At 49.3% G+C, this 67,333-nt stretch overlaps 1 protein-coding gene across 3 annotated transcripts; it reads right to left on the minus strand.

The window, feature by feature from the left end:
• Positions 1-25,336: 25,336 nt before the first annotated feature.
• Positions 25,337-60,343, minus strand: ZBTB40 (zinc finger and BTB domain containing 40). Of its 3 annotated transcripts, none has more exons than XM_010577158.1 (17): positions 60,268-60,343; positions 59,171-59,958; positions 58,409-58,539; positions 51,282-51,462; positions 50,607-50,749; positions 44,548-44,740; positions 39,678-39,811; positions 38,523-38,691; positions 36,413-36,481; positions 32,656-33,063; positions 31,961-32,167; positions 30,961-31,125; positions 30,287-30,501; positions 29,532-29,694; positions 29,113-29,199; positions 27,904-28,124; positions 25,337-27,167 (listed from the first exon to the last, which is right to left on the minus strand). In XM_010577158.1, exons 2-17 carry the CDS (start codon positions 59,895-59,897, stop codon positions 26,976-26,978), a joined length of 3,405 nt encoding a protein of 1,134 aa, XP_010575460.1. In that variant the 5' UTR covers positions 59,898-59,958; positions 60,268-60,343; the 3' UTR covers positions 25,337-26,975. The 3 variants fall into 3 exon arrangements, with proteins under 3 accessions (XP_010575460.1, XP_010575459.1, XP_010575461.1); XM_010577157.1 differs by having other exon boundaries at positions 58,409-58,542; XM_010577159.1 differs by lacking the exon at positions 36,413-36,481 and having other exon boundaries at positions 27,904-28,073.
• Positions 60,344-67,333: the final 6,990 nt, after the last annotated feature.

Raw genomic sequence — 67,333 nt, forward strand, 5'->3', positions numbered from 1 at the left:
TGAAGGGCAGACCTTACAGTGGGCACTGTTATGGCACTTCACAGGTGATTCACGAGCCTAATGGTGGAAACAACCGAGATGATGGCTGTGCTGTTTGTGTCCACCAGTCCTAAGCCTACAAGCTTCATGGGCAAGCACCTGGGCTGGGCACCATGGAGAATGTGAACAGATTCACATCATGGTCCTTGGGGTGAGTGTAAGGGGCAGTGACATCTGCAGTAGCGTTGCCCCACTTGGCCACTCTGCTCAGGGCTATGGACAAGGGAGCAGCATGGGGCCACGCTGGCCCTACCCACAGACCCACAGACACTGGCTCCTGGCAGGGGCAGAGCTGGACATGCCTAGGCTGGAGGAAAGGAAAGGATGACCACGGTCCCATGTTCAACATTTGCAGACTGATCCCAGGAACCTTTGCAAATCCTGACACATCCCATAGCCACCGTCTGGTGGCAGACCTTGCTGCTGGAGAGCAAACCTGCTCATCCCCCAGGCTGTGGTGGAGAAATGGGAATTTCCCAGGGTTGAGGACAAAAGGATGGATGAGGTCCCCGAACACCAGCATTGTGCATAGGGCTGGGGCAAATTTCAGGTCTGATCTCTGCATGTCTAATGGAAAGCGATGCCTCCCCGCACAGGCTGTTCCACTGCAGTAGGGACAAACTCAAATGCACTCCGAGGGAGGCACGCAGATGCCAGCATAATTAGCCACAAAATAGACTTTTCAGTATCACACAATGACAAAGAAAAATAAAAAAGGCCTGCGTGCTGATAATTCCTCAGCGCGCCTCGGTGACAAGGAACTGGGACAGACCTGAGCTTCCACTGAGCCAGAGGAAAATGTATTTTTAAAAAGCAGATTATCTGGTTAAACAGAGGGCAGGGGGCTGAGCTGAGAGATAATGGGGGTGTCTGTGACAGCTTTATTAGGAAGTGCCTAATGTCGCAGCGATTTCACGGCAGATCTCAGAGCAGCAGCCTGACTCCGGGAGCTGAGGTCTCCGCCGCGGAGCCTCAGCAGCACTGTCAAACGGGCTTAGACGGCAACTGACCCCGTTTTTTTGCTGCAGGAGACAATGGCAGCAGCAGGGATGCTTTGCAGGTGGGTTACCAGCCCGTGCATACTCCTGGGGTATCACCTGAGGGGTGGGATGGGTGAGCGCTGTATTCATTAGCCATTGGTAGTAGTAAGATCAGCTTTGCTAACCTGAAAAAAGGAGCATGCTTGGAAACATGGGCCATTGCCATTGCCTCTACCATCGGTACTGGCAGCCTTGGCCTCTACAGCTCCTGGGCTCAGCAGGCACAGGGTACGACCCTTCCTTTGCCTTACAGCTGCCTTCCAGGATGCTCTCACCTGCCTGCTCTCCTTGTCTTTTTTTCAGGGTTTTCTCGCTGCTCCTGTCTAACTCCTTGCCATGTCATCTTCTCCTATGGTACAAAGACTCCTGCAAAGCTGGCAGGGAATCCATGTAGCCCATTCCAGGCAAGGATGGTCCCCAGGATGTTCTGCATCCAGGTCCCGCAGAGAGATCCCACCTCCAGCTCTCAGGGTCCTGCTGCCCACTCTGGCAGCATGGCATGACCCACACAAGCACCTCCTGGCACTGACCCCTGCGGTGCTGGGGTCCCAAAGATTTGGGAGTGCACAGCTCCAGGGTGTATGGGCAGTACTTTACTGGGATCTGTGTGTGCACATGGGGCACGTACTTTCCTTCTCCGGGCTCTTCTGCCAGGTCAGGGGCCCAGTCTGGCATCAGTGTGGGGTGGAGCACTAGTGGGATGCTCACCACTGAGAAACCTGAACTGGGATCATCCCATTCCCCAGGACAAACTAGTAATGGAGGGTACCAGAGAGCATGCATGAAACAAGGCTCTGCCAGCATGACTCCTGGCCTAGGTCTCTGGGAGCAGCTGTAATCAGGAACAGGGGGCACTCGAACCAGTCTCTAATCCCAGATTTTACATGAGCTGAACAGGTCCTGATCAGCTTGCCTGGGGCTTACAGTGGGATTGACAGCCGCTCCCACACTGCCCGGATGCCCCGGCCAGCCAGAGCAACCCCAGGTGGCTCCCACCATCCGGGCCAGGGCTTCCCTGTGAGAGGAGGGCAAGCTCGGATGCTGGGACTGGCGCTTAAACGTGCCCGGCCATGGCTCTGTCCACGGGCATCAGATGGAGGATGTAAATCTGGGTCTCTGGGAACAAAAGGCTGCGGCGCCTCTGCCCCCAAAGCTGCCAGCTCAGCGTGAGAGGACTCCCCAAGGCGCAGGGGAGCCAGCGATGAAGCTGTCTCTGACAAAGGAAACTAAAGATGTAAGAGGGAGCATGAAATCATGGGTGACAACCATAACAGGGGCAGCTCCAGACATGAGAGGGGGAGCAGGAGCTGTGCTGCATCCACCCAGGAGGCTCGGCCCCCTTTGTAGAGAGCAGTGCACGCGGTGGTGGGGTGGAGGACCAACGTATGAGACAGAGACGGTCCCTGCATTGGCCCTGCTGCCTGCTGGTGCTCTGTCCCCTGTCTTTCACCAATACCGGGACTGGGTGACATGTTGCCCCAATTCTGGCCATGCTGCAACTTGCAGACTCCAGCCACTGGAGCTTGCCATCTATTGCTGTGACCCTGACTGAAATGCATTGAACCATGAAGGGGATTGCAGCACCCAGGGTGCAGGATTGCAGAGGGGGCAGTTGTTGACAGATGCACCCAAAACCTGCCTGCCATTTTCCCCTGCTGCAAGAGCTCATCTTCCCCGGGCTGCTGGCCTGGGCAGCCAACTCGGACAGAAAATGCTTGCTAATTTCCCCGTGAAAACATTTTCTGTGTCGTTATCAGTTTAACCCGGATTGCCTGAGCCATTACACTGTTTTGTCAAAACCCCCAGAGCTGCCGAGCTTACTGCCTGTGCTGGCAGGGATGCTGCCCGGCAGTCCCCCATCGCCTCCTCCCACCTCCCAGCTCCACATTTCCCCTTTGTGCGCCTCTGCACAAGGGCGCCAGAATTTAGCCACCCTCTCTTTCAACTTTTCTCCTCTCTCCTTTCCCCCCCTCTGTAACAAATCAGTGAAAAGAGGGAAGAGAAGAGGCTCCAATGACAGATGGAGCTGGCGCTATCATCTCTCTTAACTGTCACCGAGAAAATCACACGGCAGCCACTGAAATTCAAATTAGAGTTTTGCTGAAGCTGCTAAAACTCATCAAAAGATATCTTTGAAGTCCACTGGCAGGCTGGTCATTTCTTTTAAATTAGTCCCTGTTGAAAATGAAATTGCAGGGAGTTGGTGTATTAGCATATTGGAGTGCGAGAGACAGCATAATACTGCCTTTCCAGGGAGCAGAGACAGTTTGCTCCTGCACAAAGACCGCACTCAAACCAGGCTCTTATTGCATTAGGATAAATGAACAGGTCATTTCAAAGCTCCCTATTAGGGGGACGGGCTGGCACTCGGAGAGAAGACGGCAAAGACAGGTCAGTGCTGTCCCCGCGTTCATGCCCTCAGAGCCAACCTCCTGGCCACAGCATCGCAAGCCCATGCAAATGAGGAGCTGCCTCGTTAGCAGAGCCAGCTTGTTGACGAGGGGAGAGGGGCCATCTCCAGTCCCAATCCAGGGACCGGTGCTTCCCAGAGTTGATGTGATGTGCAGGACATGCGGATCATCACAGCCCTCGGGGGGGGGGGTTACAGAGCCAGGATCAGTCCCACGAAGCAGGTCCTGTGCCCTGCCCTTTTTCCCCACTGTGCTTTCTTTCAGCACCTTCCAGACAGACCGGAGTCAGCATCCCACTGCCCCAGAGGTAGCTGAGCCCCAAGGAAGGGTCATGGAGACGCCCAGACCATCCCTGGGAAGCTGCAGCAGAGCCAGTGGGAGCCCAGGACAGACCACCTCTGATTCATTTGGCACTGGTTTGAAAAAGAGGGTCAGTTCTGGTAGTGGCTCCTCCTAACCTGAACCCCACGTGCCTTGCATCTCAAAGGTGCCTGTTGGACATGAGCGCAGGCATTCACAGCCTCCGAGGTCCTCATGAGCCAAAGAGCATGGTGGGACTAAGGGAATCACACCGAGACACTGGAAACCAGCAGCTGGCCACAGTGGGATGGTGGCCAGTGGCCCCAAGTACAGCTGTAGCATCTCCCATTAGTGAATATTTCTCAACACGGACACAATTGGGTTGACATCCAGCTCCAGCTCAGTCCAACCCAGGCATTTGCCCAGAAATAATGGCCCTTAGGATGAGTACCAACCCTCTTCTGTTCTTCCAGGCTTTGCACTACACCATCCTCCCCTCTCCTGAGGGGCTGAGTACAGCATTGCTGTCTACCCAGGATGCAGACAGCCACTGTTGGATCCTTCCCCAGCCCTGCTAGCCCAGGGCATCCAGTTTCCTCTGCCTGCCCTGAATTTCTGAGCAGAGGTTTCCGTGTCAGCCTGAAACCTTGAGATGTCAGCTGCTTTTGGATAGAGCTGTTTCTTTCATTACCAAGCTGATGTGATGGGATTTTGAGTGGCACTAGCTACACTCCTGCGTCTTTACACATAATGTCTTCCAGCCAAGAGTTATCGTCTGCAGATTTCACATGGCTCTGAGAGGGGTTGGGAGCGGGTCAGAGGTGGGAAGTGTGGCCAATTCCCCCCTGAACTGCAGGAGAAGACAGAGCAGAACTTGCCCCAGAGCATGTAACCTGTGACATGTTCCTGGGCTAATGCAAATTGCACCAACACAGACGGAGAGATGAGCTCCCGCCATGATGAGCGCACATGGCACTTGCTGAGCCGAGGCTTTTGCCGCAGGTTTTGTTAGAAAGGTCGCTACAGTCCAGGGCTGAATGTCTCTTCCAAATTGTTAGCTGCTTACTGTGGATTTGCCCTGGATTTCTGAAAAAGGGGCACAAAGAGGCATGGATCCAATCTAACAAATACACCATCAGGGTACACAGTGAGAAGTTTTTTTCTCAACCGTCTTGGTTAGTTCGTGGCATTTAGCTGCATTTCTCAGCCTTGGTCAGGTCCAACACCACAGTATCTGGATGGGGTGGGGACTGTCTGGGGGTTGTGCAGACTGTGTTACGTATAGCCCACCACCCCAATTTCCCAGGCAAAAGCAGCAAGCAGGGACACCAGTGCCAGGTTTATGAGCATGTGTTTCTGCCATGCAACTCAAAATCCACTGAGCAGGAGGGCTTGAAGCAGCAACCGCAGTTTGCCGAGGGTCATCAGCCTCTGACTTGGAAGAGGAAGCAGTGCCCAGGGATCACTGGGCATGTCCACCACTGTTGCTTTTGGCAAGCAGGTGGCCAGCTGGTCTGCAACTGGTGGTATCACATCCTGGTCACCTTGGGCAAGGTACTGCCTGATCTAGAGGTTCAAATCTCCGATGGTGGTTTTCAGTGTCTCACCTCGTCCCTTTGCATCCCCCCAGAAACCCTGTCGCTTTGGCTGCCAGCAGCCTGGATGGGAAAGCAGTAGGACGGCCAGAAAGCCATGCCAGAAACAAATTTATTGCAGCTCTGGGCTGTTGATCACCCTTTTTCTAAGATGATGCCAAAGGCTGGGATGCTGCAGGCTCCCATTGCTTTGCTTTTCCCACGGCAGCTCACCGTCCCTCCGCAGGCACCAGCAGTCCCAGCGAGTGTGCGCCTGGGGCAAGGGCAGGAGCATCCTTTCCCCAACTGGAACAGACATCTCCATCACTCACCCCAAGCACCAAAAACCACCAGGCATCAATAACAATAGCTGCTGTGCTCCTTATTACTGCCATTGTAATGTAATGGCTCCTGAGACACCAGCTGCAACAGGAGAGGAGGAGGCAGTGTAGGGGCCTCTGTTCCTGTATCAAAGACACGGAGGATTTCTCCTTTCATCTGCTCTGTGCGATGAGAGGAGCAGCTGGTGCCTCTCCCAATCCATCCCTGCCCCACCGCCTCCTGTCTTGGCAAACGTGCCCTGGCCCAGCCAGCCAGCCAGGGCGTTAATTGGAGAGTGAAGAGGATGGCAGGGAAGGGGAGAACCCGGACTCGGCAAGGCACAGCCACCATCATTAACTTTTCACTGCGTCTGTCACTTCCTCTTAGGGAGAAAGGCTTTAAACGTCACCATTTTCTGCTTTAATGACCTAAGAAGCAGCCACATGCCAAGCAGTCAATCTAAGGATTGCAAGCCCAAGGCTGCGGAGGTTTCCAGCTCAGCCCTTGCACGTGGGGATTGCAAGAATGGACAGGGTCCCACCAGCCGGGGTGTCAGCTCCCCACATATCCCCTTTCACTGAGCCCAGAGAGCCTCGTGTGTCATGGGAGTCCCTTTTTAGGACATTTCCTCAGTGATTTGGCAAGTTCATGAGAAAGATGGGATCAGTTCCCTGTGGGATCACACAGGGTCAGGAAGTGGGCTGGCAGAGGGAGCAGGGACTGCGCGTCCCAGGCACGGACACGGTGTCAGTCCAGGGATCAGTGCAATGGCCACAACATCCCACTCATCAGGAAGAGAACTTGGGACTTCTTCATTTAAACATGCTTGGTTTTTTACCAGAAAAGATCCCACTGATAAGCTCAAAATGCAGGAAATTGATGTAAAAACCTCAGTGGGAGACTGTATGAGTGGGAAAGGGATTTTACTTAATGCCATTTCCAAGATGACCTCGTGCAGTCACCACCAGCACCCACATGAGTGTCCAAGTGGGCTGGCCAGGATCACTCGTTCATGACAGAGGGGACATGGGACATCAGCCAATGATCCTATCTCCAACACTAATGATAACAAACGGGCATTAACACCCTTTGGGAGGCAGCGGTGATTACAGGGTGATGTCTCCCCTCAGGATCTTGCTTACTTCAGCCCTTGCAGATTGTGGGCCAGGTTGCTGCCCACTTCTTATTTTGAGTTCTTGTTTGGCATGTTGACAGTTACAGCCTTCCTTCTGGAGGTCTTTCCCAGAACTAGCTCAACTGATGTCCTCTGTTGTGGGCTGTTCCCCACGGCAGGGCAGAAAGTCTGGTTTTGCAGGACAGGTATGGAGGGAGAAGTCCAGGTCATAAGCTGTTTTCAGGGGGGCTCTGGTCTGTGCCCTGTGGGGAAGGAAGAACTAGTCCAAATTTCTACAGGTTGGTGAGGATTTACCATCTGCTGATCCAAGGGGACCTTCAAACCACAACCTGTAGAGAGCATCCCTTCAACATCTTGCTCAAAGAAAGGATTTATCAGAGAGGCAAACATAGTTTCATAGTGTTGTGAAAAACTTTATCATCTGTTTGGGTTTAGCATCAGCCTTAGTGTCTGGTGGTGAATAACTCGGGGACCACTGGGGCAGCTTGAGAGGCAGAAATTGGGTGACTGCACCATGAATGCAGATATGTAACTAGAAAACAAAGCTCTCTTTAATGCTACCCAAGAAATGAGCCACATTCTCTGGAAGGATTAATGGCAAGAGTAGCTCAGCCTGTGCTGGGCAGAGGGAATCACGTGCTCACCTCTGTCTGCTGGGGGTCTGACATTTTGTCTGCATAGGGACAGTTGGGTCTGGCTTGACGGATGGCCTTGCAGCGAGCTCCCAGAGCTACGTGTCTCTTTGGGCTGGATCCCTGTAATGAAGTCTGACAGCACCACTCAGATCTGCTCTCCTGCTCAGCATTATGTTAATGAGGGGGCAGATGAAAAAGAAAACTACATATATCTTATTTGCCCATTCAGGAGATAAATAAACAAGCTACTAACACGAGCAAGCAGTTTGGAAAGGCTGGTGCAGAACCTGGTGCAGCACATCACAACTCTTCTCGCATGTACTGGGTCACTGTTTTCCTTCCAGAAGCAGAAATAATATCTGCAAACAGCACGGGCCCAGCAAACATGCCCCAGTCCCCACAAGCACATGAAAGACTGTGAATGAGTTTTGCATCTCCAACCAGGAGAAGAGGAATCACCATTTACCTGTCAAAGCACAGACCAGCTCTGAACGAAGAGATCCTGAGCTTCTCCAATCTGACGGCATCCAAAGGGGTCACTGCAGAAATTTGGAGACTCCTGAATCCTATTTTTTCCAAAGAGGTATTTTTGCTTAAGCCAGACATTTCATACTTATGGCTTTGAGATTAACAAATCAGCATTTTCTGTGGAAAAAATAAAAATAAATAAATAAATCAGTATCCAGCCCCCAGTCATCCTCCTGCATCCTTGATCCCACTGTAGCCTACCAAATCCAGCAGACAGAAAGCACGAGCTGGAAGGATCCGCACCTCTACCGTGTGCCGACGGTGAGCTCACCAGATGTGCTCACCAAGCATCTCCTCATGTCCTGAATCCTGGGATACACCACCATCTTGGTCTTCTCTTTCCCCCTCCTGCACCGCTGAGGGTTGCCTCAGCCATCCTCGTGGTCTGGCTCTCTGGGGCAGGAGTTGCCAAGTGCAGCCATGAGCCCCAGCCCTGTCCCTGCTGCACCTGCCGGGGATGGAGATCTTGGTGGCCCTTGATGCAGCCAACATGCGAGCAGACTGCTAATGCCAGAGGCTGTTCACAAGAATACATCCCTCAAGTGGTGACAGGGCCAATCAATATGGTGGCTGCTCTTTAGCAGTCCCTGGCAGGGAGCAACAGCCCTCCCAGCGCTATCTGCCAGGCAGGCAGGCAGCCACTCATCTGCAGGATGGATTAAGGGACAGACTGATAACGGGTGGCTCTTCCCCCACCACTGCCACCCACACATACAGATTGCAGCTGTGCTGCACAGCTGCAGCAGGGCAGCCTGGAAATAGATGGTGATGAGGCACAGGGACCAGGTCACACATCCCATGCGTGCAGCTTTACACCCACACATGTGTGGCTCGGGGATATGCTGGAGGACAATGTTGGCTTTCACAGGGCCCCCCTGATCCCAAGGCCCCATGGGGCCCCACATGCTCCCTGGACGCTGCACAGCACAGTGGGACAACCCACAGCTGGAGCTGTGCTGGGCCAGCAGAGCAGCCCTGAGCACACGGCAGAGGGCTCACGGCATGATGCCACCAGCATCCATCCATGCAAGTGGTGTGTAATCCCACTGTCAGCAGGAGGCAGATGAACACCAGGAAGCAGGCATCGTTGTCAGGAGCAAGAAAAGGTTTTAGCTCAGCACCCTGGGTTTAAACTGGCTTAACCTGTCTTGCTGCAGAGCCCAAACCAACGAACCCCTTATAACAAACCAAAGCTACAGAGATGCAGCCGGCTGGGCCAGGCACTGTTCCCCAAAGGTCCCATGTCCATCCCATTGCGCAATGGATCCAGGTAACTCCAGCACTCTGGCTGCACCCTCGTTCTTCAAAAGGCCCTGTGCGATGGTGCCACCACTCCACAGGACTTGATTTTTGTCTGCATTGACCGCAAGCATATCTCCTGCCCCTGGCTGCACCAGTGCTTGGTACCCAGCTCTTCTCTACCCAAAACCCCTGCATGCCACTGAGCTGTGCTGGTCCAGGGACATGGCTCTTACCTGGGGCGTGTGACTGGGGCCAGCAACAGGGTCCTGAGGGATCACGCATGGCCAAGGGGGAGCCCAAGCAGCCCAGCAATCCTGCTGCTGCCCTGCCCCTGGGGCTTCCACGGGCAAGATCCTCAGAGGGACCAGGGAAGAAAGGAGAGGAAAGATCTCCTGCTGCCGCCACAGGTCCCGCTGGAGCAAAGGACCAAGGGCTTGACACAGAGTCTGCAGGGCTGGCAGCATACTCAGACAACCGCTCGTGAGGCAGAGATGAGCCAGGGAAGGCAGCCAAGCCTGTCCCAGGAGAGCCCAGCCCTGCTCAAGAGCAGAAGCACGTCGGAGCCTCTTTGTTGCCTGCTGATGGGAGGGAGCATGAAGGCCCCATGGAGGTGCCACTGCCAGCACAGAGCTTGCTGGGACACAACGCAGAGCTGCACAGTGGGACCACATTGGCACAGTGGTGCAGGGCCAAGATGACTGGTATAGTCAGGACAGTGGTGGGAGCTTGCGAGGATGCTGTTTTCACACATGCCGGGCTCCCAGGACAAACGTTGCAGCACTGAGACAGAGCATTGGGAAGGTGCAGTCTCTGACCAAGTGAAAGCCTCTTCCTCAGTGGGGCAGATGGGGACGAGATGGGGTAGAGGGTGAACCAAAGCAATGGGACCAGCTCTGGAGACTGGGAGAAATAGCTGCATATGCTAAATGTTGGAAAACATCTCTCAGTCCAAGCCAAACCCCAAACCAGTGCCAACATGTAACAGAAATTACACTCCTGCCATTGCTGTGGCTGGGTGCAGGCAGGGAGCAGCAGCAGCGACAGCACAAAGAGGTGCTCAGAGCAGGCCCTGCCAAGGAGCAGCCTTCAAACTGATAAGACCTGCAAATAATGCCCAAGAGCTCTTCTGTGGCTCTTAGCAATCATAAAATTGTTATTATTTAGCAAAGATCCCCAGCTTTTCCATGTGCCACAGGACGGCACAGGCCATCCCGGTGTTTGTATAAGTGATCTGCTTCAGTGGAGAGGTATCAAGCGAAAATACTGTTAGATGGGACAGCTAAACTGCATCTACATGGGAAAGCTGAAACAGGCTCCCCCCAGCATCCTTGAGCAGTCAGAAGCAAAATGCGTTGATTCTGGTGAAATTGCAGAAAATAGTTTAAATGCAACAGAGGTCCCTTGCACAACTCAAGCCAGAAGAGATGGTTTTGGACACAAGGTTTCCAGACCACCTTCTGCTAAAGAATAGGCATCTTCCAGATCCAGAGCAGCACTTGGCTCCAGGGAAAGGGCCTCGGGAGCCCCATCCCATGATGCTGGATCTCAGCCCCTCTGGGCTGTCTGCGAAAGCAGGGAAGAGGGAGAGCAACATGTATTAAGCAGATTAACTTTGTGCCAGAGTAGAAAGGCCATTGAAGCAGCTGCTGTGCCACAGCTGGAGCAGAGAGCCTGCCCTGAGCAAGACGGACCTTGCTGCCATGCAGCAGGTATCATCTGACCCTCACTCGCTGGGTACCATGACTCCCCCCATCATTTCAAAGAGACAAAGAGAGGAGACTGTCTCTTCCTCCTGAAAGATAAATGCCTCCAGATTGTAGCCACTCGACAGGTCCACTGAAATTCATCAGTTCTGACTTGAAATGAAAGCTGTAATAAATCTCCCCATTGAATAGGAGATCAAAGGCAGATCATTAGAGCTCTTGGATTACCCAGTGAGAGTGCACTTCCATCAGCTGCTGTGCTGCTGGTTCCCCTGTGTCCAGAACGACCCCTTCGATGGTGGAGCTTTGACTCTAAAGAAAAGGACTATTTCCCTTGGAAGAGGTCTGGACTGTGCCCCTCTCCTCTGCCCACCTCTTCCCTGACTGCTCTCAGACAGTTCTGCCCAGCTCGTGGCCACATCATTGGCAGCCACGCTGGTACAGGCTGCTGCACAGCATAGAGGCGGACATTGCTCCACCACAGAAGGCAGAGCAGAAGAGGTCGGTATTGGCCCAGCCCTCAGGGGAAGTTCTTCCCCACATTACAAACCTCCTGCATCTTCTTTCCAGGGAAGGAAAACCCTCCCCAAGCTCTGGGAACTATCCCAACTCAGTTGCCCTCCTTTAATTAAAGACAGACCTCAAGCTGCAAGGTAGAGCCCTGCAACACTTCAGTGGGACCAAGCATCCGTATCACGCCAGCTCTGGACAGATGTATAAGGACGTTGTGCTGATTTTCCACTCCACTCTGTAGTGAGTATCAGTGAAGAGTTTGCTGGCCTGTGCCCACGAAGGATCAGGAGCAATCCCTACCTCAGCATCTCTAAACCCATTTGTTGGTAGCAGCCTACAACACGGCCATGGTCTTCATGGGCTGCACAGGGAAAGTTGTCCCCCTTTCCTAAATCTGTGTGGGCTAACCCCTTCTCTCTGCTTGGACCATGAGATCCCAAACTCAGCCAGTCTCCTGTTCCCTCATTTCAACCTCAGTAGCCATCTTAGTGACACATCCAAGTTGGCATCTGCTTGTGGGTGCAGGGGAAGGTTGTGTAGCAGGAGCAGAAGGTAAAGGAGGCTTCAGACTGCAGTGACATCCTATCAGCCATACAGCTGCTTGTCCACCCTTCCTGGCTCCTTGGTCCTGGCGGGGATAATCTTCTCCCAATCTAATGCTGATCTGGTAAGACAGTTGCACCTGAGCCAGCTGGAGGGATGCTAGAGAGCAGATACATCAGGGTTAACCCTGATTCTCTAAATGGTTTTATTTCTCTAACAGCATAAGGGAAGTTGGTCTTTCCCAATGCCCTGGCCTGTGGACCAACAGACTTTCACTAAAACAAGCTGGCAAACATCATCTGACACCCCTCGCTCAGCACAAGTAGGACCCACCACTTTGTTCCAGGTCTGGGTGCAGCAGAGCTGGGGTCGGGTTTGTGGGCTGCCTGCCCATCAGTGCCTGGAGAGCTGGGGAGGACAGCTGAGGGACTGGTCCATGCAGAAGCCACACAGAGGAATGAAGTTTATCTCGGTGCAAAATGTGTTGCACTCGACAGAGTGAATTTCATTCCTGGAGAGATTTTTTTTTTCCCCCACTGAGAGGTTTGCTGAGCTTAGCTCTGAAATGAGAGACCATAATAAGTCCATTAGCTTCAGAGGAGTTATCCTGAGCACACAGTTCGACCTGTGATCCCTCATTTTACAAAGGGCTAAACACGGAGAGGATGTAGCAGTGGAAGTAAGTGAGAGACCCTCTGCCATTTTACACACGGGAGGACTTGGCTGTGATATGAAAATCAGTACTGGGGGTGAAAGCAGGGTTACGTGGGACTTGTTTCACTGTCTGAAATGCATGGTCCTGGCAATTGAGCTTCTCACATTACAGCTGCCCTTCTATACCGCAGGATGGGGTATGGGGTGTCTTACGCTAAAGGCTGTCTGGAGACACAAGGTAGATGTGTTGGGGGTGTCCCATGATGTGGGGAGTCCTGCAGTTGGGTGCCCTGTGATACACCCAACAACACAAGGTACAGGGTACCCCACAGTATGGGATGTCCTGAGGATGTGGGTGTTGATAGAGGACACCCAGCACCGTGAAAAGAGGCACTTTGGCTTAATTTTTACTAGGTAACAGCCTGGCTGGCTGCAGGGAAAAGTCTGCAGCTGGGAAGAAAACAGCAAAAGGGGTCCCAGCACTGGGGCTCCGATAATGAATAAACAACCCTGCAATTTGTAGCTGAGCTCACAGTTTTGGAAGCCCATCTCATGGCTTTTGAAGTGCAAACTGGCACAACACCCCCCCATTGACCAGCTCACTGCCGAGAAAAACCCACAGCCTTTTGTGTCACCTCCATCGCAGGAGGTTTCCCGGACCCCTGAGCAAAGCCCCAGATGGACACTCGTGCAGATGAAACTGCTGAGCAAGATCAAACGCAAACCATTCCCCAGGCTTCCCCCCCCCCCCCCCCCCCCCCCCCGCCCGGGAAATCCCCCAGACTGAAAGAGAACCTGAACCCTGAGTGGTTTAGTGCAACGGGAAACGGAGCTGAGCCCCCAAACCCTCTTTGTGCTGGGATAATGGTCACAGTGCCTTACACCCCTGCGCTGTCCCGCTTCCCACCAGCACTGGCCGGGAAGATGAGCTCTGGAGCTGTCACCACTTGGAGCTTCAATCCAGCATAAACCAAACTTTTTGTTTAAGGTAGTAGTTAAAAAAAAAAAAAAGCAGCATATGTCTTTGATCTTGAATAAAGCTTTTATTACAGAGCCTTCAGTCCCGGTGAGCAAAGGGGATTATCTTTCTCTAGCACAAAAGTTCACCTCCTGGTGCAGGTCATGGGAGGAAGATTTCACTGGAGTGGGAGGCGTTTTCTCCAGGGCATTCACCCCAAGTCCGGCAGGCAGCCGCTCCTAGGGAAAGCTTTTTATGAGCTAACCTACTGCCTGAAATCCTTTCAGATGCAAAGGAAAGAGAAAAAAAAAAAAACTCCAAAAGAAAGAAGCGGGTGCAAACTCCCTGACAATCACTGCCAGCCTCATTTAGCAGGAGAGACCTCAGCCCAGCATCCTGCCGGCTATCCTAACTTCCAGCAAACAGCCAGGACTCAAAGAAGTCACTTGAGGCTGTGTCCTGACCCAAACCCCAGCCTGCATGCAGGCAGAGCATGGGCTGAATTTAGTGTTGCGCGGTGTATGGTCTGGGTCTGGCTGCTGGCTGTGCCCATGAAGCTGTTCCCCACGCAGGGCAGGCCGGAGCCATGAGGGTCATCTCTTTCCCCATCGACAGGTTCATGCAAAAGGTGCTTGTTGCCCACACCACAGGTAATTGTTCTCATTATTGATGCACTGGGCAGCCTTCCTGCCTTCACCTCCCCTGTCCGTGCATCAGGCAGGCACTGCCATATAACAGGATTTATCACCAGTGCCTGGAAGTTGCTGCCTGCTCCCAGGGTCTGGCAAAGAAGTGGGGGCAGGAGGCAGCATCACCAGCATACTGTAGCCTGCTCCAGGAGGGCAGATGTGCATGGCAGGGCTGCCTGAGGCGCAGCACCCACCTCCGCTCTCCGGCAAGAGTCGGGAGCCACAGGGAGCAGAGCGCTGCCGGCTGCCTCCATGGCTGCAGCTGGGAAGGAAGGGTGCGAGGAGGGGGGGAGTGCCAAGTTCCCCGCTCCTGGGACATTAATCGAAGTGACAAATACGCCCTGACATCAATTATGTTGCTTTCTTGTTCAGCCAAGAAGTAATTAACTTAAGTGAAGCAATTAGGTAAACTTATCAAGTGAGGTTTGCAGTACCTTAAGCAAACAGCTAATTGGGCTGTGAAGGGAGTGGGGACAAAAGGGGATGGGGGCAACATACCCAAAGGGGACCTGGGGGTCCCCAGGGGCTGAGGCTGCCACAGCCATCAGTTCAAGGGGCAGATCCTGCAATGGAAATGTCTGGAGTGAAACATCTTTCCTCTCCTTTGTACCTCTGAAACACCCTGCATCCAGAACAGGTCACACTCCCCCCACCTTGCTGTCCCTTCTGCTTGTCTCAGGACACAGGCAAGAGGAAAAGACCCCAGGGGTCTCCTAAGAGCAGAGGTAAGAAATAAAGCGATCAATGGGGAACCCCACTGTGTACAAGAGATTCAGACACACAGGTCTCAAAGCGTTTGCTGATAATAGCAGGTGAGGCAGAGGATGGAGACGGACACTCAAGTGATGCTGGATTCCCTGCAGGGACAGCAAAGACATGACTGTGTCTCGCTCCCAGCCTCCTACACCAGAGGAGCAAGAGAAAGGGTTGGGATGGTCTGCTGGGACAGATGGTCACAATGCAGGGTCCCATGGGGAGGTGGGATGGTGGCATGGAGAGGGGTGCTGGGCTAGGAGCCCCCATGGCCCAGAAACGCTCCTGGAAGCCCCCCTGCTCCCAGGACCCATCACATTGTAAGAGACTTAAAACTCTGCAAAAGCTGCCTCGAGAAGAATGACAGAGGGTCAGAGCAGCCAAGCCACGTGCCAGCCTCTTGTCATGTGTGGAGATGGATGCCGTCCCCCCCAGGGCCAGCACCACCTCCTTGGGCAGCGGGTGCATCCATGTGCCAGTCTGGGTTATGGTCACTTTTCAAAGACTCTTTAAGATTTTTTTTCTCCATGGCGCATCTAGCCCATTTTCCTATCTTTCAAGCCAAGGAACTACTAAATCTTCAGATTTAATTTCCAGATTTCAGCAGAATCCATGGCACAAGCTGCTTTTAAAGTTTGCTAAGGTGTCGAATCAAAATGCAATACCATAAATCATTAATGCACCCCTGTGTCGCAATGAAGCTGGAATATTTTAATCACTGAATAATGAAGTCAATACTCACAAATCTCAGCTGTCATTAAAAGATCTGCATGCCTCTGTGTGCTCAGCAGGAGAGGAATCTTGCAAGTGGACTGGATTTGCCCGCTGGAGGTACAGCCAGGAGTACCACAGTGGCGGTGGGACACGAGGAGCTGGTTTTTGCAGCCCTGTTTTGTGATGGACAGTGAGTCAGCATTCTCTATGGTACCTGCTCTTTAAGCCGTATGATTGCTAAAAGAAATAAAGTCAAGCTAACCCACTGTATGGTTCCTTGGTAGGAATAACGGTGAACTGAGCACATTACAGCTTGGACGAGCAAGGGGTTTTCAAAGTGAACACTACCAGGCTGCTTGCCTTGGTACCACGAGAGTTTTCTCCAGCCCTGCTGAGGACAGACTGGAGCTAGCCCAGCACGGGAATGTCTTGTCTACTAGGTCAGATACCATCCTGGAGCTGGAGAGGCCCTGGAGACAGCAGCGTGGAGAAAATCAGAAAGGGCAGATCTGGGAGATGGTGAACAGAAGGCAGAAGGGCAAAGTTAAAACAACTCTGCAAATGCTGGGACATGCCCGCAGGCAGCAAGAGACACCGTGTCCCTGGCACAGATGGAGCATGTGGCTTGGAGCTGCAGCAACAGCACCGGGCGGGGAGGATGGTTGGCCCTGCCAGGGGAAAGGGAGACAGGCGTCAAGCATTACCGAGTAAGACCAGCTTCCTCAAAAAAAGGAAATGCCTGGAAGGACAGCATCAGGCTGGCAAACAGCCAGCACAGAGGCCGGACACAAAGAGAGAGGTGCTGATACCTCTGCCTGCCCCCAGTTAGGGTGTTCGCTGTGATGCACTACTCAGGTGTATGGTCCCACTGTTTATAGGACCTACCTTGTGGTGTCTTGCACTGTGACAACAAGCCTGAGGCTCCAAAACTGCAACACTGGCAGGATGGGGCTGCCATCCAGCCAGATGCCTGCCAGATGTCTGGGTACTCATGGAAACTGCAAGGTCAGATTAACATCACAAAGACAAGAGAGCAGTGTGGTCCAGGATGGAGGGACCCATGGTTTTGGTATCTCCAGAGCTGGATCAAAATCTCATTCACAGTAAGATACAGCTGATAAGACCTGTAAGAAGTGGAAGAGGTCAGAAATTGCCCCTTCATTTCTTCACAAAGGTAGGAGCAGTTGTAACAGTGCTGCCATGGGGCTATTGCAGTGGGCACAGAGCTGCCAGACAGCCACCTGAACCACAGGAAACCTCCCTGGTTCTGGAAAGAGCAGGTCAAAGTGCCATGCCCCAGTCTTTCTGTGTCCATGGCATAACTGGGAGTCAGATATTCTTCCCCCAGGAGCCAGGTGAGACAAATTTTCCACCCTGCGTTGCCCTGCTCCATCCCATCTTGGCAGTAGGATTGCACTGAAGCCGACACCAAAGGTGTCTTGGGTTTGGTCCATTTTTTCTCTAGCAGAAAAATGGATGCAGCCCTCTTGAGTTTAGGGTTTGCTTGATACTGCTCTGTGCTGCAGTAGGGAAGCCCAGCCAAAGCTATGGACTCAATCCTCAGGTGAAAAATCAGAGATCTCCAAAAAAATTGCCATCACAGAATTGCAGAGTAGTTGAGGTTGGACAGGGCCTCTGGAGATCACCTAGTTCAGCCCCCCTGCTAAAATCCTTACTGTACCTTTTTCCTCCCAACATCACAAAGCACTTGGAGATGCCACGCTGGTGTAGATGGTTCACACTGCAGGGTTTAACAGCACACAGAGGCACAGCAGGACATTCAGACAGCATCGTTCTATGGGTGACCATCAACAATGTCCAGCAGATATGACTTCTGCTTTACCATGTTTGAGGCCATGACTTCACAGGTGGGGCATCCTGGAGAATATATGTCCAGTGCTGATCCCCTGGACACAAGCGGCCTGGAGCAAGTCCTGCCAACTGACCCCTAAATTAATTTCAACCTGGACAACACTCATAGGCTTTACAAGAGTGGAACAGGGTTTGGCACTCCAACAGGGATGACCAAAACATTTACTTAAAAGCTGAGGGGGCTGCAGTCCTCCAAAGGGATTTCTTTCCCCATCAGGCTGCTGCAGAAGTGTTTGTGTGAGTGGCCGAGGATTTTCACCTTTGGAGCATGAGACTGGTGGCTTCTGAAGAGGACCCTGAGTGAGCTGGACCAGCATGGCAAATCCCATTTCCTCATCGATTTTCTTGAAGGATGCTGTGGAGGAAGCTGGGTGAATGTATTCGTGTGAGCAAGGGATATTAGAGACTCGTGCAGTGAGATTATAACCAATACTGAAGGTCGTTCTCTCCTAAACCCCTCTTTTCAGGCGTTAACAACTTAAAAAAAAAAAAAGAAAGAATTCTTTGTGGTGGAGATGTCTCAGGCTTCATCACAGACGAAAGGGGTTTGGGGGGAAAACTGAGAGGAAATCTCCGTGGATGTGTTCTGCATTATCAGAGCTTGGGGAAAAAAAAAAAAAAAAGCAGGGGGGAAAGCACTCCCTGGTAATACCATTTGTCATAATCCTCTTCTTCCATCATCCTGCCCAGCAACAGCCACTCCTCTCTGCCACTGCTCCTCCTACGAGACCAGGCGCCAATTCAGCCTCATGTGAGCACCCCCTTGCACTCCCCCTCTTCTGCTGGAGCCACCTAGAGCAGAGCAGGTGGGTGGACGAGGGCACCCACGCATGTCCGTGAGATGCCCTTCAAGACCATCCCTTGGGCAGGCAGATGGAAGATCCTGCTTCCCCCCCCCCCCCCTTTCCCCCCGGGGGGAGTTTCCAGGCTGGTACCCCTGTGCTCAGCGCCAATGGAGCCGGCTGGAGATGCCAGGACAAGGCACTCGGCACTCGGTCTCAGCAGACAATTATTCTGGCCACACTTGCACAGGGTTGGGAGGGGAAACCTGGTCCAGGTCTGCCCAGCCCACGCAGCCCCACATAGAGAGCATGCGGGAAGACCTGCAAAGAGAGCTCACTGAAGGCAAAGAGGGACACGGCACAGCGGGCAGAGCCAGAAGAAAATGGAGCAACCCACTGATGAGCAGAGACTTGCCCCAAACAAATGAGACCAGAGGATGGGGACGGCTCCACGCAGCACAGGGAGGGAGACCTCCCCCAGCCCTCATCACAGGGACCCCGAGCCAAACAGCTTCTGCAGGTTAAATTGCCAGGCTCCAGCCCCCAAAGGCTTGTTTGGGGCCTCCAGAGCACCAGCAGCATGGTTTTCCCCCCAAGACACTACCCGTCAGCCCTGCAGCACAGTGCAGTAGGCTCAGGGAGGGCAAAGGGCCAAGCCAGCAGAGGTGCTCTGGGGGATCAGGGAGTGCTGGAGATGCCAGTGTCCGAGCCCTAAGGGCCCAGGCAGGTCCTACAGCCCCTGCTGAAGCCCATCACCAGCTAGGGGCTGCATTCATGCCCCTGACCTGCAGCCATTGATCTCAGCTGCTTTCAGATTCTTTCTGCTTCCTATCACGGGCGACAGCCCGGCTGCTTTCACATTGAAACCAACATCAATTAGTCCCCCCTCGAATTACAGGTTTTAGTAATCTTCCCCCCCGCCAGCCCAGGGGAAGGAATTGTTCCCAACAGGAGACCTCTCTCTGCAAGCACCTGGCATGAGCACAACCCCAGGAATGGGCTTGTGACACGGAAAAAGGAAATTGTGTTCGATCGCTTTGGCAAGGTGAGCCGCCTGCTCCCTGGAAGGAAAAGGGGAGCTCATGGTCCCTGCCGAGGCCACAGAGCTTTGGCAGGGGGAAAGCAGCCGGGCAGGCTGCAGAGGCAGGAACACAGCAGTCGGCAGCATGCCAGGCTGTCCCGGGGCTGCATCCCATGTCTGCTTGGGCACAGGGACGCGTGGGGACATGGCTGACATGGAGGAGCACAGGGACCCTGCTCACCCCGTTGCTTCCCAGAGCTGCTCCAAGATGCTCAAAATAATCTCTCAGGCATTTGCAATTCTCTACCAAGTGCTGAATCATCCTTCTGCAATGTTTGCATTAGGCATGCAGGAGCGGTAGAGACCTTAGCAGTGAGAAAGGGGAAGCGGGGGACAGGTACTGACACACAAGCAATGAGAAGTACCAGCAGTAACACTCTCTCTGTGCTACCTGCTCTGCTGACCCTCCTAAGACTAGGTGGTGGAGGGGATAGAACCTGCCAAAGCTTGGCAGTCGCCTGTGTGTATCCCAGAGGGACACAGGCAGAGTTTGGACACACAGCAGGGCTGATGGTTTGGTTTCTTCAGCATGAAAGTTAAGTCACTGTGAACCCCCAAAGCAAGTCCTACCTGTCCTCATCCTCCACTAGAGCTGCAGGCAGACCCAACCCCAACTGTGCAAAGCTTTTGGGATCCCACATCCAATCACCTACCACAGGGTCCCATCAGCTGCATCAACTCCTGATCAGCTGTATCACCGATAATCTGAACTAGCCCATCAAGCAAACAGCAATGCCTCACCTCTAAAAAGGAAAAGCCCTCTCGAACACTGAGAAATGGATAAGTAAAAGTGGTTTATTTATTTAGACTTTCAATAAAACTTTGACAGTATCCTGCACTGGGGGATTTAAAATCTCACAACCTACCCTGGTTACGCACAAGGACACCAGAACTTTTGTGTGTTTAATAGATCTACAGAGATGTGGCAGATAGCAGAGGATTATCTGGGTTAGTCGATGAGAGAGGCTGTAAGAAGCTGCAGAGGGAATTCACTGCTAACAGAGACCAGTTTCGCTGCAAGGGAAACGTAGTGTTGATAAATGGAAGTTCATGCATGCCATAGGGATCATCTGACCTACTCCTGCGTATCGCCAAATTCACTATCATCTATAACCATGCTGGAAAAAGCCCTGTGTGTCACTGGACAGCTCAATAACAGCTATTAAATGCTCAGAGACAAAAGAAACAACTTAAGGTTTGAAGTGCAATGGGCTAAACAAATGTAATATTATTATGGCATTAAGTATCAACTGACAGGGCGGCCCTGCTCTAAATACTGTCTCTACTGCAGCCTCTGAGCTGGAAGAAATGAAAACAACACAAGCTGGATAAAGCTGGATGACCCACATGTTTGTAATTGCCAAGGGGTCCTTCCAGCCTTCCCACCCATCTTCCACCCAGCACAGAGCCCTCCTTTCAACTCCTGCAGAAGGCCAGAATGGGAGTTATTTACCAGCAGCTAGAGACTTTCCAGATGTGCATCCACATGTAGTCGCTACAGACAGCAAAGCCCTGCATGGGGCTCAGCTCATGGGAAGCATATGTCGAGACGTACCATCTCCGTGGGTGAGCTTTGGGGGAGATGCTCTGGGTGATGACAGACTGGGTGAAGGTGAGTGGAAGGCTGGGGTGAACCTGCAGGGAGACCTTGTCCAGCTGAAGCACAGCAGAGTGGTGGGATGAGGGTGTCTGGCAAGGACTGGAGCTCAACTCTTCCCTACCAAAGTGCTGGCCAAGAAGGCCAACACCATGGAGTAGGTGGCATATGGCCTTGGCCTCCGTGGGCAGAGAAAGCCAGATTCACATGTCAGGGAAAGCCATCATCATGCCTGTTAGCAGGTTCAGCACAGCTGGCGGGGCACAGATTATCTCCACAGGCAGTTTGAAACCCAAGGCAGGGCTCTGCTCACCTTATTACAGCCAAGAGGAGGAGAGCAAACTCCATCTCCGGCAGGAAGCCTCCAGTGGCTGGAAGACCTAGGGACTGAGACAATTTTGCACAGCACCAAGCTAAATCTAATCTATCTGGACAGACCCATTTGTTGGCAGCTACTTTTTGCCCCAAGCAAGGATGTGTACAACAGACCCATCCTGGCCAGCCCTCCCCATCTGCAAGAGGCTTCAGGGCCAGTGGGAGAAGGTCTGGGAAGTACAGAGAAGAACACAAGCAGACAGCCTGCCCAGACCAGGCTTCCCATATGCTGCAGGGCTGTAAGTATCCCTGATCCAGGGGATGAAGGAAATATTGGCCAACAAACTTGACCCTGAGCTCCCTGGGAATAAGACAGGGACTGACTACTCCTGTTAGAAGTGAAAAGGTCACTGTCTGGACTGCCCTTAATGCGGGGCATCTCAAGGGTGTCCAAGCAGGGAAGGGAAATAAGGCAAATCTAAGCATTTGTGCTCTGTACAGATGGACCCTTACTAGTGTTGATGCCCTTCAGCACTTTGCCTTTGCTAGAGTACAGAGACAGGAGTGAACACAGTCCCCCAGCACAGTGGGGTGAAGGCTGCCACCAGGTCACCCCTTAGCCACACTGAGCAATTAGAGCTTCTTCATTCTCGGGCAATAAGGCAGATTTTCCAGCTCTTGACTTGTACTGATAGTTGTTTCCTGCAGAGCCTTCAATTTGTCATTTAGTTGTCATACACTGCTGTGGGTGAGCAGCTGTATGGGAATGACATCTAGTTGCAGCAATGCTCAGAGCAGGGGGCAGCAGTAAACACCTCCCAACTTCTGCCAAAAGCAGCCACTAAAGCCCCCAAACGTCGCCCACAGCTCCACACGCCTCCAGTTACGACCAGCAGACCTCAGGATGCTTTCAGACATCCTGACCACAGTCCCCCCCCTCCGTCCGCACGGCCAGCATCACCTCGTCCCAGATATGCAGCCTGACATTTAGCAATGCTAAGATGCACACAGCTTGACTGCGCCCGCGTGCCAGGCAATTTGGATCCCCACTGCTCCTTATTGCTCCTCCAGCCTCTGTCTTGCCCACACGCTTTGCCAGCAAGGACTTTGTTTCCTTGCAAGTCACAGAAACAGGTGCCATGGTCCAACCCATGGGTGCTTCCAAGCCCTACTCCTGTTTGTAGATGAGAGCTATATATAGCAACTTAACAGCAGGTGCTATGCAGCATCCATGTGTGTCATATTAAATGGACTAAGAGCTACACTTTATCAGGTTTGCTTAAATATGATTAGAAACCTGGACAGATTTCCTGCTTTGAGTGATCATAAATGGTGCAGGGAAGGCAAAGTGAGAACTTCTGCTTGCGCTCTCATCATGTCCAAAAGGCTGGCTGGAGACTCAATAAAAGGAATTACTGTTTTAACTCAGGAAATTAGGAATCGTGGCGACTTACTGCAAGAAGGCACCATACAGCTGACTGTACTGGGGGATTAGACGTATTAACCAATGCTGGAGAGGCAGCCGAGCCCCCTCCATTAGCCAGCCTGCTCCTCCCCATTACAAAAGGTTACTGAGCCCATCTCCCAGGGAAGTACCTCAGCTCTCACTGTCTGCAGCAAACCACCGATATTCAAGAGAGGGAATTCCCTCTGGCTGCTGAAGCATCTCATCTCTGCCCTACGAAACTCTGCTCAGCGTTTGCTGAGCTGGAGGCCGTTTGAAAACATTGCTTCCCTTTTCCAGTGCTTGAATTTGCTGGGGACATGCTGGCAGCCTGCCAGACCAATAATGAAATCTGCCAAGACATCAGCATCAGCCAGGGCGCAGGGGCTGCCAGGGCTTGCCTGACTCGCACAGAGGGTTTTAGACCACTGGTACCTGCTCTTCTCTTCCTTTCCCCCAGGAGAGGCTTCAAGCAATGTCCGACTCCCCCATGCTCCCACCACCTCCATTCCTCACTCCTGGGCAAGGCAGCATTATCTTTGCACCTAATCACAGATGGGTTGGATTTTTAAAAAAAAAAAAAAAAAAAAAAGCCCAGAGCACAGAATTTACATATACTGTGTTAAAATAACACCTTGGAGCTGCAAAATTACACTTTGCATTGGGAAACGCCAAGTAAGGGCTGCTCACAGCTGTTGCCACACCCAGTGGCACCCTGCCTTTTTCCAAAGGATCCTTCAGTGAACAGGACAGACACCAGGTCAGAATGAAAGCTGTGCAGAAAACAGACATTTCCTAACAGTCATAAGCTTAATCCTCCACCCTAAATGGCACCAATTAATGCATGGAGATATAGAAACCATTAACTGATCTAACATCCTCCATGGGATGTTACTCCCCAGGCTTCTGTTATAGTCACTCTGCCCTTTTTCCAAAAGCATCTGACACCTGCAACAGGAGGACACAGTGAAGGGCAGAACGCTCCCATGCTCCAGCCTGACCCGACAACAGCTTCTCCACTTCCCTACAGAGGATGGCACCAAGGTCAAGAGGGGCACAGGACCCCACCATAAAACTCAATGGGTCACCCAGCACCTGGGATAAGACCTGCAAAAATCACATTTTCCTTCCAATCAATTGCTTCACATGACACTCTGTATCTACATCATTCATTCTCCATGTTTTATTTTTACAGAGGAAAAAAGAATACGCAGCATAACAAGAAATCGCTAGTGATCAGCATCTTCAGCGCTGTGCACCAGACCAGGATGTGCCCTGGGAAATGCATCTTCCTTCTGGGTACTACATAGGTGTTGCTAACACTGCAATTTGCTCTGACGTGCATATTTCATCCATCAGGAAGGAACTGGAACGTGGGGATCCGAGTTATTATCTCCTCATAATGATACAGGAGATGCTTGATGGTCTCTGTACAGCTGCAGAGCTCTCACTGGGTCTATACTGCTGGCAGGACTGCCGAGGATACAACCACACAGGCTTTTGCAGGGCACAAAGGCAGGAGAGATGGCCCTAAACAGGAGAGGTGAGCCTGAATTGTGCCTTATGTGTGATCTACACTGTCCTCCTTCAACTGTGACAACACTCAGTCAACAGCCGAGGATCAAATGGATCAAAACCAAAATGCATCACTTGCATGCTCTTCCCTAGCTAAGCTCCCTCTGCCTTACGAGAGGGCTATAAAATAAGGCAACTTCTCCCCAAACTCTGCTAAATCTTTACTCTTCCTCCAGAGTTTTTCAGGAACAAAGGGAGATCAGCTTCACCTAGTGCTCCCTGCAGATAGTGACTCCCAAATGAAGGCTAGGACATCTGCAAAGCATCACCTGGACAATACAACCCCTGCTCCAGAGCACTCATGGAGCCTGTGCAGGATTTCCACAGCTCCCAGCCCCCACAGAGCCAGAAAAGAGTGAACAGCTTCCATCTCCACCAGCCTGCAGGACAAAATCCACCACTTACCTCCCAACATATCTGCTCTGAGACCATCAAGACATACTTGCTTGTTCTGTCATTATCCCCATGCTCATCCTAAGCACCACACACAGCTCTTCTGTGTCCAGGCAGGCATGAGATGGTCTCCAGCAGTTCCCCCTCTGCTCTTCTCCTGGCCAAGGGGGATCTCAGGCTTTTTCACTGCTTCACCTCAGTAACAGATGTATTTTACCCTCTCCACACGTGGCCACAGCCCAGTTTCAGGTTCTTCTTTTTAAGCAATGATATCCAGGGTTTGGAGGTGTCCTGTCCAGGGCTTCGAGCTGTCCTTCAGCTTTGCAGTGGCTCAAGGGCTCTCCACACCTGCCAGCCCAGGAGCTGAGGAAGGCCTGGGAAGGCTAAGAGGAGCTTCAGCAAAGGTGCAGAGGCACCTGGCCATTAGCACTAATCCTCAAGACCTTGAGCACCATCTCCTGGTCATTCCTGGACTCAGTGGCAACTTAAACTCATGCATCCCCCACTTCACCATCACCTCAAAGCCTGTACATGCAACCAAGGAAGAGAAAGGTGGGAGCCCTTCAAGAGATGTGCAACACTTCAACGGGGTCATATGCTTGCTGCCACACAAAAAACGCCATGCAGAACATTAGCTCCACCAAGCCGCTCCCCTGGGAGCACCCCTTGCTGTTCACTTCTCTCCAAGTTGTAATAGGAACAACAAACTATCTCACTGGCACAACCACCTTGGCATGCTCCTGTGTGACCATCTCTGACTGGTGGCTGTGAGCAGCCAGCACAAGATGCTGCTGGAAAACTCCAATCTGTTCATCTCTTGTGCTCTCGCGGCTCTGGGCAGCATGATAAAACGGGTGCTGCTCACTGCAGGGTCTCAGGCTGCAAGATGCGGCAGGGATCACCACTCAGTATGTAAATATTGCAGTGGCAGAGTTCAACCTTTTGGCATGAGGGAAAGGAAGATAAATGCTACCAGTCCCCTCAGAGCCACAGGAACCCTGCATCTATCTAATTGCACTTCATAATTGATTCAGCAAACCATTAATTATCAGATTATATTTTAGGAAACTGCAGATAAAAAAGCTTTATGAAATTTAGCCTTAAAGGGGCCAGTATGCTGCAATGAAGCTGTTGCATCGTGCTGGCACCAGAGGAGCAAACTTTACAGTAGGTATCTGAATGCATTTTACAAAGCAATGCCCTGTGTGCCACGGGGAACTTCTATGTGCAGTCACAGCAGCTATTGCACACTCAGACAGAAATGCCTTCATCAGATCCAATCCACTGATACCAGTAACGAGGGCCCCTGGCATGCAGGCACAGCTCCTTCTCCTTTCTCAGATGTGGCAGCTCCAGCACGTGCTCAGTGAATTAGAGGAGGGGTGGGAGATCTCTGGGCTGTTTGCTTGCAAAGAGGATGTGGATGCCCAGACCTGCCTGTGACCCCTCTTTGTAATGGACAGTCGCAGCAAAAACATGGATGGGATCAGACCTGTGCTACACAAGATATTACCTAAACAGCTCCAAAGCCATTTAGCACAACTCCCAAGAAGTCTCTGCTTGAGCAGAGAGGCCCAAATGTCAGCTCTGCGCTGGAGGAGTTTTCTAGCTGGCACAACAGGCAGCACAACGGTACATGGGAGAGCAACAGAAGAAACAAAGCAGCCCTTACTCACCCTGCAAAGCAGCAGATACCTGTGAGCACATCACTGATTCAGCCATAAAAATCTCCACCTTGAATTCTCAGGACAGCTTTTTCTTTGGTTTCACGTACCCATACCACCCCAACTTTGTCCTGCACTAGTCTCCTCTCCTCCACTCTGTTCACAGCAGTGGAGGAACACACATGAACACACCATATTCCCATCTTTTCCTCTGCTTCTTTATTTCTCTTGAGCCGGAAGAGATGGGTGGTCCAGCTCACCTGAGCTGGCAGCTGCTGACTGCAGGGAGACTTCCCAGGCCCTTGTGAATGTCTACAAATCTCTCCAGTCCATGGCCATGCTGTGCTTGCTGCATGCCATTTCTTTCGCGTTGACACATAGCCAGGGTTGCTTTCCCAAAGAAAGCCTGAATCTCCCTGCTGGAGCAGCACATTGAGGTACAGCTCCTGAACGAGTCTAGTGGATACCAGGCGCCATGCACGGGCACCTGCCACACGCTCTCACTTGGCTTCTTCACAAATCAGAGTGACTTTGTCATCAAACAAGTCCTCCATAGTCACTGCCACCAGCTCGGAGCCAGTTTGGCTCGCTTGGGATTCGGGCAACGTCACAAAGACTTGGGAGCCAGCAAGTTGGGCGTTGTCGAAAGAGATGATGTGCTCTGCTGCTCCTTGCTCTGATGTCTGAATCACCTGCATGGAAGATGACCTGAGAGTCAGACACTTACAGCACTGCTTTCCCCACAATCACTTTGCTACCCACATCTTTCCCAGCCCCAGCTCTAGTAATAACATTTAGCTTCACACCAGAGGTCTGCAATTACAATAGGCATGAGACTAATGGGAAACACCAAACCACATACACCAATGATGCAAAAGAGAAGAACAGAGAGTAATTTAAATATTTCTCTCCACAAAATTGCTATAATTTAGCTCCACAAGCAGTTGTAGACAATAAACACTCTGTGATTATCCACTGGAGGAATGCCAGCCCAGGGAATCTTGTACACTGGGCTCCCTCATCCGAGGAGCTGTTCTCCACTGATGGCTGAGGTATTGAAGAGCAAGAGTCTGGGTTCAAGCCTAGCATTTGTCCAACAAAACAGCTATAATCTCACAGGGTATGTCATCTGCGTTCTAATAGCCTCTGAGTAACCAGGCACCTCTGCACACACTGTCAGTCCCTCCTCATCGGCTCCTGAAAACCAGGACTGAGCTGCTTCCCCTCCAGCAAGCCCGCCTCACACTAGCACAGAAATCCTAGAGCACTGTGGGCTGAAGGGCTTGCATCCTGGACCCCTCTAAGAAGGGGGAATTGGGGAGCAGAAGGGGTGACAGGAGCCACAGGGTGGATTTGGGAAGAATAAGAGGGTTGGAGGGGGAGGTTGGGTGAACAACCGCGAGGGCTGCAGCACAGAGCAATCTGTACCTGCACAATCTGGGCCGTGGTGGCTTGGGAGAAGACCACCTTGGGATGCTCAGCACTGTAGTGCCCCTCCAGCTCGCCCTGGGAGGGGAAGAGCTCCCCACAGAGCTTGCAGGTGAAGGTGCTCTCCGTCTGCTTGAAGTGCTCACTGGTGACGTGGTTCTGCAGGGCCCCTGGGAAGCGGAAGGATGCTGAGCAGTACAAGCAGCAAAACAGCTGGGAGCCTGCAGGGAGAAGCACTGCCCTGAGCCTGGGCTGCGATGGCCAGGGTCAGCCCAAGGGCACAGGGAGCTGCAAATAGCCAGGACACACAGCGCTGAAACCCACCAGGGACTCAAGGCACAGCACGTGCCAGTGTCCCTTCTCTTGGCTACACCACTGTCTGTCAAACAGTTTGTGGCCGTTCAGATCTGATTCAGCTCTAGCTCCCTGCAGCACTGGCATTCTGAAACCAGGCTGGTGTATCTGATTGTAGCCACAGCTGTCCCTTCTTGCAGACAGCTCTTCTCCCTGTTCCCTCGCACTGTCCAGCACTGCTCCTTGTTGGCCTGGCTTGCACTTCCCGATTCAGCTACTGCAAACCCATTATCCACCCCAGAGGCTCTCTCATCTCAGAGAGAGCTATGTCTAGGTCTTCTCCTTCCTCACTCTCCAGGCTATGGTTGGCCACCCCCTCCAATGTCTCCTGATCCACCTCCTCTCCTGCTATCCCATGCACAGCCCTGGGGACCCACCTTTTGTAGTAGTCTGGTCTGTCAGTGCACTCTGTCCTCACAACATTGCTTCAGCTTGCTCGCTTGCCAAAGGGCCCTTGATGTGGTCTCCCCAAGCCCAAGGCCCTCTCTAATCTTTCTGGTGCTAAACTCCTTTTTTAATCCAGTCTCCCACTAGCTCTACCCTCCACAAACCCCAACGCTCGGGGTTCAGTTCCTCGTTTCTCTATGCTGATGTCTCCTCACCTGCACTTAGCTCTCTGCTGTAACAAGCAAGTCCAGATCCCTCCTTGACTCCAGTGGCTCCAGAAGCTTAACAAACATGTCCCAGCCTCACCAAAACCAGTGCTTTTCCACTACATCCATATTTTCTGTTTCCTCACACTCTGCTTCCTTACCATGTCCATCTTCACTCTCCCGCTTAAAGCTTAGATGTCACTCACTGATAGGAGCAGTCATTGCTCACAAGGTAACATGAACAACAGCAAATGTAACAGACCTGAGTGCCTGCACTTCACGTGGACCTGCAGGAGGGCCAGCGTGGGGAAGAGCTCCTTGCACGTCTCGCACTCGTGGAACTTCACATCTGCAAACAAGGGCAAGAACAGAAAAGCATGCACCCAAGGTCTTCTACAAGAGACCTTCCAGACCAGAGCTCTGTTAATACTTCAGCAGCACCACACATGCATACAGACATGAGGAGCATCTTTGAAGATAAGGCAGGAAAAGGAGAGGCCAAGAGCAAGTGAGCTGCAAGACACTGAGATGAGACTTGCCAGAAGAGATTGCTACAGGATACAAAGAATCTACTGTGATTTGCAGGTAAACAGGATGTGCAGCCTTGTCCTATCAGAGTTATTACTACATCTCTCCCAGCAGTCACCACACGGTTTTGTTCGCTAAAGAATGGGCCATTACCTGTGTGCTCTGTCTTGACATGCTTTCGGTGAGCAGCAGTGCTGGAGAAGGTTTTGTCACAGGAGCTGCACTGCAGGGAGGAGAACTTGGAGGAGCGGTGATTCTGAGCTGCAAAGACATCAGGGTGGTGGGTCCGGTTGTGATACCATAACCCTGACAACTGCTGCAATGATAAGGATCAAATCATGGTTACAATTCAAAGCCTTTCCAGGGGCATCATGACAGCAAGAAACTGTGTGGAAAGCAACAGGAACAGTGGGGTTGTACTCAGCAGATACAAGACCTGCTCATTCTCCCACAGGACAAGAGCTAACACCTCACTTCTGTTTCTCCATTGCCCCCGAAAAGCTGAACACTGTTGACTCCCTCATCCTCATCTCACTCACTGCAGGTCCCCTTTTGGCATTGAATTTCTGCTCCCTTGTAGGAATGCGCTCCCACACACACTCCCACTGAGGTATGCCATTTGCAACACAAGTATTTTTATTTCTACACTTCTTGGCAGCTAGATACTTAGGTGAAAGGGATTCGTCAGGGTCTAGATGGGCAGGTATGTAGCCCTTTGCAGTCACGGCCCATCTCTCGCCATGGACTTGCCTTTTTCCTACAAACTCTGCCTCCTCTGTGCAATTTTTCCTTCTGCTGACCACAAACTGCTCCACTCAGTGCCCATGGCCAGGAGAGACATCCTGGTGCAGGAGTGGGCAATGGTAACCTCCAGCACATGAGACCAAATCCTTGCTGCACCAGCTCACCTGGTAAGCTTTGTCACAGATCTCACAGCTAAAGGGCTTTCCTCCGACATGAGTCACCATGTGGCGCTCCAGGAGGGATGGGGCGCTGAAGACTTTAGTGCAGGTGGGGCAGGGGTGGTACTCCCGAGAGTGGGCCTCATGGACGTGCTTGCGGTGCTCCTGCAAGGTGGCAAAGCTCATCCGGCACTTCTTGCAGTCATAGGGATCTTCAATGTCTGCCGCCCAGAAATGCCCAGAAAAAAACCACAGGGGACAAAGAAATCAAGGAAAAAAAATAATTAAGAGGGGATTTCACAGGGGGAGGAAAGAAAAGGGAAAGAAAAACTTGTTACTTCCCAGACAAAAACTAGCACTGGAGTTTTGGCTTTGCATAGAGATGTTGCTGCTCCTGCTCACCTACAGCTTCCCATGGTGGGTTCCCAGCAGCTTGCAATTTGCTGGAAGTCACCCCTACCATTTTCTTTGGGATAACCCTACTCATAGCATCAAACCACTAAAGAGTCTTGCTTTTCTTGAGAGGGAAAAATCCCACCACAAGACTCCCAGACAGCCTCCAGGCACCAGTAACACCCACACAAGCCTCCCCTAGCACAGATGGGTCTGCCATGACCCCACAGAAGCTGTGCCTCGCAGGCTGGACGGCCCAAGCCAGGGAGGCAGCTGGCCACACTCACTGTGGAAGGTTCGGAGGTGGATGGAGAGCCCGTTGGCCTGGCGAAAGCCTTTCCCACACTCCCGGCAGACGTACGGCTTGTCCCCCGTGTGAGTCCGGACGTGGCGTGACAGCTCAATGGACTGGGCGAACACAGCATCGCAGTACTGGCAGCCGTACATCTTCCCTGCAGCGACACCCAGGGTGAGAGCCTGCACCTAGCAGGACAGTAGCTCTGTCTGGACTATGCCTAATTTCAAAGGGAGGGGGAAGAGATTGTAAAGTGGACAGACTTTCCTGTGGTAGCCAAAGCGTAACAGCACAGAGTCAAAAAGTCCTAGAGGTGCTGGAGAAAACCACAACTGCACAGGAAATATTAAATTACTACAAACCTCAAGTATCCAGAGGTACTACACACTGGTGTGCCTCATGTTCAAAATTAATTGCCCAACCGCATCACACTAGTGCAACAGTGGGAAATACACCCAAACGTATTTCTTACAAACACAGCAATGCATCCTCTGTGCCGATCAGCTGGAAGAGGCATACTTAAACCCCAGTAGCACATGGGGCTGAGTGCAGGGGCAGAAGAAGCACTGGCATGAAAAACTACGTGAAATTCAGCTAGAGGGAGGGATGGGAGAAAGCTGGTTAACCAGAGGGAGAAGGATGCATCACAGGAGTCTAGATGTGAGGGGACTGAGAGGAGCTACTCAGGAGAAAAACAAGGAAGGCAGAGGAAGATCCCTTTAATGGAGAGCAAACTGCTAACTGGGTGGCTAATCAGAGGACCATGGAGTCCTTGTAGGAGTGGAGTCTTGTAGGAGTAAGGGCATGGGAGAAAAGCAGAGTGGGGAACTGCAAACAAAACCGTGCAGGTGAAGGAGATCTGGGAGCAGCCTGCTGCCCAGGACTCCCCCAAAGGATGGGGAAGCAGCCAGGAGGCAGATGGAGGAACAGAGCATGAACTAGTGGATGGAGCAAGCGAAGCCCATGGCCAGGCTTCCACAGGGAGGGCTCACCTTCAGCGTGCTTCTTCTTGGTGTGGTACGCAAGGGCTGAGGCCTGCATGAATGTCATCAGGCAGTGCTTGCACATGAAGGGCCGGTCCCCTGTGTGCAGCCGCAGGTGGTTCTTCAGTGTGGAGTTGGCCGCAAACTTGGCCCCACACTCCTCGCAGGTGAAGGGCTTCTCATCAAAGTGCTCCGTCAGCTTGTGGTACTGCATCCCTGGGGAGGCAGGCAGGACACCCAGGTGGCACCGGTGGGACCCACTGCCAGCCCTGCCTGACCCTGCTCAGACGCACCAGTCCACCCAGCCTGGAGGTCCACCAGCCCACCCATGACACCGGGGGTCGACCGGTGTCCTCTGGCCCAGAGGTCCACCATGATATCATGAGCTGCCACAGGGAGGGCAAAGAGACTCAAGTCCTCTTACTCATCCTGCTAAACCAGCCACAGAACTGAAACAGCTTGATATTTTTGGAGGCTTTTAAATTTGCCAGTAGCCCCACTTTTCTTTGATGAGCCATGTGGAAAACCAATTAGGGAAGAACTAATCAGAAAGTGGTTGTGCTCAGTGGGGCAGGAGAAATGAGCTGAGCTGTGTTTCTCACACACAGTGCTCACAGAGCTGCAGGGAGGAGGAGGAGATTTCAGACTATCACTTTATTATATTGTCCAGACTTTCCAAACACCCCTGCTCCCACCAACCGTACCTGAGGCATGAGCAAACTCTCGGCCACAGATGTCACACGCCACAGGGAGACGCTTTTTCTTCTTCTTGGCCATCCCCATCACTCCGTGGACCTCCAGCTGATGCTTCTCCAGCTCCTTCTTCGTCGATTTGACCTCGCTGCACTCCTTACACTGGATTTGCTTTCCTCTGGCCACCCGACAACGTTTCATGTGCACCTTCAGGCGGCAGTAGAAATGGAAGGTCTTATTGCAGGCTTTGCAGACAAAAGTCTTCTTGGAAGAAGCTTTTTCTTGGGGTTCCCTCAGTTCCTTGGCAGTGGCATCTCCCACCTTGTCCTCATCTTTGTCCAGAGCTTCAACTTGGGATTCACTGTTCACCTTCCACTTCCTGATCCCAGGTTTCTCCCCACTTCCCTCAGTCAAGAGACCTACAGAAAAAGCAATTCCTGATTCAGTGGTGACCACTAGGACTAGGCACCAGCCCCTCAGTCTCCCATCTCCTGAATGCTCCTACACAGACAGTTGTCCCTGAACAGCAATAACAGACAAGTATCAGACACGCTGTCCCATCACAATGGTGGCACAAGGCTCTGCCCAGAAGTAGCTGTGGCCATGGATGGTACGATGCATGAAAGACCAGACCTTGAATTTCTCTACCCATGAATAACAGGGGTTGGATGAGGTGGCAAGAGCCAGGGCCAGATTTTCTAAAGAGCTTGATCCTCAAACAGGAACAACTTTTGCTTCCAAGCATCTGCCTCTTGCTCAGACACGTGAAGTTACAGCTGTGCTAAAATGTTTGAAGATCTGAGCCTCAGGTATGCTACTGTCTAAGTCTGCCATTGAGAGTGGATATCCAGCCATTAATTACAAGAAATCTCAGGAACACTTCCCAAACACAAACTCTTTGAAAGGGAACAGATAATCTTGCTACGATCCTTTTGAATTTTTTGGTTAGGGCCCTGAGGTATTCTAAATCACTCATTACATTCACTTCTTACAAAGTATAATGCTTTTCTGAGTTCCTGTAACACCATCATCTCAAAAAGCACAAGCTGGAAAATTCACCTAGGATCTCAATCTACAAAAAAGACCCACAGGGAATGCATATATGGAAGAAATCAAAATACAAACATATATTTGGCTTCTTTGCTTTAATGAGAACCATGCAACTGTGTGGCCATGGAAACCAGTGCAGACTTCTCCTTTTGCCAATGCACAGGAAATTCACACTGTGCTTGCAAAACTTCATTTCTACCTTCCTCACTATGGGAAGAGCTCAGCAAGTGTCCTCCCTGCACAGCGCTACTGTCCTGGATTTCCAACCCAACTAGAAACTAGATGATATTCCAACACACTTGGAAATCTTAAGATGTCAAGTGGTGACCCACCAACCAGTGAACACATCAAGGGAGAAAAAGACTGGAAGACTGGTTTCCAGTTTGACCTGCTCTATAAAGATAGCAATACGCACCTTTCACCTCTAAGGTCTCTTCCCACATCCCTACAACCAACACTGTCAGTTTTTCTGACCCAAGTGAAGAAGAATCTTTAAACCTGATGATGATGATGAATGTGGATGAGGATGAACGTGGAGGAAGATGTGAGCGTTAAGGACACCAGGACTGGAAACATCTAGAAGTACCACTATGGCAGCAGGGGTGCAACCTGAGTCAGATGAAGTGGAGTTTTGCCACAGACCCTAGCGGGTCAAAAGCTGGCTCATGGTCCTCCTGCTCTTATGCCTGTGAAAATGGTGTTCAGGATTACAAATCTTTAGCCTAGCCAACAGCACAAGACTGTAATGGTACAAAGGCAGGGGGAGCTCTCAACTTAAGTCCACCTTCATGGGGAAATACATAAAGGGGCTCCAGGAACAGCTCTCCATCTTCAGGGGGATGCTATTACTCCCAGAGAACAGTTTTGAAAGAAAGCTGAAGCAGATCACATGAAATTGATGGCTAGGTACCTGCACCCTGTAGTCCCGTGCCAGTGTAATATATACATCCTGGATGGCAGGAGGAACCTTGCCATGATGGAAAACATCCTCAAAAGCCTTTCAACATCTGGCTACCATGAGACAGGAGAATGGGAGACATGCTAAACTGCACGACGCAAAGCTGATGTGGCAGTAAGGTCAGGCGTCAGGTTGCTGAGCTTGCAGGTTTCTTTAACAGCATCAAGTACCACAGGCTGGCTGCTGCCTGAACAGAAGAGAGGACACATGGCACTGCTACATCAGGGCAGCAATTCCTTTCCACTTGGCAGCCAGGTTGTCTGCCAGAACCCCTCCTATGGGTGAAGACAACATTTCATACCTCATGAGAGCAGCACTGAGCAACGGACATTACCCAGCCAACTTCTGTCCTTGGAGATGTAGGAAGCTTAGAGGTGAGCTTGAGTGCCCTCGTGAGAAACAAGACCAGAGTGAAGAAGTGATTGCACATCAAGTTTGAGGGGCAGTAACTTAGCATGCCTTGGCCATGCCCCTGGCTGAGCCTCCTGGGAACAGACAGAGCCCAGGGTAAACATACACCAGAAAAGGTCCCAGACAGGAATTCCCAGCTATGGGGTCGTCTGCGACTCTGGACTCCGCAGCACTTTCCACTCTCTGGTGGCAAAGACATTCAGCACTGGAAGAAAAACCCTGCTATTAATTACAGTGTATTTCACACCAAGTTCTCTTTCTCTTTTTTAAGTGGTCTGCTGAGTCTATAATCCTGGTGGCTGCTCTACCCTCCCTGCAGAACTCCAGAGGCAGAAGATCTCTTAGGGTGTGACCATCCCATCTCTCACTTCTTCAGCTTAAGCTGGAAGAAAATTCCACCTACCCCTTTGCATCTTGAAGGTCATTCCAATGTTTGCTGACACGCATAGTGGCTTCTAATGCAGAACTTCTACAGAGGAGAATGGCATTTGCTTGCAGACCCTCCAATTTCACAATTCCAGGGGCTGACCCAGGCCTAAGTTAGATGGCCTAAGTTAGATGCTAACTGTCATTTTTAAACACAAGACTATGCAGAGGAAAAGCCTTTTTGCTGGAGTTCTTGATGCATTTCTGAGATTTGAAAGTGAGACATATTTTGACAAACATGATCTCCCAAGAAGTGATTGCATGGAGACCTGGAAAGCAGCTGGCTAAGGAGAAGGTTGTGGAGTTGGCTGGAAGAGCCAAACCTCATCCTTGCATGCACCAGCTGCCAACAGGGAAAGTGCTCTGACTACAGAAGGCACCCAAGGAGAAACCAACAGATTTCATATTGTACCTCCACCAAAGAAACCAACCCATTACTTTGGTGATGCTGAATGTGGTTGGGGATGGACACAGACAATTTCCTCCACAGGGATGCCTAGTGCTTTCCAACTGCTTCAGCTCACCTAAATTAAGTACCAGAATTATTTTTTTTTTATTCAGCAGAGATGTAAAAACCGTTGCCTTCAAATGGAAACGCAAACTGTACGCATCTCCACACAGCACATACGTTCTTCAGACATGTAAGATCGCCTCTGTTTCAAGTGGAAGCTCACATCCCTCAAACATGAGGCCTGCAGTTATCACTCATATCTCATGCCAAGACCCACATGGCTATTGATCCATAAAGCCACCTGCAACATCTAGGGCTGGTAAGCAGTGATATCAGAGCTGAGGAGACTGGCCTAGAAATTAAGATATGGAAGTTCAGTGTAAAGATCTGTAGGATGCCAAAAAGGGGCTGGTAACTGGCAATCCTCCTCTGAACACTTCATACAGAATATACATTTTTGCCAAGTAAATACCATTTTTCCAGGGCTCTTGTTTTTGATGTTGCTTCTTGCTTGATTTCGTCTCAACCTTGGCTTGAAGCCCTGCAAAGACACTTAGTAACAGCAGTCTGCTTTCTTTGATATTGGTGCCAGAGAAGCAGGCATCTGCCAGAGCAATCTAGCTGACTCCCCAGGTCCCTCACTGCAAGGTGTTCAAGAGCTTAGGTGGGCTGCACATTCACAGGCACATGCAATTGCTGTTGGCTTACCTCCTCTAGAGTCACCAGGGCATCAGCCCTGGCACATCGCAAGGTCAGACAGGGTCAAGGGGAGTAGGACAAGCGCCTGCAGCTTTCGAAGGAGACAGAGAAGGAATGGCAGATAAGAAGGAATTGCCTTTTCTCTGGAAATCCTCATCAGGGCCATTACCAGGTTAAAAAGCCAACTGGATTGGTGGCAACTCTTGGTGGAGTTACAAGAGAGGACCTAGATCTGAACTGGGCATGAATACTGGATCTACAGTGTAGGACATCTCTCAGGGAGACCACTAAGGCCACTGAGTCAAGAAAGCAGAGCGGAGCATGTGCTATCACCCTCCAAGCCCTACGGTTAGAGCAGTAATCCAGATCCTCAGTTTCTTCTACACATGCCCCGCTCCCCGTCACCCAGTCCCTTTTACCACCCCAACATTGCCTCATTGCTCAAGAACGCAGGCAAGCTAACTAACCTAGGGTGCAGAGAGTGACCTAGGAGCGGGTCACTCTCTGTCCCTTCCCAGCACATGGGGAACATTGGCTTTGCCTGTCACTGTCAAACACAAAACAATGGTGAGTCTCAAAGCCAGGAGGCTCGTGTTCATTCATAAAGACTGATCGTGGCCCTGACCCAAATTTTCAGACAAAGCAATTAAACCTACTCCTAAAAAAAGACAAGACATTAATAACAAGCTGCTTACCCTAACTACCTAACAATCTGCTAGTATTTCCACACTGCACCGTAAGCTAAGCAGCTCTGGCATCACGAGTAAATAGGGATGGATTGAGCTGAACCAGCGCTTGTGCTTGGATGAAAAAAAAAAAAAAAAAAAAAATCACACTGTGTACATCCCAGTGGATTCTGCAGCCCAAAGAATCTGGATGCACTGGGAAACAACGCCATAAAAATGTACGTGAACAAACAGAATAAGCAAGTCACATTTGCATCCTTTTCAAGAGAACGCAAACCTGCAGTTAGCTTCCTGGCCCTCTGCTATCTTTTTCATTAAAGCACCAAATTCTGTTAAGCATTGTTCCTTCAAATGACGGATGCAGAGATACAATTCAGCTCAGCTGGAAAGCATCCCACAGCTCAGGGCAGGGTCTCACACATGGTTATTGCTATGCATTTGTTTCTGGAGTTCAACAAATTGCTATCTGCATATGTTTTGTTCATACCTTTGCCAAACTAGTACAGTATGTAACATTCCCCTACTGCTGTGGGACCCTCCCAGGGGATCATTTGCTCTATAAAGTTTATACACAGCAAGACCAAATTAAGGCACTCTAAGAAAATTAACTCAGAAAACAGTCTGGGACTACAAACTGCACCATCACGGTCATCTTTGCACAAGACAAGAGCACTCTGATGTGACCCTTCCACAGTCAGCCTGTGAAGTATCCACACATACACATATAAAGTCAAGGGACTGCAATACAAGTCCAAATTCATACAGATCCAACAATACAGGAGGAGCCAAAGAAACCCCACAGCTTGAGGATAGTAATTCTGAAAAACAAGCCAATATAGATACAACTTACATAACTAAGTTGCTTAAACACCTCCAGAGCAAGGACTGGGGTGGAAAAGTGCAAACGCAGTTAAGGAATACCAGTATGGGCTAAGTTATGGTCTCCACAACCCTCATGATGTACAAAACTTTAATATGGTGCATTTTACCAGCAGGAGAAATGCATGCTCCAGGGCTTGGATCCAGAGGTCATCCCTGTGAATCCTCCTGAAAGTACAACCTGGATACCTGGCTAGGGGTAGTTCTGTAAAATGACCTCAGGCCACCAGGACACTGAGATCCACTACCAAACTGCCCAGGACTCCTATAACTGTGTGTAAAAGATCACAGAAGGATGGAAGCCTGTGCTTTTCTTACCCACATGCCCCAGCTCCTGCATGACTGGCTGCAGGTCCGGGAAGGACTCATGGACATTGCACAGCAGCTGACAGATCTTGATGGCCGGGACAGACCTCTCCTGGGCTGTGCTCAGAGCTGCTTTCAAGGAGGCCTCTGAACTTTCCTTCTGAGCAGAAATACTCAGTAGCTGCAGAAGTAAGAAGAAGAAGAAAACATCACATGACAGAGATTTTGGGCTGTGAAAGGTCGGGATGGTCTGGGAGTGAGGGCACATCTGCTTTATTTCATCTCTACTGCTGGGAACCTGCTTTGAGAAACCAGAAAAGAAATCCCTTTCCATACAGGTCTTTGTCCCTCCACTGATGGATGTGCATGAACTGAGAGAATTTCAGGATTAAAAAGAAGTTACAACAAATTAAATTCTCAGACTTTCTGTTTTGGTATTAGCTCACTTAAAACCACCTTTCCACAGAAAGAGCAGTTCCTCAATGCCTTACACCATTACAAGCTTACCTAACTCATAAATCTGTCTTTCATATACAACTATCTCTGGGCTTTTCTCTCCCTTCCAAATCCAAACCTGCTTCAGACAGCCACTGCAAGGAGAACCAAGGTGAGAATCTGTGCATGCCCATACATACCTCACCCTTCCAGATCTCCAACAGTACCTAACGAGAGCAAGAATGAGCAACCATAGACTGCTTAGTGGAAAAGGCCAGCTTATTACTAACTAACACAACCCATTTTCTTTGTCAAAGAGGAAAAAAAGGCAAGGCACTCTGGAATGCTACACAATCATGGCATCCTCAGTGCATTTTCTAGGAGCGTTTCATTCTCATATGTCCTGGAACAACCAACTCAAATGGAAACCCACCCCCTGGCAGCTCTGCTTTCTCCAGGACTTCAGCACCCTTGCAGAGCTGGAACAATTTTGCTGTGTTTGAATACCCACATTTTCGCCAGCTGAGAATCTTGCTGGCAATTTCTTTTACCTAAAAACTCCTGCAGAATTTAATACAAAACACCCAACACACTCTTACTTCAGGAGAAGGTCACCTCCAACTTTGGATGGCTTCCCCAACCTAAGTAATGTCCCTTGATTTCAGTGCATGCTATGGCCTGTCCACCCTTTGAGCCCCAAACCATGCCAGCTCCAAGAGCATCCCCTTGCACCTCTTTTACTGCTTCTGTGAGTTGTGCCTCCCCTGGAGCCAAGCCCTCTGGGTCCACTCTCTGCTGGATGGCCTCTGAGATCAGCTTGCTGTGGCGCAGGATGATCTCAATGGCTGTGCTCTCGCTGGTGGCCACTAAAGATGAAAATAAAAAGTAAAGGTATTTAAAAAACACAAAATCCAAGGAGAACCTGGAGGCCTTAGCTTCACTTAGCTTCGTCCAGTCTGCTCCTGAAACTGACCCGTTAACAGGAGTGACTTCTTTAGGGCATAGGAAACAGCAAACAACTACAGGCAAGCTTTGGTGATACTAACTGCAGCACTGACATCCAGCATAAAACCCTAGCAGACCTCATTTCTCACTGCTTGTCCAACTTCAGGTGAGAAGATCAGGTCTTCCAAAGCATGTTGCTGAAAGAGACAGTGACAAACTCAAAAGGCAGGCATGGTTCTCCCAAGACTCCAGATTTCTTCTCTCCCCCAATTATAGACATCTCATTCTGACTTTGCAGAGAAACAGGCATATCTAGGCACAATTTGCCTCATCCAAGGACAGCCACATAAAAAGTGGCCAGATGCACCACACGCCAGAAGTGCTGGTTCCTCCAAGCTGAGCACAGAGGTGATGGAGAAGAGGAGTTCAGATGGAGGCAGCTACACCACAGGCATCTGACTGCAGGCAGGTGAACCCCAGCTTTGGGCCCACAGGGCCAACACACAAAGCTGGGCTCTGCACAGCCTCCCTCTCCTGCCCCACAAGACCACCAACCTCAACGCTCCTCAGACTTGCATGAGATTTTGACAATGATATTGGGGGAAAAGCACAGTTTAGGTTTTAAAGTAGGAAAACTCAAAGCCAGAGGCTGAGACTCTGAGGAGGACAGGGTGGTGGCTGCACACAGACCTCCAATGAAACCCATGCTTTCAGTCTGATGGGCCTCCAGCTGGTTATTATTGCAGGATGGTGGCCAGCTCTCAAAAGGCTTCCTCATTACAAAACCTGAAAGCAGAGAGCCACAAGCAAAGCACCTGTGTTTGCAGACCAAAGTGCTTTTCCAAACAGTCAATTGTTTCACCAAGGACACGGGTGTTGAGGCCCACTGGAAGAAGAGAGGTTCCCAGCCAGGGAGAGGGTGAGGAGTTAGAAAGTAGCTCCTGCCAGCAGCAGGAGAAGCTCAGGGAGAGCAGGGGGGGACACCAAGGCCATTACCTGCTTGGAAGAAAAACTCTGCACCAGATTGTTTCCGAATCTCGTCCATAAGCAGGTTCAGTGGTGCAGGTTCCCGCACAGCTAGAAGCAGCTGCCAAATGGCAGAGACTGACAAAGACCGCTCCTCCAGCGCTGCTGACACGAGGGAGGCGAAACCACCAGCCTCACACTTCACAACCTGCTCCATCGCCTTGGAAAGACCCACAGCGAGGCACTAACAAGACTGCAGCTCACCCCAGACCCAGCCTTCCCTTGCTCCCACCCTGCTGAAGACCTGGCTCACACTGCAACTCAAGTGGTGACCACTTGGAAGCCCAGCTCTTCACACAAACACATCAGCTATTTCCTCAACTCTCTCCAAAGCTGAGCATCTCTCCTCAGTACCCAAATCAGACACTCTTACTTGCCAGCCTTCAGCTTCATATATGTTACCTGCTTCACTCCCACAATGGGATACTGAGAAATCATTAAACCGAGTTCTGCTTGAGGACTGCCCCAAACCAAGCCATGACAAGTAGTAAATCAAGTCCTCAGGACTTGATAGGGATCCCAGATGGGGATTAAAGCTCAGTATCTGCTTGCACACATGCAGGAGACTGCTTACCTCTCTCTCAGTAGGAGCCAGGCTCTGTGCAGCAGAGATACCCTGCAACAGTGTCTGGGTGTCTGTGAGGAGCTCCACCAAGTTTTGTCGGTATTGTCTTAACAGTTTGGCTCCATAATCCTCTGGGGTCCATTTAGCTGAATGCAAGTGAATGAAAATAAGAACAGCTCAGCTTGCAGCACCTTCCCAAAGGGCTTCAGAGCTAGGGGATAACAAAAAAGCCAAAGCAACCAGTTGTCCCTGGGTCACTAATGCTCAGGGCCTTACGCTTAGGACACCTGGATTCACCTTCACGCAGAGGATGAACATGACAAATCAAAACACATGGCAAATCAAAACTGCTCCAGATCAAAGACAACACAGAATATCCTCTGCCCATATGCCCCTACAGAAATAGATCTCTGGCACCCAAATGCCTTCCAAGTCTCAGTCCTGGTCTGAGCCCAGAAGAAGAAGAAAGTCTCAGTCTTCAGCCGTGTTCAGCAGGTAAACATGTGGCCTTGTCTGTGAAGATAACACCTCGAGATGCTCATCAGCCTCTTCTGATGGCCTGGAATCAAGGAGACCCCATTACTGACTCTTAATTGTAGTTTCATTGAAAGATGTCTGTAAGTGAGAGTCTTTGAGCTGCTCCACTGAGAAGGAGCTCTGCAGCATGCTCCGTCTCAGCGGTGTATGACTATCAAACATGCTAACATTTTACGAACACCCAGATGGTCCAAGGTAATGAAGAACTTAGTGGGCTGAGCTGTCCTTGCTGAAAATGTTAAGGGAACACAAACCAGACTTGTGATTGCAAAGCAGCAGTAATACCCTCTTCTCTCCCTTACACCAAAGAAATGCAACTTCAACCTCATTCCTTCACCCTCCCATATCTAATTCCAAGCTGGGTCTGCTGAGGCTTGCCCCAATAAATCTGAGAAACAACTCCAGAGTAACACCACAACCCTTTAAAGACACTCCGGTATCAGGATACAATGGACTAATTCAAGAAAGAACAGTGTTTATTCAGGATAATGAAGAGACTTGGGCAAAACTTACTGTGTACCAAAAGTAATATACGATTGTACTTATTGCCAGATTAGTTGATAAATAAAACTGGAAATTGCCAAATAGATGAATCTGAAAAGGATTTTTTTCACTCTTGGAGTTACTAAATTGGAGAAGATGCATAGTTATACTTTTGTAGGAGAAACCAAAACAAAAAACTGCAGTTCATCCAAGACGTCTGTGCATGTTTTTTGTTTATGTGCTCAGGTCTTTTAATCATTTTGGTTCAGTACCAGACAGAACAATCTATTATTCACACAGCACTACTTGGGAGAAAGGCAGCTAAATACACACAGCTTGGTGAAAAAAAAATAAAAAATACAGTCTCTGGGACCCAGAAAACCTACGGTGCCAGGTAAGAAGAGAAAGATCTCCAGGATGGTGAAGGAGGCAATGGCAGGCTGTGGGAATAATCAACAGAAGATTTTGAGCTAATATGAAAAACTCCCTGGACAAAGATTTCTTGGAGACATGAGTCTACTCCCTGGCAAAGTGGGAGTACCAACCTCATTAAGTGCTTGAGCTCCATAGTGTTTAGGTATGACTTGGATGTGCCCCACATGGATGGTTTACAAATAAAAGTATCTTCCCCCTTCTCCCATTGGAATGTTTCTGATTTTATTACACAAATTTGAGCTGTTATGAATGCGCTCTCAGCTCAGCTGCAGTACCAAGGTGGGCTCCATAACCTGCATGCCCTATGCCAGTGTACAAGACATCCTCCTTTCTGTTAGCAAGACAGCACAGGACATCAAAGGCTGCCATCAGTGGCTCAAATCATTCCCTCCTTCTTTATTTCCACAGTAAGGAATATTTGTGCTTCTGTTTGCTCAAGCTGCAATTTGAGGAGATTCAACTCTATGTAATTAAGGAATGCTCCTCCTTGGAATAGGTATTACCACTAGATAATTAACCATGTTGGGAGTCTGGTGTTTCAAGAAAGCAATCGTGCTTAACAAATGACAAAGCAAACTGCCTGTCGGGAATGTTTGCTACAGAGGAAATTATCAGCATTATGAGCACAGTTTTGCCTTCTATTAAACACTCATTTACATTTCACTGCATGTTAATTTAGTTTTTAATTTTTATGTGACTTCAGAGCTGGTGAAATTTGCCTCTCCATCGGAATTGCTCAGGTGTGTGCCTAAACCCACTCAAACTTGGAAGGCTGTCCCACCAGTCAAAAGATGAGGACTCATGAGTCCCTGAATCACCATAGGCAGGCACCAAAAAATAAAACCCCACCAAAACAAAAAGGAGGGGACTAGCTATCCAAGGTCATGATGTCTAATAGAGACACTAAGTGTGGGACTCCCATCAGCACACTCTGCTCCACACAGGAGACCACAAGTCAGTGACCACCATATGCAGAAATGCTACCTGGATCGAGGACAGGTGCACAGCCCAACTAAATTTTCCCCACAATCTCCCTCAATCACAAGGAATTCACAAAGACAGCAGCCAGGTAAGACATTGCCTGTATTTAATGTCAAAACATTTATGACTTTTGGGAAGTTTCAGGTATTCGCTTTCAAAGCCAGCAAGTACCATATGTTAAGGTCACCAATGAACCAGAGTTTGGTAAAGATGCCTTCGCCTATGAAGCATTTATTATGTGAAAATTGTTCTATTTATTATGGAGACACATGCTGCTGCTGCTTTTAAGTGACTCAAAATCAAAAAGTAATTTGACACCGGAGGGAACAGTTCTCCTCTTTTCCAGAGATGACATCCTAGCTTCTACCCAATCAGTGTGAAACTCAAGGAAGGAGCCCAACAGGCTTCTGCCCAACACTGCTCATTTCATTGCAAAGCAGGGGCCTTCTTGCTGGCACAGCCCTCCTACCCCAGTGCTCCCAGACCATTTTTGTTTGAATAAAATGGCCATCCCATTCTCCTACATGAAAGTAAGATTATAAGAGCATGCTGAAGTCCAGACAAGCATCCAAACTCCCTGGCAATTCCCTGAAGCGAGCCCCCAGGCTCTGAAGTTTAGTATACCCATACCTTTGCCATCAGAGACATTTGCTGTTGCCACCAAGTTGTCTAGCAGAAGGTGGAGACCAGGGAATGATGCTTTCACAGCCCCCAGAAGTTTGACCAAACTTTCCGCTTTCAGGGTTTTCTCTTCATCTACCTTCCTGAGCAGATTGTCCATGGCTTCCCTCTGAGAGCTGCCTTCACAGCAATCCAAAACTACCTGCGACAAAGAAACAGCCAAGAACCTGTTTGTGAGAGCTTCCTATAAATTCTTGGATCTGAACAGAGATCAGAGAACCAGGAACAGTATCACAGTACTGCAATAAATCCATATCCACTGCTTTCACTCATTTGATTAACTGGGAGGTGTTATGGAGTGCTAGTTACAGGAACAATTTAACATGTCCCAGCTAATCTGACATGTGTCACCTTGAAAACTACCCTGGTGGGTTCTTCCACCAAGTGTAGCTCTTGGAAGTGGCTGACAAGCAAAAAACCATTTTTTCAAAGGAAACAAAAATGGACTTAATGATAGGGTTCAAAACAGTATTTAATCTAATAATTTTAGTAAATACTTTTTAAATTGGCAGTCTCTTTTCCCTTTGTCGTGGTTTAACCCCAGCCAGCAACTAAGCACCCCGCAGCCGCTCACTCACTCCCCCCCCATCCAGTGGGATGGGGGAGAAAATCAGGAAAAGAAGTAAAACTCCTGGGTTGAGATAAGAACGATTTAATAGAACAGAAAAGAAGAAACTAATAATGATAATGATAACACTAATAAAATGACAACAGTAGTAATAAAAGGATTGGAACGTACAAATGATGTGCAGAGCAATTGCTCACCACCTGCAGACCGACACCCAGCCAGTCCCCGAGCGGCGAATCCCTGCCCCCCACTTCCCAGTTCCTAAACTAGATAGGACGTCCCATGGTATGGAATACACTGTGAGAAGCTGAAAAATCCTTGACTCTAGTCTAAACACTACTGAGCAACAGCTGAAAACATCAGTGTTATCAACATTCTTCACATACTGAACTCAAAACACAGCACTGTACCAGCTACTAGGAAGACAGTTAACTCTATCCCAGCTGAAACCAGGACACCCTTGTCTCCCCAATTTTTCTGCTTGTCATCAAAAGACAGAGATGGACAGAAAAAGAAAAAAAAGACTCTCATTATTTAAACAAGCATCCTATTAATTGAATGATTATTTCTATGACAAGGCCACATGAGACATCTCTTATGTGAGATGCAATCACTTGGAAAAGATCTAGTATGCCAGTAGAATACCTACAAGGCTCCTACAAGGCTCCTACAAGGGAAAGCCAGTTGACAAATACAGGTTGACCTCCTCTCTGCAAATGCTGTGTTCCTAAGCATTTGAAATGTAGGACTGGCAGAAACTCTGTAGGTCACCAGCCCAGTTCCCTGCTGTCATAAGCACTACACTACACAGTCCCATTAATAAAATTATTAAGATCTGTCCTAAAACTAGTTACATTTTTGCTCCCTTTCCCCTGGTTGGAAAGCTCTTCCAGAGTCTCATTCCCCTGTTGATTCTTCTAATTTTCAGCTTAAATTTATTCATGGCCAGTGTATACCCATTTGTTCATGTGCCAACATCATCTTTTAGCTTAAAAAGCCTTCTAAACTCTCTGAGGTGTTTACCCTACCCTTCCTCTCCAATCTCTTTATAAGAGCACGATCATATTCCCTCTCAGTCATCATTTCACTTGTCTAAATAAAGCAGCTCCTCTCATAAAACAGCTTCTCCACTCCCCTGATCTTACGACTGCAGATCTGTCGCTGCTTCAATACAAATTCATCTTTTTTGAACAAGACTGGAACTGCACACAGAAATTTCAGATGAGGTCTTAATTCTTAGTTCTTGTTACTGCATCTAAATGCACGCCCTTCACTTAACACTACCACGTCATTCAGTTCTCACTACTTAGTTCTGCAGCCATGTAAGTCTTCTCCCTCTTGCAGATCGTCCTCTGTGTGGACAAAAGATCCCAGTTTTGCTCATCAGCAAGTTTTGCTAAGCATGCTTTGATATTTTTGTGTCAATAACATTAGTGTGAATATTAAGTAAGTGCCAAGAATCCCACTGGTAACCTTGCTCCAACCTGTCAGTCCTGCTTTCAGCACAATCTGTAGTTATCTCCCAATAAGACACATCCTTTTTTAATATCACCGCTTCCTCTAGTTTAACAATTTCCTCACATGAAATTCAAATGCTTTGCTCAAGTCTAGATTGAGGCAGAAAAAACCATTTTTATCTCATCAAATAAAGATTCCAGGTCAGGCAGAAACAATTTACTTGAACACCCTCTACTGCATTTTATCCCATTGTTTTTTGCTTACATGCAGTGCTGCAGCTACATATGCCCTCCAGCCTGTCCCAACACATATTCCTGTGCACCCACAGAGCTGACTGCCTAGACCAGTGTTTCCCTCTCCCACACATCTGTCCTGGTCATCAATTGTAGGGACCACTCTCAACTTGGAAAATAAAGTAATAAACCTTGCTGTCACTCTCATAGCCACGTGTTAGCTCCTCCACTCTGTTGGGGGATGCCCTTTGAGTTGTGATTTCACTTCAGCTGCAGGAAATCTCTGTTTCTGTGTTTCTCCTGGATTTGGCCCTAGGCTCAGCCGTTGAGTTTGCAGGTCATCTCCTCTCATTATTCTTTTCCTTTACTTGGTCAGACAAATGTTTGTTGCTTGTCACGGTATGTGCCATGATGCCCAGCAGCCTGACGTGCCACAGGCCTCTCTCCATACCTTAAAGTACATTTCTTTGCCTGTCGGACATTTCAGACATTCCTTGCAGGTCCTAATACTCTTCCTCAAGTTATTCATTCACTCAGGTCTGTAACCTCTCATACAAATTCTCCTCTCTTGTTCAGGATGCAAACTTCAGACAATTCTCCTACCTTTAACATAAAAGAAACTAATCCAACAGCTCCTCCTGCGCTCTTACGAGCAGCTGATCTCATTAATTAGTTTCTCTCATTTCTGAAGATCTGTCCTTTTATAGCCAAAACTCTGTTAGTGAACCTGTTGACATATCCTCCCATCTAATTCACACTGAGCTGACTCTGGATCTCTCAGACTGAAGTCCTCTTTTAAGAGAACACAAAAAGGGGTACAAGAGCAGCATCCTTTTGGGGAGTTCACGCTGTAACCTACCACTGCTCCCAGACAAGTGTCAGCAGGCACAGAAGTGATGTCCCTGGCAGTGCCAGATGCAGTGCTGACATTTTGAGACTCATTTTGACAACACCAGGTGAGATGGTCAGAAAACATCTCCCCATTCTGCTTGCAGCAGGACTTTTCCATCCCCCAGTGTGTCCAGTTAAGATCGTTCCTGCAACAGCCAGTAACCTCGCTTGTGTTGTCATTGGTACTTGTCCTAGCTCTGAAGCAGTTTGGTTTGAGCATCAAGCTATGCAGGCACTGGAGCCAAAGGGGAGGGAAAGCACATAGCTCAAAATAACCCAAGTCCCCTTTAGAAGAGAGCCCAGACAGAAGGAAAGGACGGGTGTTTCTACCAGCTACTCTGATGCTCCAGGTTCAGGGCTGTACTGTGGACTGAACTCTGAACTCTGCAACAACTTAAGCAATGGGACACCATGCACATGCTCTTCCTTTGTATCCAAGTTTATTTCTTTTAAGTGATAATCTGCATCCAAGACATCCCCTCAAATCCTCCACCCTGCCTCTCCACATTACAGAAACACTAATAAAGCCACAAAGTTAAGCACTCAAAAAATAGAAATGCTGCGTAAAAAGTTCCCCAGAAAACCAGGGATTTACAAAGAGCCTTCACAACACATCATGTACTGGTTTTCCAGCAAAGAAAATTAGACTTGCTCCATGCACAGCTTGGACCAGGCACAGAAAGAACCCAGCTGCCTAGAAAAAAGGCTGTTACATGTAAAACTCACACTTGTCTTGCTGAATAAATGTGTAGCTAATGAGGCAGTGACTGTGAGAAGAAAAAGGAAAGCCTTGTCTTTATGAACCCTTGGAGAACTAGATCCTAACTCTGCCAGCCCAGAGCTCTAGTGCAGTGCTGGATGAATCAGGTAAGACGAAACCTTCAGAGGTGGCTCCTAATTCCATGTTCGTTTTCCCAGTACTGCACATGACACACCAGAGATCTCAACTGCACATATGCCACAGGCCCACCATTTTAATTTAACTTTTGAAATAATTAAGCACTTTTCCACTTGTCTGAGGGGAGCAGGGAAATAAACAAATAAAACAAGCCTGAAAAAAGGGGAACCCCCCAAGGTCAGTCTACACTTGGCAATTTCTGCCTTATTTTCCTGTGCCACAGCAGAGAAAAAGCTATGCACCCAGCTTCACTGGAGTGCTCCCCAAATACATTTGTTATTTGCTGGGAACCTGTGGGCTAAAACAAGAACATGAAGGGATCCCATAGAGAGAAGAAAGATTTTGTATTCACAGCAGGGTTTGGAGGCTCTGCAGCAAACAGAGCATAGAGTGACTGAAGAGGATAAAGAGAAATACTGAATAACACTACCCCTTCACCAAACGAGGCAGGAGTACCTTAGTATATGATGATGCAATTAAAGGCTGTATCCTGTGCCCAAGGAACAGAATTATGGCAGAATGGTTTTGGTTTATTGTTGGGTGTTTTGTTGTTTTTTTTTTTCAATGGGAAGGAAAATAAAAAATGGCTGCATTTTAACTACCTAATTTCATTAGGACAAAAAGAAGAGTGCAGGGAAAAGGTGCAGGCTTTAAAAGAAAGACCACACTGCAACATGAACAGGCATATATGAAAAATCCTAATCTCCCCACTGCTGATGCAGCTTCCACAGCTAGGAGTTCAGCTCCAGGCACCCCCATGCAGGTGTCTGTCGACAGCCAAAATATCCCCAGCAGATGCCAAGTCCTTTGCTGCATTCACGCCTTGCTCTCTCCTCTCACATCCCCATTCCACGCTCAGCCATGCTGCTTTCAGAGGGGAAAATTCATCAGCCACCAGTCACACCCTAGCCCACGAGGACAAGGTGGATGCCTCTGTTGGCAGGACCTTCTTTGGCCCTCCTTGCACCGAGCTGCGCCCATACTCAGGGATGCTCCAGACTGGACACTTGGTCAGGCATTGCATGCAAGTGAGCAAGACAATAATTGAGGGACTTAAGAGACAGGCAGAGGTTCTCAGCCCACCTGTCGTGGCTCTGGTCAGGCTCACTCAGACAGAAAGCAGACATCATTCATGCCACTGAGCACAACGGTGCTTTCCACTTGCTATAATCCTGCGTCAGGGGAACTAACTGATGTGACAAACTAGGACAGGAGGTGTGCAAGCTGTGTACTGAACGCAGCATGCTAGGGCACCCTGCAAGTTTCAGCTGCACAGGCGGGGTATAGCCAGATCCACCCAAAACACAAAGGAAAGCAGGTTATACACAATATTTTGTCCTTTATGGTGTCTGCAAATCAGCACACATAATGCAATTGCTTACAGGAAAGCAACAGTCTTCCCCACCAACTGCTGCATTCAACACATTAAACAAGAAAAAAAAAAAAATCAGTCAGTGGATGTGCTACTCTTGCAGCAACTGTGTGATAAGAGTAAAAGCTGGGCGAGTCAGCTGAAAGGTAAGCTGATGACCAAGCACAGAAGGATGTAACTAGCAAGCAGGCAGCACAGAGGTATCAGTGGTTCTGCTGAAACCAAACTCCACTACAGAGCCTTCTCCAGGCTTACAAAAGGCATTTTCAGGGCCTACGAGGAGTACCAGGCACCTCCTCTGCTCCTCTGCCCCAGGCGCTGCTTGCAGGGGCAGTCTGACACTGTACCAGGCAGTGTTCATCCTGGTCTTGGGGTGGCCTTCACAGCTCAGCTTTCACTATTCCCACAGTTCAGCACAGAAGGACCTGAAACAACACATGTGCAGTCTATGCTGTGCAAAAGGGAGGTGAAATTGCCAGGTGAAGCTATCGCATCACTTGGCAAACCATGCGATAAGATGTTGCCTTGCAAACACACACACCCCCCCACACACCCTCACAGAGTTTTCCTTATTTCAGATTCTTTTACCCGCTTCTCCGAGGCGGTCAGGAATCCCTCTTCTGCTGCCTCCAAGAACTCTACAATGGGGCTCAGCTGTGTCACACTCTGGATCAGCTCCTCCCTGTGTCCCAGCAAGCGAGCGGTCAGTGTCTCTGCCTCGTCTGTGGTCTCTAGGGGGAAAAGGATTCAGAAACACAAGAGAAGAAACAAGTCAGTCTGAAGGAACTGACAGGCTCCTGAAGAGAGTGAGACTCTGTGAAAGATCTAAGTGAATAGCAAAGCTCATCCCAAGCACAAGCAGCAGAGGAAAACCACTTTACTATTCTCTTTAAACTCTATGAAAGGAAAACGTCTCATTTATCTAACAGAGCACAAAGCCATAAAGCAAGCTGGAGGTTAACACCAGGTTTGCAAGGCCACTGCTTTGTGTCAGACTCAAGTAAGAAAGGAGCTTTCAATCCTGAGGCTCAGCTGTGCTCTGACCCATGCTGGCTGCGCTGCCATCGATCCAGCCCTCCAGGCAGCGATGGGAAGAGCCCTGCGCTGCCTACACCCCACTGCTGTGGGACAGAAACACTCCAGGATGCTGGCCAGCACGGGATAAGCCTCCTGCATCCGAGTAAGGACACAGGGTTTCTGGAGACCCGCTTTGCCTGTAAGGTTGCCCGCTCACTTTGCCAGAGGCTGCACCCAATTCTCTACCTGTCTGCTGCAGATCTTCTCTGCTGCCCTGTTCCCTCTCCAGCAAAGCTGCTCTGAGGTTGGGATTTGCATCTTGAAACAGCTTCAGTAAAGATACGAGGGTCTGAGCATCCTTCACTTTGCTCAGCAGCTTCTTGAACACCGACTGTTCCCCCGCCTCTGTCAGACAGGCAACCAGAGCCTACAATGAAACAGGCAAATGCAGGGAAGGTTTTTAATAACAGACTCAACTGCCCTATACAAACTGACAAAAAAAGCAGAATCCTGAGGGGTTTTTTTGCTCAGGGGACAAAAAAAAGAAACAAAACAAAAAAATAACCACACAGACACACACTCAAGCTCCAGTCTGCGGCCACCAGCCCCGGGAAGGAGGGCAGCAAGCCCTGCCCGCCAACCCTTATCTTTACAGCAAGTCCCACAAACTGGAGCTGGTTCCAGTACCAGACATCTCTTAATTTCTCCCCCTAACAGCCAAACGCCAGTAAGTCTGAGACCTAATAAAACATGGTTTAAACACTGTTACTTTGGAAGCCCAAGGCTAGGGCAAGGGATACTAGATTTCACTGCAGAACAAAGACAGATGATCACTTGCACAGAAAGCAGAGAGCATTTTAAGTGGGACTTTCAGGAATCTCCATCCTCAAGTCACAATGGAGTTGCATCTCCTAGAGAAAGCTTTGGAGAGGAGGCACGCAAACTCTGAGTGTCGTGGGCTCTCAGCAGGCCTGGCAATCATGCCCAGAGCTCCAAAATCAACTCCAGTGACCCAAAACAGCAACCAGAAGCAAATATGCCTGCACAGTTATGGAAATAAAAGGAAAAGAAATAAGCTGTAACTCTTGCTCCCATTTCCCCGGAGCCCTTTAACGCTGTAAATATTGCCCCTAAAGACACACGCTCCCCAGCTCTCCAGGAGAGATGGCAGCCTTTCAGAGCAGGCGTCCTTTATTAGAGACTCCAGGGATGCTATAAAAGTACCTTTGAAGTGGAGAGCTTAGCCCAGCTCCAGAGAGAGCGGCCATTTTCTGCTGTCATTGTCATTTTTACTTCCACGATAAAAAGACTGAATGCAACTGCTTGGGGCCTCACCAGGGGGATGGTGGACTTGCTTTTCCTAGCAGGTGTAAATGCTCATATATTAGGGCAGCGTGACAGTGCAATGACCTATTGCAAAGAGTATCCACAGAGGGGAAGCTGCAGGGGTCCCAGCTCTTACCCGCTAACGGCATTTTTCCTGCTGAACAGAGAGACATGGACATGAAGGGCTCTGTTATAAAGGAAGAAAGGAGATGCCACAGACGTGCTGAAGAACAAGCTTAAAGGTATTTTTTTAATGCAAACATTAATTTGTAATAAGACTTGATAACCAGATCATGTTTGTTGTCAAGGTTTGCATGCATGGCCCCCTTCCAGATCAAAACGATCCTCTAAAACACAAAAAAAATCTTGACTCTCACCATCCTAAAGGTGCTCAGCACCCTGCCAAATACATGGTTTTACTAATATAGATGAAAAGTAACGTGCATTGTTGCACTGTTTTTTTTCTTTTTAATATTTTTTTTTAATTAAAACCAGCACAGCATTGCTACCCAGAGCTCCAGATAACATCTCTTCCTCAGTGCATAGATCTGGTTAATGGAAATGAGTTTTCAGAAACTGAAGGGCTCTGCTATTTATAGTCTCTTTCTGGAAGACCTTTCCTCGGACACATTGCTCAGTGGGAACAACAGCCTTTTAGCATTGTTTTGAAAGAGCACACAGTACATTTTAGACTTACTTCGAAGCACTAACAATTCCCAGAGATCCTGGAAAAAAACGGAGAAATACTGGTATTAGCTGGAATCCCAGCTTCCACTTAGTCATAATGTGCCCACACATTACAGCCTGATCCATTAGGCTTTCACTGCCTGGGACACTTGCAAAACTCTTCATGGCCAAACTGGCACAAATTAGCAGATATCCAGCTTCCAGACTGGAGCAAAAGACCATCTCTTTGAGCAGGGAAACCAAGTCACCGAGACCTAGATTAAGCTTGAGCTGTGCCACCAAATAGGTTCAATGTCCAGCAAGAAGTTTGGTCCCAGTTGAGGATGTCAGTTCTGGTGGCCACAACACTCCTAACTCAGTACCACAACGGTCACACACCATGAAACAGCCCTCCCAGTTCATCTCAAACCTCCCCATTTCCACAGCAGCCCCAAGGCAAGCTCTGAACAGGAATCTCTGCAGGTAACGCCTATCTCCATATCATGTGCGCATCTTCCACATTTTTCCAGATTTCTTTCCTAATACAATCAGTTCCTACACTGCCATGTCCCTTTGCCCCATCACAGGATCTCCTGCTCTGCCCCACTGCTCCTTATTATTTCTTGCTCTTTCCAGCATACCCTGCTGCTTTGGGTAGGAAAGACGCACAAGGCTGCTTGTGCAGAGCTACAACCTGCTTTTGAAATGTGCAAGAGCTGAGTTAGCACTGTGTCCTCCCAGCCACTCATTTCCCTCCTCACACCAATCTACAACACTCCTAGTAAACCAGTGCCTCCAAGACCTCCACCTCCCGCTCCAACATGATCGTGAGATTAAGTTTTTTGGGTGGGGACAGGGATGCTCAAAGAGCAGCTGGTGGCTGGCCCTGGAGGGAGCGACCCTGAGCCTGGGCTGGGCTGAACTCAGTTGGTGTACCAACCTGAGGGATGTCCTGGGACCCAGAGAGGACCTCAACCAGATGGGCAAGTAATGCACATCCCACCCAAGAGTGTGATGGCCCATAACTGAGACTAAAGAGGGATGTGGGAAGAGAAGGAGGGCTGTTCAGTGCAGCCACTAGCCCAGCTGGCCACTAGCCTCTTCTCTGCAGGTGGGTGAGCAGGGTTATGGCTTTTCATGCCTTATCCATGCTCCTGCTCTCACCATGAGAGCACATCTCAGCAAAAAGCCACTTCACTGACTATTACTGAGTGATCTCTCTCAAGCATCACCTTTAGGGTGAATGCAAGCACTCCAAGTGTGGTGGGGAAGGATCTGCAAGAGACAGACTGAAAAGCCATGGGGTTTAGGGTGACAGAAGAAGCTAGCTCCCTTCAGACCCCTCCCTCACAAGCTGAGGCACATTCAGTTACAAGACTCACCCCTGAATGTGGTAAATCCTGTGCCAGTACCTCAATGCCACCTCCGTTCCCTGAGGAGAGCTGCACTGGCCACTCAGCAAGCTGCAAAGTCCCTGACAGCAGGAGGCTGGGCACCGCGGGGAAACTTCCAGAGATATAATCATCAGTCCTCTATGAAGACGAGCTGCTTTGGATTTTTTTACTGGTTAATTTTCCATGTGCATAACATGAAGCAAATATAAAAAAGCCACTGGAAATCCGCACGGACAAAGCTGCTGCCTGCAGCATCGATGGCATGGACAGCACAGGGGGGGCTCTACACATATGGACCACAGAGAAGCTCTTAGGCCATGACTGCACCATGAAGTCAATCAATTATCACTATGCGTACAATAATCAGAGAAAAACTACGTTCCCATTTCTAGTTCAGAAATCTGAAGTGCTTTTTTTTCAAGTCTGCATTTGTACATCACTAACAAGGGACACCCCAGTACCAGCAACACTCCATGGAGAATGCTGACCCCTGCTTGCTCCCTGCAACAGGAACAAAAGCTCAGCCCAAACTTCCACACAAGTACACCAGAACAGGGGGAAAAAAGTTCTCCAGCTCTGCCACTACAAAATAAAACCCTCACAACCTATCACCCCTAATCAGGATGCAGAAGATAACAGGAAACTTCTTTCTTCTGCCGCATCCAGAAATCCCTGCAGCTGCAAATGAAGGACGACAATAATTGGACAGGCCCATAGGCAATGGAAATGATCCACAAGCACAGTGACATTTATTCTACGTGGGAGAATCAACGCTCCCCCACTTCATCTGAACCCAGAAGTAGAGGGAACAAATGAGCTGTGCAATAATTTGAATTGAGTTTCTCTAAGAGAGCACAGGAAGATAAGACTTGACACCAGCAAAGCTCTTCTACGCTTACCCAAATTACTGCAATTTCAGTCTTGTTCTCATTTCCAAGCAGGTTTCATCCAGGCCAGAACCAAATTAAATAGGAATAGTTTATGTGAGATACACAGAGAGACTCTAAAACAAAAACAACCTCAAAAATCATATCTCCCTAAATAGAAAAGCAACTAATCTGCATTTTTCAGCCCAGGGAGCAGAACGTAACATCAAACTTGGAGAGAAGCAACAATTCTCACAAAAGCAAGCCTTGCACCACAAACCTCCTTAGGGAAAAACCTCACGACCTAACAAATCTCTGCTGGAGGTAGCAGGAAATAAGGCAGCAACACCAGAGGGGAGCAGACAGGAGCACTGTGGGGAACAAGGCACCCATGCAGGGACAAGCTCACAAGCAAAGGAATAGAAATACAGAGGCTACATCCAAGGCAAAATCCCACGGAAACCAAAGGAGCCTGAACACCTGGACAGCCTCAGTGTCAACAGGCAGGCTTGCAAAACCCCCATGAACACCCGCAAGCCCCCACGCTGCCCAGGCTTTGCTGTCCAAAACACATCGCTGCTTGCCTATGGAGATAAGCCACCCACAAAAGGCTCCTGAGCAGAAGGACATGCAGGAGGGATGGGAGATCTCCCTTGCAGCAGGGCAAGCACACCCAGCAAGACTGCTTAGTACAAAGAAACAGCATCTCACTGGCTGCCAGACGGACTTTTACTTGCTCTGAGGCACCTAAAAGACTTCAAGCAAATGACTGGCAAAATAATACAAAAAAAAAAAAAGGGTGGGGAGGGGGAGAAGGAGAGAGGAAAAAAAATAATCCATTGACGCCTACCACTGGCACAATCTCAGCCTTAATTATGCATCCCAAGCTGGGCTCTTTGGAGCTGAACTTGCACTTTAAGCATGACTTTAAAAACACACCGCTGTGTTTCCCCTGAAGAAAATACTGGGCCCTTGTGGGGAAAAGCTACTCTGTCTGCTGGAAACATTGCCCAGGCTCAGTGCCGGTGGCCACAGGTCCTGCTTGTCCCAGATGGGAGCTCAGAGAGGGACAGATCTGGCTGAGCCCTCGCTTACAACAGGCTGCAGTCTGTGTCCCCCACTGCCCTGGGGCTGACACTTTTCATGCTTGTCACAGCTGAGAAGTGGTTTTTCAGGAAGGCTTAGAGAAAATCCATTTCTCATTTATTCAGCATTTATTTATAGCTGCAGAGAAGTTGTCCAGCTGCCGTTTTGTGGTCAGACACCCAAACTGTCTCCGAGCTCCACAACCTCTCGCTTGGCTCCTGCTGCAACAGCTCATTTGGGAGCATAAAGAGCCAGGCACAGGTCTGCAAACCTCACCTGCTGGGTGTTGGAGGCGCTGAAGAAACACAAAACAACAGTTACTGCAAAGCAATAGAAAATGGGGCTGTTATGCAGAGCAAAAGCAAGTCAGCATGCCTGCCTGGGCATTCTGCTGGTGTGGTTCTGCCCTGCGACCATGGAGGCAGCACAACTGGGCAAGCGAAGGCATACCAGTACAGGTGATGCCTGCTGTCATGGGTGCATGGAGCTGCCAAATCCTTTCTGGCAGCACCCATCCACATCACACAGCACCCTCCCCAGCTCTGCTCCAATTGCCAAGGTGCAGAATAGGTAAAACCTTAAAACTGACATATTTTTCCGATCAGGGTGATGAACAAATGTACAAAAACCTAATCTTTCTCAAGGTGCACAGGCATGCTGACAGCAATGCACTCACAGGTGCTTGTCAGCCCAGTCAGGCTTGGGCTTGCTGCTACAAACACTAATTAGGACCCACATTTCCCTCCTAAAGCCCCAGAGATGTTAAGTTCAACACCATTAGGAAGGTCAGCAGCTAAGGGAACACGGGCTTCCCTCCGTGAACATTTAAAGGCTCGTCAGAGAAGAAACCTGCACTCCCTGACTCAAGGGAATTCTCCTCCCTGCTGTCATACGTTTTTTTTCTAATAAGCATGTTGCCTTGGGTTTTTAAAAGCAGAACAACACCACAGCCAAAATGTCCCATGTCCCATAGTCATACTGGGGACCAAGTGACTTGAATCCAGACAGCTTCCTGGCCAGCAAGCGCATGGAAACCTAGATAGCACTGCAGCCCCCCAACCGAAGGAATAGCATTTCTTGGCTTCAAAAGGTCAGCTAACCATGAAGCCACTGAAGAGCTGTCAATAAAACAGTCGCACTCTCATTTTTCCACATACAGAAAAGGTACGCAGGGTAGTTCATGCAGCCTGGTATGAGAAACACTCTATCCAAAACAGCCCGGGTGAGGAGAGCAAGTACAGTCCCATCCTCACTCCATAGTGGCCACAGCTTTTTCCATAGACCCTGCGATCATGCAGGAGCGTGCAGCCAGCGCGAGTGCCCTCCTGACACAATCATTTCCAAGCTCTGTGTCCTGCACCACTGCTATACCAATACGGACGTAACCTGCTGTTTCTGCAGTGGCTTTGAGCCGGTACGACAGCTGGTATCTGTTTACCATTGTTCACAGCCCAGAGTATCAGTATCCTTTAGGATTAACCAAGCACCAGACTCAAATATCCCCTCCAACAGTAACTCAAGCATCATTCATCAGCGACGACTGCTTTTAAAGCGGCACATCGCCAGGAGAAGCTCAGCGGGGTGGCACCCATAGCCCCCCCCCCCCCCCAAAGGCTCCCCACAAGCAGCCTGCCATACGCAGAGTGGAGCAGATGCTCCGCGGCAAGCCCTCACTGAGGGCTCGGGAAGTCTATTTTGGGATCTCATATGTCAGTCGTTTACAAGTCAATACAGTTCCCAAAGCAAATGCCATAAACAGGAGGACAGAAATCAGTGCTGGAGCTCTTCTACAACACAACAAAGATATCTTCAGGGCAGGACATATACTTCCTCACCTATGTGCATGAGCAGCTTGCTCTTACAGATGTTTCTCTCCAGGGCGTTATTCAGGTGAGCATGTGTTGTCCTTCAAACAACCAGGCACCAGAGCCCCAGTTGCCCATGAAACAACTTCCTAAACAGGGCACAAACTATTCTAGCCCTCAGCAGGGTAAAAAAAAAAACTTGTAGCATTTACCCAAGTAAACACACCTACCTCCTTTTGAGAGGCATCAATTTCTCTGCACTCTTCTAGTCTTTTCAGCACAGCTTGGTTATCAGAAAGGGCCTCTGAGAAAACACTTTCATACTGAAGAAAGAAATCCAGTTTACAGCTTTTGCTCTCTGCTGCTGTGTGAGAGAAACAAGACAAGTTATTTGCTAATTGAAGGGATTCACAGAAAGTATGATGTGATTGAAAGGCATCAGTTTGTAACCAGCACATTGGCTATAATAGGGAAACTGTGACTCACAAATCCCTTCCAAAGATATCACGCTGCCTGGAGGGAAAACCAACAGTTTATTTAACACCAGTTATAAATGGAACATTTATTTTAAACCCAGTACAGTCTCTGTTTTCCTCCCATGCTGAACAGGAGTTTAAAGGATAAGGTAGCATTAGCAGGCAACTCTGTTCACTTACTGTTATACAGATTGTCTTATCAACCTCATGTCCTACACTAACGCAGATCCCACTGTACGTCAGATGCAATCACATGCATGAGTAAGAAAAGTTTTGCTCGCTACAGCTCTGTCAAAGTGGTGAGCGAGAAGCAACTGCAAAGGCCAAAGGAGAGTATTGCACAGTGCTAAAGGAAGAAAGTCCCTGCAGAAAAGGTGTACATGTTGGTGCTGCTCCCAACCCAGGGCAAACTAAAAAGAACAAACAGAGAGGAAAAGATGCCCTGTAAAAGAAAAACATGAGTCAATGCAGTTGCAAACAAGAGGCAATACTGAGCCCAGACCTGTAAAGTCTCACCTAAATCCCTCGCTCCTCCTTTCTCATCCAGAGGCTCAGCAAGCTCCTCTTCCACACAGCGACCCTGCCTGGCACAGGCAGGCTGATCAGGACAAGAGCCTGAATCCTCCTGGAGGGATCTGGAGTCACTCAACATCGTGTTCTGCTGAACCCAGGTGTGATTCATGGCAAGTTCCTGGCCAGGAGAAACATCTGCTTCCATTTCTGCTTCTAGAGGGCCAGGAAAAGGGGAAACTCTCTGAGGAAGGAGGATATCTGTTTTTCCTTCATCAGGTTTTTCAGACTGGGGCAGGTTATTAGCTTCAGCATGGTTTCCAGATGAGTCTGCTGCCCGGCTGGAGACTTCTCTCACTACCTGGTCCTGAGTAGAACAGCTGATGAGGTCCCTGAGGAGGTTTTTGCAACTAACAGCCACATCAAACATCTGCAGACTATCTGCCACAGAGATAACTTTGGTGAAATTGTGTTTCCCCAGGGGGAGTTTGCCACTGTACATCATCTCCAGCAGGAGTGCAAACTCCTCAGGAGTCATCACAGAAGCATCGATGGAGATGGTGTCCGTGCTGTCCAACAAGGATTTAAAAAGCAGGCTGGCAGCAGCCAAAACCACCTTGTGTGCTCTAAAATGAACATTCCCAACAAAGATGGTGCAATCGCAGAACTGCTGCTCTTTGCAGAGAGCGTACAGCTGCTGCAGCAGCTGCTTGCTGTAACTGGGAAGCTCCATGGCACCAGGATCTACTGGCCTCCTCTCGCTGTGGACTCCACACTGCTTTCACAAAGCCCAGCTAGTTAAACAAAAAAAAAAAAAGATCCTGTTAGCACTTTGCTCAGATACTAGCCAGACAGAAGGAAAGAGTAAGCAAAAATTACTTTTCAGTTTATACCTCCTAGTAGTTTACTATGCTGCAGTTCAGTGGTTCCAGCAAGAGGCCCCATTCTGAACTCACACTCCCTAAATTCATCAACCTACCGTACTAGAGCTGAAGAGTCTAGATACTGTTCAAATATAAATACATCAGAAAGAGCTTGGAAATGAGTACTGAGTCCCAGGAGCTATAAAAAAAGGAGAAGAGACTCCCTGATGTTCCTCCTACCATACAACTTGAGGTGTGAATGCTCTTCAGATCAGGCACTGCAGTGCCAGGCTTTGCCTGCATCCAGAAGCTGGAGCTGATGCCAAATTCAACAGCTGGTTTCTGAAAGGGCAGGAAGATCTGTTCAGACTATCTACCAAACACAGAAGAGAATCTGAGGTGCTGGTTTTGACATGCAAAGCACTAGGTGGTTTGGGACCAGTTAATCTCTCCATGTCACTACTAAGATCAGCAGGGGCATGCAAGCGTTAGAGATAGAGGTCTGCTTGCAGCCCAGGGCCTTCAGCACCTCCCTTCTCAGCACACCACAGTCGTAACTCATCAATTTACAAGTCTTTTCCCCCAAGCCATAATTTCTTGCAGAAGTCCACAGCCCTAATCCCATACACCAGAGCCTCACTTTTACTTCTTCACCCCTGCCCCCGTTACAGGAGGGAGAACAGATAGGACATCTGCCAACGAAATTTTTATCAGCGGGCTATCTGGTGTTTTTATCTAAGCTAGACAAGATAAAGATGTTACTGCCTTGTCTACACACTAGGATGCCTAACACTGGTGCTGGCAATGATGCTGAAACAAAACAGCATGAGCACTAGAGGAAGAGCACCTGGATAGACACGATTTACATGACCTTCAACTGCTTAACATCTTTGCACTCAGCTTCCCACTCTCTTGTAAAGAATAGGAGTAATATTGCCTATCATCAGGGCACAAGTTTTAATGAGCCAATGCTCATACACCACCTTGAAGTGCTGTCTTGCACAAAAGCAGGCTCAGAGCAACTTCCAACTTGCACCAAATTGCAAGTTGCAAGCGGATGCTGGGCGCAGGCTGAGCTGGCATCTCGCTCCCACAAGGTGCCAACCCCTCTGGAGCTCAGACTCTGTGGGAAGCAGGACCTCACGCCCACAGGCAGGCAGGTCTCCAGCTGTCCTGCATGGCACTGCCTGTGGTAGCTGTGGGAAGACAGGAGGAGCCAAGAGACATCACTTCATACCAAAGCTACAGACGGCTGAGCAACTGGTTGGTAGATACCACCCATACAAGAGAGCTCTCCTGCTCAGCCAAGAGCTCCCCCGTGCTTTAAAGAGAAAGTACTATGTAACTTGCTTTTCAATCATCAGGATAAGATCACAGATGGTTTTGACATCACCTCAAAACAGAGATGTCATGCTCTCCATCTGAATACCTTTGAAGCAAGAGCGCAGGGTAGGTGGGTCCTTTTCTGGAAGGCAGGGAAACCTAAGTAGCTACCTACCCTCCTACTTCCCAGGAGCTAGAGCTTCTCCAGGCACATCGCTGCAAAAGGCTGTCTGGTCTGCAACTCATCTCTGCTACTTCGCAAGTACCAGATCCACCCTCTCACCCCGTGCACAGGGCTGGCCACCTGCACTTCTAGCCTATTAAATATGTGGGCTCTGCTATCCTCCCACACTGTTGTAGATCAGAGTAACCAAGCTGCCATGAGCAGAGTTGCTGCTGGTCGTGAGAGAAGGAGACCCATTTCTTTTGCCATGCTCAATTGTAATAGCAGTTTTAGTCCACCCACTCCTTCCCTGGAGCTGAAGGACTTCCAGTATCTGAGATGAAATTGGGTCTGCTGGTTAATTAATAATAGCTGTGGCTCTTCCTACAAAAGGACAAGGAGGAAACACTGATGTCCTGGAAGAGGTGTCTGTTCACTTTGCCATGAACAGCCTTCTGCATAAAACCTATCATTTCCATCGTGGCAAGCTGGAAGAAGCAGCAGCACCGTCTGCTCCCTCTATTCCTGGCAAGAATATAGAAGACATATTTGCCCATGACAGCTCAAAACAGTAAAGCTCAAAGCAGCCTAGCAGCACCTCCCTTCTTTATTACAGCAACCCAGAGCACTGGAAAATGTGTCCTGAGCAATTAGATCAGATATCTTTGTTTAAATACATTTTACTTCTTTAATTACAGGGACCCAAAGATCCAGTACTGCCAAAGAGAACAGATATTTTTTAACAAGGAGTGATGGCCAAGACCATCCTCAAGGCAATTGCCCCCTACTTAGAACACGCTTCAGGCTTTTATTCAAAGCTTACAGCCAGAAGGGACCACCACCAGCATCATTTTTCATCCGTCACTGCCTCCTAGATTTCTGGATTCAGTAACTTGGGTTTGGCTAAAGTTTCTCTTCCACCAAGGTGTCCAGTCATGATAAGACCTGATTTTTAGGGGGAGGACCCTCCACTGCCATAGTTCTTCTAACTGTTAAATTACATGCCTCATTTCTTACCTGAGTTTGTCCAGCTTCATTTCCCAGCCATCTTCTAGACAGTTTTGGGGAGATTTGTCTGGGACTGGGCTGAACTGGGAATCTCTCTGAGAGCAGGTAACTAACACCTCAGCAGCAATGACTGCTTACAGAGCATGAGCCATCTACCTCTGCCAGCACCACTGGTAAGAAAAAGCCATTTGTTACTTTTTCAGCTTAAAGCTGCTTCTCTGCATCCTCTTTGGACCCAGGCTCACTGGAGTTCTTTTATGAATTTCAAACTTAAGATAAGTGGGCTGCTTCTGGGGTCTCTGACACCTGAGCCACCAGAGCACTTCCCTATTCCAAAATACCAGCTCACTTGAGTCAGAAGAGGGGACAGAGGAGACAGAGGTATTTGCTCATCTTAGCTGCCCTCCAGATGGGCTTTGCAAAGGAATGATGAATCTTTTGAGGAACATCAAAGGACATCTTAAGCCTTGTCCTGATAGCTTCCCAGGGAGAACACCAAGGTGGCTCAGGAGTCAGTTCCACTGACTTCCAGTGAGACTGCAAAGTCAATCAATTTGAGTCACATTTTCAAAAGTGCCCAATATTCCTAAGCCTCTATTTAAACATATGTTGATAAATGTCCTCCTGTTCATCCTCAAGCAGCAGTTATCATCTGGGACTGCTCTCAGGACACCCACTTCAGAAAAGAAGCCCCTTCTTCTGAACCTCCCAAGTACAGGAAGTCCGCAATGGGTCTGCCCCAAATATTATACTCCACCATCCAGTTCCACCTCTTTCACCCTTTTCCCAGGTATTTCTGTCCTCATACACCTCCACAGTTTGAGGGGATCATGTCTTTTTCTTTAAGCTACATTAGAACAGGAGAAGGATATGATGATAGCAACAACATTTCTTCACAGAGGAGGAAGAAACAGGAACACCCAATTCTGTCTACATAACCAAAAAGGAGCTTCCAAATTAAATTACTTCCCTTCATCATTCATATAATTACTTCAATCCAGATTCAAAAGCCATCCACATCACTACGCTTATCAAAAGATAATTGAAATTTAGGACTGAGCACTTCAGCAATTACATGCTACAGAGACAGGTGCTCCAGAAATGCACAGATGAGACCATCCCTCCCTTGCAGTTATGAGGCTGCCGCAGTACCACACATCATCAGAAAGTCCATCACAAGGCACAGAAAGAATTTTAATGCTACCACGGCCTTAGTAAAAGGTATACCTCTCACTGCCATAGTTAAGGGCTTTTACAAGGTGCTGGTCAACACACCTGCTGGCATTAATAAAATAATGCCAAAAGCTACTTCCTGCGTTGATTAGTAGCATCTCAGTAGCCAGCTTGAAGATGCATTCCATGCCTAAAATTATTCCTTGGGATGCACATGGAGCAGGCTTTTTTTAGCTTTCAAAAAAAAATTCTAAAAAACCCCAACAAACTATTGTTGCACTGCCAAGGAATTAAGCAATACCATAACACTGCTTTTTAAAGGCACAAACCCACAGCCTTGCGCTCCCTCTTCTGACAGCGCAGTGCAATGCAATGCACAGACGGATGATAAAGCTTACTAAAACCAAGCCACACACCCCGTGCAAAAGTAGAAGCAAGCAAATCCTATGCAAACTCTAAAAAGCTAAAACAAAGCGTGTAGAAAAAAATAAAAGTGGACAGAAAGAGAGAAGCAAAATGGAAGAATCCAACTTCTCTCTCTTAAGTAAATGCCACTTCTGTTAGAGCTGATTAGAGGGTCTCACAGGAGCAGCCCAACAACCCTCCTGTTCCTGCACTCTTAGCTTTCTGCTTAATGGAGCTAAAATCCAAAGTGGTCATTGAAGTAAGTGCAGGTCCCAGCCCAGGAAGGCTTCCTGCCCCTGTGAGAGGAGCTCACTCCATCACTACCCATTTTGCACTTACTTAAAGGCTCGTTTCAAAACACTCATGTAAATCAGTAAATGCAGCAGGATGGAAAGCTGAGATTCATTCCCTTGTGTTACCTGGCCCTGCAGTCCCTTGGGTACAACAGCAGCCTCCAGGCGATGGGCAACTTTCTGTTTTTAGCTCTGAGGAGTTAAGGACAGTGACAGCCTTAAATCAGAATCTGAATGCTTTTTGTGTGTGTTTACCAGTTTCCTGTTTTCTTGTTACTAAGATGATGACCTTACAAAGAGGGTTATTGGAAAGCCAGAAAATCATGTACTGCAATTCAATTTTCTTACCTCTTCCACCAAAAGTAATTCAGTCTTTGGAGTGTTGAAAGAGGCTAAGGGGTCATTACCTTTCTCTGGGGTGCTCCAAAGGGCCAGAGCAAGCAGCTCTCCCAGAGGATAATGTAAAATCCAGTACGAGGAGCCAGGGCACACCAATTTGTTTTTCAATCTATTTTATTTCAGTTCAGAGCATCAGTGCAGACAGATAACAGAGGAAAATAAGCAACACTTTGACTAAATTCAGCGCCCCACAGTCTCTAAAGGCAGCAGAATATACCGCTCAAAAAACATGCAACGCTTTGGCTATCTGTCTGCGCTGATGCTCTGAATGGAAATATAATAGATTGAAAAAAGAATAGGTATGCTTCAGCTATTAACAGCAAGTTTTCCATTACTCTTCAAAGCGAGGGCGGATGCCTATCCCTCCTGGAATAGGGTTGCCCCAACAAGAGAATGAAATTATGCAGTGGAAAACCAGCACAAACACAAAGCAAGAGCTAAAGTTTGCTCCAGTCGCTGCTCAACCATGTCTCACTGTGCCCAAGAATACTGGAAGTGCTAATTGTATTTTGCAAGTTCATATAACATTCCCTCAAAAACCAAAAGTTGGACATCTGAACTCCTGTTTGTCAGGTAGCTTTATACCAGAGAAGATTGCATCTTGTAATTTATTAGTGGCTTTTTTAAAAAAACCCAAAAAACAAAACACTACTTTGACCAGCTTTTGCGATCCATTTTGCTGTCAGCAGAAGCGCAGAAGACATTTTTTTCCTACACCCAAGAGCAGACATGGTACAATGTACCCATATGGTGCCTTGATCCAAAGATCTCTTCAAGCACACAGGGAAAAAAGCTTTAAAATGACACTTCTCAAGTGTGGTCAGGCCAAAATGGGAGCAATTCCCTCAGACTTGTTAGTAAAGTACACAGAATAACTTTGAGCTGAATCTATCAAGACAGCAAGCCAGGAAGCACCTGGACTTCCACCACTGTCACCTCCTGCTTCAGGCCATCAGAGAGGCACCTCCACAACCCTGAAACTCCATTAAAGCAAAAGGACCTACAACAACTCTTCAAACGTGAGTGCAGCTGCTTTAAAACACAGAGGAGGATGCAGCAATGTAAAAGCCTAACAGCATTTACCTCAGTAAGCCAACTCACTTCCTCCGTCTCCTGGAAGACTTCTGTAACTGCTGAGCTGCAGTCTGGGAGACAACAGGCGCATCTTCAGCACCTTCTTTAAGCAGTATGTTGAGGCCGTTAACTCAAAATATACTGGAAAGAGAGATGAAACAAGGGCAAATGAGCAAGGCATGGAGGCTGGGGTGGTCAGCTGGGAGAAGACCTCTGTTCTGGTCTGTACTATAACAGGCTATTCCTGCATCACCCTGTCCTTGCACCAGGGTTTGAAACCCAAATTCCTCCTCAAACACAAGACACTTGGTATCTCTTAACCAAAAACCTGCAGAATCAGGCTGCCTTATGTCATATCTGGGCCCATAAATCAGATGTGCCAGCTTTCCTTTCCACCACAGAAGAAGTTACCCCTGAGAGTCACCTACAAGCCTGTCTCTCTCTGGGAAGGAGATGGATTTTATTGACCAGGACCCACCACAGTGCATTTCCATAACACATCTAACCTGACCTGGGGACAGGCTGCTACAGAAAGGAGCAGCCCTGCTCCTCCCTTCTCCGTGCTCCTCTGCAGCAGCTCTGCTGAGCTGGTGACCACACAAGAAAACTGGATCAGACCGCTGATTTCTTGGCTCATTGCAAAAACCCTATTTATTTATCTCTTGATGGGTCAGTCTCCTAACCCATCATCTCAATGAACAGGCATGACTAGCCATCCAAAGCAAAGGAGAGGAATCTGTAGCAAAAGGCATGGAAGAGCAAGGTAATGCCTTTCCCTGCTTACCTTTAAAATACTTTCTGGGAGGTTCACAGCTTCTGCCCAAGCAGGGGACACAGCATAAAGAGCCCCTAAAGTGCATCTAATGAGAACCATCTTAGGGGGGTCAGTAGTATCCAGCTGACAGGCTTTGGCCCACAGATAGAGCTCCAATTCTGGTGGAAGAATCTTTGCTTGAAAGCGTAGGTTACAAAAGGAAAGACTCAGGCCATATTTTCCATGGCAGTGACACAATCAACCAGCTCACTTCGGCAGAAGGGACACGGGTAGTGTTTTAAATGCGAGGGACTGCAGTCCTTCAACTCTTTGGCCACCCGTGGAGCACCTATCAAGCACACCTTGATTTAACACAGCACTCCCGTTGGGGATCCACCTCCCGGCCAGGCTGCAGGCAAGGGCAGCCCCCAGGCTCCCTTCAGCCTCCTTGGGCCGCCTGCGAAGCCTTCCCAGGAGCCGGTCCCTCCCTGAGGGTGAGGACAGACTCTCCCGTCCCCCTGCCCCCCGGGACGAGGCAAATCGCCCCATCCCCGGCGCGGCAGAGCCCGGGCCCAGCTGCTCTCCCTTCCCCCCCTACCCGCGCGGGTTTGGTACCGAGGTGGGGAGGCGCCGGCGGCCCGGGGGGGGGGGGGGGGAAGGGGGGCGCCCCGGGGGGGGGGGGGGGGGGGAACTGCCCGCCGAGCCCCTCCGGGA

The sequence above is a fragment of the Haliaeetus leucocephalus genome, unplaced genomic scaffold (assembly GCF_000737465.1).
Source record: "Haliaeetus leucocephalus isolate CR32 unplaced genomic scaffold, Haliaeetus_leucocephalus-4.0 Scaffold556, whole genome shotgun sequence".
Classification (NCBI taxonomy): domain Eukaryota; kingdom Metazoa; phylum Chordata; class Aves; order Accipitriformes; family Accipitridae; genus Haliaeetus; species Haliaeetus leucocephalus.

Excerpts from the sequence above, each read along its gene's own strand:
- ZBTB40 (XM_010577157.1), bottom strand. The coding sequence starts at position 59,897 with ATGGAGCTTCCCAGTTACAGCAAGCAGCTGCTGCAGCAGCTGTACGCT. Across the intron at positions 38,692-39,677 it reads TCACAGAAGCAGTAAAAGAG|CTACTGAGTATTTCTGCTCA; the intron begins GTGCAAGGGGAT and ends TTACTTCTGCAG. Across the intron at positions 33,064-36,412 it reads ACAAGAGCCCTGGAAAAATG|GTCTCTTGACTGAGGGAAGT; the intron begins GTATTTACTTGG and ends CTTTTTCTGTAG.